This window comes from Mobula birostris, chromosome 12 (genome assembly GCF_030028105.1).
Source record: "Mobula birostris isolate sMobBir1 chromosome 12, sMobBir1.hap1, whole genome shotgun sequence".
Lineage (NCBI taxonomy): Eukaryota > Metazoa > Chordata > Chondrichthyes > Myliobatiformes > Myliobatidae > Mobula > Mobula birostris.
Genome location: NC_092381.1, coordinates 110,213,642 through 110,285,730, shown reverse-complemented (window position 1 = coordinate 110,285,730; position 72,089 = coordinate 110,213,642). Strand labels below are relative to the sequence as shown.

The following is a 72,089-nucleotide window of genomic DNA, read 5'->3' as shown; positions in this document are numbered from 1 at the left end:
TCCACTAAGTGGATCCTCGATTTCCTCACTTACAGACCTTAGTCACTACAGGTTGGCAACATCTGCTCCACAATTGCTTTGAACGTTGAGTTAGCTTTGATTTACAATTGAAAATATGTTTGATGTCAACTTGGATCTCATTAAATCAGTCCATGTGTCCAAACAGAAAAAATAGAACCATTGTATATGTCGGGAGTCAGTATTGTTATGTACCCCTAGAGGTCATTTTTTTTGTATGGACCACACCTTTTAAAAGAGAGAGAGAGTGTTCAACACAAGCACGTTGTTATTAAGAGAGAGAGGCAAAGACTGCTTTGAGATGGTGTTATGGTTTCTCTGCAGCATGTTTACACTTCTGCAAGGACACTGGCAGTTTATAAATTCTTACAGAGAGAGAAGGGAGGAGCTATTTGATGGACAGCTGGTGTTCAGCATGGTGAGATAAATAGAAGGTCAGATGATAGACTCACAGACAAATGGTTTTGGACACTGGATGAGCTTTATTGTGCCTGCAGAAAGGTGGGTTTTTGGAGGATCGATCAGTGGCTCTCGCAGTGTGGAAAAGGTGTGACCAGTGGGGAGTTATTTGTGTGTCTGACCCTCGCTTGGGTTGATAATTCCACCACAGAAGAACGGTTCCCTTTGTTGTGGTCACATTTGATGACTTTAAAGGAAGAGAAGAGGGGAGAGGAAGGTTTGAAACAGAAGAAACCTAGTAACAAAGAGGTCACTGTTTAGACTCTCTCTCTCAAAGTAGCCTGTAAGGGTGAGTTTGAGTTCCATTCGAATACGAAGGTGTGACTGTCACATAGTTAATCCACAAGGGTAAGTTCTTTGGTGAGGGGAGTACCTTTGTGAATATCACTTGTGTGTTACCCTTGTTTGGGTGTGGTGGTTCACTGAAGAAAGGCACCCCTGTGGCAAATCACTGTTGGAGTTATTTTGTATATCATGGAACTGGTTAAATGGCTATCACGTTGTGTGTTTATGGTTGGTTCTCTTGAAGAGGGTCCCCTTCGTGATAGACTACTGTTGGTGATAATCCATATGTGGATTCTGTTTGAGTATCCTGTGGCCACCACTTTGGGATGACCTGTAGCTGAATTCGGGTGTGGTACCACTTGTGTTGAAAGGATATTCGTTGAAGATCACTGTTGGTGATACTTCGTGTGTGGAGTGGAACAACTTCGGAGATAAAACCTACTACTATTGTTATTTTGTATTGCTGTCATGGAATCTGTGGAATATCGACGTAATTGCCTTCTCTCGACATTTAACCTGGATTACAAATCTCTCTCTGTCTACATCACTACTCAACTGAATACCACGAGCTGAACTGAACTTTACTCATCACCATAAGACTGTATCTATTTACCCCTAGGCTTGAAGAAGCTTGGTTTCTATATTTCCACACTTATATTGCTAACCTGTTTGATATATCTGCATTTATATTACTGAATTGCGTAGTTACTAATAAATAATATTAGTGAATAGCAATACCAGACTCCAAAGTGTTTTCCATTTCTGCTGGTTCGTTAACCCGTCACGGGGTATGTGACAGTATATACGAGTGAGGAGTAGCCTCAAAATATGAGTGTGGGAAAGCTGGTGGAGTTTTGGATTGTTCACAGTACATTTATTATCAAAGTATGTATATTATATACAACCTTGAGATTCGTCTCCTTACAGGCAGCCACAAAACAACTAAACCTGAAAGAACCCATTTAAAAAAGGCCATCAAACAGCTAATGTGCAGCAAAAAACAAATGGTGCAAACAATAAAAGTAAGCAAATAAAATCCAGAACTGAAGTTTGTGAAAGTAAGTCCACAGCCACAAAGCCAGTCATCACTGCAGCCAATATAGGAGCCCGTTTTAGCTTCAGTTCAGCACAGAGATGGGTAAACCTCGTGGAACAGTGAGCTGAATCAGTCTGTCCCTCGTCTCCAGCCCCCACACCCTGACCTCTCCAATCTCCAGTCCCGACACCCTGACCTTTCCAATCTCCGGCCCTGACACCAGGACCTTTTCAACCTGGCCCAGTACCTATATCACCCAAACCTCAGGTCGTTAGGCACTCTCAGACCTGAGCCCTGCCATTTTGATACACTTTATTTCTTGAGATGTAGTGTGGAATAGGCCCTTCCGGCCCTTTGAGACGCAGAGCCGGCAATGCCAACTTAACCCTAATCATGGGACAATTTACAATGAGCAATGAACCTACTAAATGGTGTGTCTTTGGACGGTGGGAAGAAACTGGGTGGCGCAGTAGCGTAGTTGTTAGCACAATGCTTTACAGTAGTGGTGACCTGCGTTCAATTCCCGCCACTGCCTGTAAGGAGTTTGTAATTTCTCCCTGTGACTGCGTGGGTTTCCTCCCACAGCCCAAGGATGTATGGGTTGGTAGGTTAATTGGTCTTCGTAAACTGTCCTGGATTAGGTTAGGATAAAATCTGGGGATTGCTGTGCAGTGTGGTTTGAAGTGTCAGAAGGGCCTATTCCATGCTTTATCTCAATAAATAAATTTTGAAAACTTGAACACGCAGATGAAAACCACTGGCAATTCCTTTGCTTGCATCTTTGAAAACAGCTCTATTTCCATCTTTAGTATCTCTATTTTTCCCTTTCAGGGTTCTTTTGAAGACCCTCACCTGGAGTTCCACACTGGTTCTGGTTCCTTGCAGGAATGGGACCTGCTCTCGGGGTTTCACAAATGGCCATTATTCGGTACACCAAGGGCTCGGCCTAAGAGCTTTGCTCGCCTTCGGAGACCCCAGATTTCGTGGCTCTAGGAGATGAGGGTATCGGAGGTCAGTGCCTGGGCAGGAGATCCGTGTGTCGTGAGAGATGGAAGATCTAAGGCTGTATGCCCAGATACCAGAGATCTTTGGGCACAGAGCTCAGAAAAAGCGATGCCACGGACTTTTAACATCATACACCAGCAAGTTGTTTGTTATGTCTCCCCTCTTGTGAAACAGAGACACCGCTTTCTCCCTTATTAGGGAGAGGAAGAGAGCTTATGGTATGTCGAATACTGGGTGAACTAGTAGTCTTTGGAGTACTGCAAGTCTGTGTCTTTGCTATTGCTTTGCTCACGCTTCAGTGCTCAGTGCTGGGTGCTATTGATTTATTTTGCCGGTGGGGGGGGGGGTGCCGGTTGTTACTTACTGCCACTTCTGCGCAGGAGGGAGGGGAGCTGGGAGAGAGGACTTTGAGGTTCTAACATTTAACTGTCATTCATTCTTTGGAGTGTTACGTACCCCGTAACTGGGTTGCCAAACCAGCAGAAATGGACCACTTAGTTGGAGTCTGGTTTAACAGAAACTAATAAAGTTTTATTAAAGAAATAAGGAACACAGCATTCTAATCGTAATGATATAAATGCAACAGGTTAGCAATAATAAAACGCACATGTACACAGAACTAGGGTAATAGGAATCAACCAAGCTCTATCGCAGTCTAGGGGTAAAATGATCAGTTTCAAGCGACGCAGAGTTCAGTTCAGCTTAGTACAGTTCGCAGTAATTGCTGTTGTGCCGTTGGAGAGAGAGAGAGAATGCAAATTTTGATTCAAACAGACCTTTGATGTTCTTCGCAGTTAGCTTTCAGGCGAACCCTTTTACGTCTTCTGTGGTCACCGACTGTGACTTCTCTGCTCCGGATACGACCGTTCTTCCGCGGTGAACCCGGCACCCAGACAAGGGCGGACACACACACCAGGTTCCAGCCGATCGTACCCTTTCACCCTGTCAGTCTATGGTCGGTTCCCTCGAACCAGACCTCCAACTCGCACCAACTTGTGGGGGCACACCGCTCTTCCAGGGTCTCGTTATCTCGTGATCTCGTGGTGTCTGTCGTGCCTTAGCGAACCTGTTCTTTTTATCCCCCTGCTGGGGTATCGCCTGTCTATCAAACTTCAAACAGTTCAGGTTCAAAGCAACCAGTCTGTCAATACTCTGAAATGTGTTTCTTTCTTGTTAATCTCTCTCTTCTCTCTTATTAGCATTTTGAATGTTTCTCCATTGTCTCCCTTATCTCTCTCATCAGCACCAATCTTTTGATAACTTAGTTTGTCGTCACAGGAGGCACTCCTCTGTTTTTGTGGATGATTGCGAAGAAGAAGAATTTCGGGGTGTATATTGTATACATTTCTCTGACATTAAATGTACCTTTGAAACCACGCTTTCCATAGGGAGGATTCACAAATTCCTTACAGAGGATTTACCTCGGAACGCTATCACCTCGAGCTGTAATAGCATTGCTGTAACTGCTACACTATCGTGACGCCCTGGTATGGGAGGAAAGAGTGGAAACAAACAGAAAACTGAAGGAGAATCTGATGAAATAATAGCCCAGTTCTGCAGATTGAAATTGAAAAACAATATTCTCAGATGCTGTGTTTTCTTCTTAGATAGAGTCATAGAAAAATTCAGCATAAAAACAGGCCCCTTGGCCCATCTAGTCCATGCTGAACCATTTAAACTGCCTAATCTGATCGACCTGCACCGGGAGCACAGCCCTCCGTACCCCTGCCATCCACGTACCTATCCAAACTTCTCTTAAACGTTGAAATCGAGCTCGCATGCACCACTTGTGCTGGCAGCTCATTCCACACCCTCACCACCCTCTGAGTGAAGAAGGCTCCCTTCATGTTCCCCTTGAACTTTTCACCTTTCACCCGTAAACCATGATTCCTGGTTGTAGTCCCACCCAACCTCAGTGGAAAAAGCCTCTACACCCCTCATAATTTTGTATACCTCTATCAAACTCCCATGAATCTTCTATGTTCCAAGGAATAAAGTCTTAACCAATTTAATCTTTCCTTCTAACTCAGGTCCCCCAATCCCGCAACGTCCTTGTAATGAATTTCGTGAAGATAATGAAGTTCAGTTTGTGTTGAGAGTGAGTAAATTTTGAACAGGTGGATCCTGTCATTTTAGTGATGGGCTTAGACATCATAGACAAATAGTCAAATCATATCTACGTTCCACTGTTTCTCTGGTTCAAAGGTAAATTTAATATCAGTGAATGAATACAGCACACAACCTGGTCTGATCAGGGACAGTCAGCATGGCTTTGTGAAGGGCAGATCGTGTCTAACTAGCCTGATAGAGTTCTTTGAGGAGGTGACCAGGCATGAGAGTAGTGCAGTGGATGTGATTTATATGGATTTTAGTAAGGCATTTGACAAAGTTCCACACAGTAGGCTTATTCAGAAAGTCAGAAGGCATGGGATCCAGGGAAGTTTGGCCAGGTGGATTCAGAATTGGCTTGCCTACAGAAGGCAGAGGGCTGTGGTGGAGGGAGTACATTCAGATTGGAGGATTGTGACTAGTGGTGTCCCACAAGGATCGGTTCTAGGACCTCTACTTTTCGTGATTTTTATTAATGACCTGGATGTGGGGGTAGAAGGGTGGGTTGGCAAGTTTGCAGACGACACAAAGGTTGGTGGTGTTGTAGATAGTGTAGAGGATTGTCGAAGGTTGCTGAGAGACATTGATAGGATGCGGGAGTGGGCTGAGAAGTGGCAGATGGAGTTCAACCCTGAGAAGTATGAGGTGGTGCACTTTGGAAAGACAAACTCCAAGGCAGTGTAGAAAGTAAATGGCAGGATTTTTGGTAGTGTGGAGGAGCAGAGGGATCTCAGGGTACATGTCCACAGATGCCTGAAAGTTGCCTCACAGGTAGATAGGGTAATTAAGAAAGCTTATGGGGTGTTAGCTTTCCTCGAAGAAGGAGTCTGAGAGTCTGAGTGGGAGTGCCGAGAAAGACATTTTTGAAATTTTCGTTATTTTTTTTTCTCCAACGGCGTTCTGAGAGGCGGGACTGCGCAGGCGTGTGACGTCGGGCTGTGCAGCGCGGCAGATTTAGAAGGAACAGATCCTCATAGAGCGGGCAGCGTAGTTTGCGGGCTGCGGAGTGAGCCGGGAGCAGAGTGAAGACTTAAGGGCTTCGGCTCAACTGGCTTAGGCGGAAACGGGCGAGGCGAGGGAGGTTTGGCATTCATTTTCTGTTGTTATTTGAGTAGAGGGGCAGTTTGGCTCCCTGGTGCCAGGGTCCGGGATATTTCTGATCGTGTCCAAGATATCCTGAAGTGGGAGGGTGAGGAGCCAGAGGTCGTGGTACATATAGGTACCAATGACATAGGTAGGAAAAGGGATGAGGTCCTGAAAGGAGAATATAGGGAGCTAGGAAGGGAGTTGAGAAAAAGGACCGCAAAGGCAGTAATCTCGGGATTACTGCCTGTGCCACGCGACAGTGAGAGTAGGAATGCGATGAGGTGGAGGATAAATGCGTGGCTGAGGGATTGGAGCAGGGGGCAGGGGTTCAAGTTTTTGGATCATTGGGACCTCTTTTGGCACAGACGTGACCTGTACAAGAAGGGCGGGTTGCACCTGAATCCTAGGGGGACCAATATCCTGGCAGGGAGATTAGCGGGGGCTACTGAGGTGACTTTAAACTAGAATGGTTGGGGGGTGGGAATCAAATTAAAGAGGCTAGGCGTGAGGAGGTTAGTTCACTACAGGGGGATGGGAACCAGTGCAGAGAGACAGAGGGGTGTAAAGTGAGGGTAGAAACAAAAAGTGCTATGGAGAAAAGTAAAAGTGGCAGGCCGACAAATCCAGGGCAAGCATTAAAGAGGGCCACTTTTCAACATAATTGTAAAAGTACTAAGAGAGTTGTAAAAGAGCTCCTGAAGGCTTTGTGTGTCAATGCAAGGAGCATTCGTAATAAGGTGGATGAATTGAAAGTGCAGATTGTTATTAATGATTATGATATAGTTGGGATCACAGAGACATGGCTCCAGGGTGACCAGGGATGGGAGCTCAACGTTCAGGGATATTCAATATTCAGGAGGGATAGACATGAAGGAAGGGGAGGTGGGGTGGCGTTGCTGGTTAAAGAAGAGATTAACGCAATAGAAAGGAAGGACATAAGCCGGGAAGATGTGGAATCGATATGGGTAGAGCTGCGTAACACTAAGGGGCAGAAGACGCTGGTGGGAGTTGTGTACAGGCCACCTAACAGTAGTAGTGAGGTCGGAGATGGTATTAAACAGGAAATTAGAAATGTGTGCAATAAAGGAACAGCAGTTATAATGGGTGACTTCAATCTACATGTAGATTGGGTGAACCAAATTGGTAAAGGTGCTGAGGAAGAGGATTTCTTGGAATGTATGTGGGATGGTTTTTTGAACCAACATGTCGAGGAACCAACTAGAGAGCAGGCTATTCTGGACTGGGTTTTGAGCAATGAGGAAGGGTTAATTAGCGATCTTGTCGTGAGAGGCCCCTTGGGTAAGAGTGACCATAATATGGTGGAATTCTTCATTAAGATGGAGAGTGACATAGTTAATTCAGAAACAAAGGTTCTGAACTTAAAGAGGGGTAACTTTGAAGGTATGAGACGTGAATTAGCTAAGGTAGACTGGCAAATGACACTTAAAGGATTGACAGTGGATATGCAATGGCAAGCATTTAAAGGTTGCATGGATGAACTACAACAATTGTTCATCCCAGTTTGGCAAAAGAATAAATCAAGGAAGGTAGTGCACCCGTGGCTGACAAGAGAAATTAGGGATAGTATCAATTCCAAAGAAGAAGCATACAAATTAGCCAGAGAAAGTGGCTCACCTGAGGACTGGGAGAAATTCAGAGTTCAGCAGAGGAGGACAAAGGGCTTAATTAGGAAGGGGAAAAAAGATTATGAGAGAAAACTGGCAGGAAACATAAAAACGGACTGTAAAAGCTTTTATAGATATGTGAAAAGGAAAAAACTGGTAAAGACAAATGTAGGTCCCCTGCAGACAGAAACAGGTAAATTGATTATGGGGAGCAAGGACATGGCAGACCAATTGAATAATTACTTTGGTTCTGTCTTCACTAAGGAGGACATAAATAATCTTCCAGAAATAGTAGGGGACAGAGGGTCCAGTGAGATGGAGGAACTGAGCGAAATACATGTTAGTAGGGAAGTGGTGTTAGGTAAATTGAAGGAATTGAAGGCAGATAAATCCTCAGGGCCAGATGGTCTGCATCCCAGGGTACTTAAGGAAGTAGCCCAAGAAATAGTGGATGCATTAGTGATAATTTTTCAAAGCTCGTTAGATTCTGGACTAGTTCCTGAGGATTGGAGGGTGGCTAATGTAACTCCACTTTTTAAAAAAGGAGGGAGAGAGAAACCGGGGAATTATAGACCGGTTAGCCTAACGTCGGTGGTGGGGAAACTGCTGGAGTCAGTCATCAAGGATGTGATAACAGCACATTTGGAAAGCGGTGAAATGATCGGACAAAGTCAGCATGGATTTGTGAAAGGAAAATCATGTCTGGCGAATCTCATAGAATTTTTTGAGGATGTAACTAGTAGAGTGGATAGGGGAGAACCAGTGGATGTGGTATATTTGGATTTTCAGAAGGCTTTTGACAAGGTCCCACACAGGAGATTAGTGTGCAAACTTAAAGCACACGTTATTGCGGGTAAGGTATTGGTGTGGGTGGAGAGTTGGTTAGCAGACAGGAAGCAAAGATTGGGAATAACCGGGACCTTTTCAGAATGGCAGGCGGTGACTAGTGGGGTACCGCAAGGCTCAGTGCTGGGACCTCAGTTGTTTACAATATATATTAATGACTTGGATGAGGGAATTAAATGCAGCATCTCCAAGTTTGCGGATGACACGAAGCTGGGTGGCAGTGTTAGCTGTGAGGAGGATGCCAAGAGGATGCAGGGTGACTTGGATAGGTTGGGTGAGTGGGCAAATTCATGGCAGATGCAATTTAATGTGGATAAATGTGAAGTTATCCACTTTGGTGGCAAAAATAGGAAAACAGATTATTATCTGAATGGTGGCCAATTAGGAAAAGGAGAGGTGCAACGAGACCTGGGTGTCATTATACACCAGTCATTGAAAGTGGGCATGCAGGTACAGCAGGCGGTGAAAAAGGCGAATGGTATGCTGGCATTTATAGCGAGAAGATTCGAGTACAGGAGCAGGGAGGTACTACTGCAGTTGTACAAGGCCTTGGTGAGACCACACCTGGAGTATTGTGTGCAGTTTTGGTCCCCTAATCTGAGGAAAGACATCCTTGCCATAGAGGGAGTACAAAGAAGGTTCACCAGATTGATTCCTGGGATGGCAGGACTTTCATATGAAGAAAGACTGGATGAACTGGGCTTGTACTCGTTGGAATTTAGAAGATTGAGGGGGGATCTGATTGAAACGTATAAGATCCTAAAGGGATTGGACAGGCTAGATGCAGGAAGATTGTTCCCGATGTTGGAGAAGTCCAGAACGAGGGGCCACAGTTTGAGGATAGAGGGGAAGCCTTTTAGGACCAAGATTAGGAAAAACTTCTTCACACAGAGAGTGGTGAATCTGTGGAATTCTCTGCCACAGGAAACAGTTGAGGCCAGTTCATTGGCTATATTTAAGAGGGAGTTAGATATGGCCCTTGTGGCTACGTGGGTCAGGGGGTATGGAGGGAAGGCTGGGGCGGGGTTCTGTGTTGGATGATCAGCCATGATCATAATAAATGGCGGTGCAGGGTTGAAGGGCCGAATGGCCTACTCCTGCACCTATTTTCTATGTATGTTTCTATAAATTGAGGCATAGAGTTTAAGAGTCGCGATGTAATGATGCAGCTCTGTAAAACTCTGGTTAGGCCACACTTGGAGCACTGTGTGCAAAATGTGCAAAAACAGAAATACTATATATTAAAAAAAAGTGAGGTGGTTTCCAAAGCTTCAATGTCCATTTAGGAATCGAATGGCAGAGGGGAAGAAGCTGTTGCTGAATCGCTGAGTGTGTGCCTTCAGGCTTCTGTACTTCCTACCTGATGGTAACAGTGAGAAAAGAGCATGCCCTGGGGGTTGGAGGTCCTTAATAATGGACGCTGCCTTTCTGAGACACCGCTCCCTAGTGATGTCCTGGGTACCTTGTAGGCTAGTGCCCAAGATTTACAACCTTTTGCAGCTTCTTTCGGTCCTGTGCAGTAGCCCCTCCATACCAGACAGTGATGCAGCCTGTCAGAAAGCTCTCCACAGTACAACTATAGAAATTTTTGAGTGTATTTGTTGACATGCCAAATTTCTTCAAACTCTAATAAAGTATAGCCACTGTCTTGCCTTCTTTATGACTACTTCAATATGTTGGGACCAGGTTAGATCCTCAGAGATCTTGACAGTCAGGAACTTGAAGCTGCTCACTCTCTCCACTTCTGATCCCGCTATGAGGATTGGTATGTGTTCCTTCATCTTACCCTTCCTGAAGTCCACATTCAGCTCTTTTGTCTTACTGACGTTGAGTGCCAGGTTGTTGCTGCGGCACCATTCCACTAGTTGGCATATCTCAATCCTGTACGCCCTCTCATCACCACCTGAGATTCTACCAACAATGGTTGTATCATCAGCAAATTTATAGATGGTATTTGAGCTATGCCTAGCCACACAGTCAGTCATGGGTATAGAGAGAGTAGAGCAATGGGCTAAGCACACACACCTGAGGTGTGCCAGTGTTGATCGTCAGCGAGGAGGATATGTTATCACCAATCCGCACAGATTGTGGTCTTCCAGTTAGGAAGTTGAGGATCCAGTTGCAGAGGGAGGTACAGAGGCCCAGGTACTGCAACTCCTCAAACAGGATGGTGGGAATGATGGGAGTGATCAAAATTAATTACAAATATAAAACAGAAAATAATTGATTGCATAAGTATTCACCCTCTAAAAGTCAGTATTTAGTAGATGCACCATTGGCAGCAATTTCAGCCTTGAGTCTGTGTGGATAGGTCTCTATCAACTTTGCACGTCTGACGCTGCAATTTTTGCCCATTCTTCTTTACAAAACTGCTCAAGCTCTGTCAGATTGCACGGGAATCATGAGTGAAAAGCTCTTTTCAAGTCCAACCAAAAATTCCTAATTGGATTGAAGTCTGGACTCTAACTTGGCCACTCCAATGTAGCTTTGGCTTTATGCTTGGGATGATTGTCTTGCTGGAAAACAAATCTTCTCCCAAGTTACAGTTCGCTTGCAGACTGCATCAGGTTTTTCTCTAGGATTTCCCTGTATTTTGCTGCACTCATTTCCCTTTCTATCTTCACAAGCCTTCCGGGGTCTGCTGCAGTGAAGCATCCCCACAGCAAGATGCAGCCACCACCATGCTTCACAGTAAGGATGGTGTGTTTTTGAGGATGTGTGGTGTTTGACTTACGCCAAACATAGCGTTTAGTCTGATGCTAAAATGCTCAATTTTGGTTTCAGCCCATTGGACCTTCTTCCAGCTCACTTCAGAGTCTCCCAAATGCCTTCTGGCAAACTCTAGCCAAGATTTCCTGTGGGTGTTTTTTCAACAATGGCTTTCTCTTTGGCACTCTTTGGTGACGCACCTGGCAACAGTTGTTGGATACACAGTCTCTCCCATCTCAGCCACTGCAGCTTGGGACTCCTCCAGAAGTGTCATAGGTCTCTTGGTGGCCTCCCTCACTAGTCCCCTTCTTGCACGGTCACTCAGTTTTTGAGGATGGCCTGCTCTAGGCAGATCTACAGCTGTGCTCTATTCCTTCCATTTCTTGGTGATTGACTTAACTGTACTCCAAGGGATATTCGGTGATTTGGAAATTTTCCTATATCCATCTCCTGACTTGTGCTTTTCAATAACCTCTTTTGTGGAGTTGCTTAGAGTGCTCTTTTGTCTTCATGGTGTAGTTTTTACCAGGATACTGACTGACCAACAGTTGGACCTTCCAGATACAGGGGTATTGTTACTACAATCAATTGAAACGTTAACTGCATATGGTGATCTCTGTTTAACTATTTATATGATTTCTAAAACCAATTGGCTGAACCAGTGATTAATTGGTGTGACATATTAAAGGGGTTGAATACTTATCCAATCAACTGTTTTGTGTTTTGTAGTTGTCATTAACTCAGATCACTTTGTAGAGATATGTTTTCACTTTGACACAGCAACACAACATGAAAACTTTTAAGGGGTGGGTGTGTGAATATTTTCTATGGGCACTGTTCAAGTCCTCTTTATCTAGGACTTTCAATATTCGACAGGTTTCAATTAGATGCACCCTCATTCTTCTAAGCTCCAGTGAGTACAGACCCAGAGCCATCAAACAGTCCTTTTACATTAACCCTTTCATTCCCAATTCATCAGGTCAGCAACTTGCTGAGTCATCACTGACATTTTGGGCTTCCAATCTATATAACTCTAGGATACTATGGAGAATCCAATAATCCCAGGATCTAGGATGAGGAAATCAGCTAAAATTCATTCAGTGGAGTTGGATCACTGTACAAAACAAAACTGTCACCACACTGAACCCCGGACTCAATCTCCATTCCCATTAACGATTCTAACAGGATCAGAATCGGGTTTAATGTCACAGACGTACGTTGTGAAATTTGTTGTTCTGTGGCAGCAGCACAGAGCAGGAGTCACAGTGCGGGCAATTATTAAACTGGCCTTAAGCTTGCTCGTGACATTTTCTCCAGTTACCCAGAACACAGATTAAACATCCTATCAAACTGGCATCTCTTTGATAAAGCAAACACAATCGGAATCAGCTTTAATATCACTGGTATTGATCATGAAATTTGTTGTCATGCAATTGTTATACAAGCAGTACATTGCAATGCATAATAAAAACTAAATTTCAGTACAAAGTCTATACGTATATACTAAAAAAGTTAAATTAAATAAGTAGTGCAAAAATAGAAATATAAAGTAGGGAAATGGTGTTCATGGGTTCAATGTCCATTCAGAAATCTGATGGCAGAGGGGAAGAAGCTGTTCCTGAATCGTTGAGGTGTGCTGTCAGGCTCCTGTACCTCCTTCCTGATGGTAGCAATGAGAACAGGGCATGTCCTGGGTAATGGGAGTCCTTGATGATGGATGCTGCCTTTTTGAGGCATCGCGCCTTGAAGATATCCTGGATGCTATGGAGACTGGTGCCTATGATGGACTGACTGAGTTTACAACTCTCTGAAGCTTTTTTTCTGATCCTGTGCAGTGCTCCCCATAGAATGCTGTCCATGCTATATCTGTAGAAATTTGCCTGTCTTTGGCAAGATGCCAAATCTCCTTGAATTCCTAACTAAATGTAGAAATGTTCAAATATTCTGCCAAATCCAAATTTCTCCAAAACACTGAACAAGTATACCCACTCCACTCTATCAAACGCCTTCTCCGCGTCCAAGGAAATAACAATCTCCGGACTTGGAGAATCACTGGGTGAATAAACCACATCAGCCAGTTGATGGATATTAAAAAAAGAATGGCGATTTTTAATAAACCCTGTTTGATCGTCTGAAATTATCTTGGGAAGGGGACGTTCTAAACAGCATGCAAGCACTTTAGCCAAAGTTTTCACATCCACATTCAAAAGTGAGATGGGGCGATACGATCCACATTGAGTCGGGTCCTTGTCCTTTTTAAGAAGTAGTGAAATAGATGCCTGTGAAAGAGTAGGGAGTAAGGAACCATTCCCCAAAGATTCCTGAAACACTTCTAGAAGGACCGGTATGAGATTAAATTTCTTATAAAATTCTATTGGATAACCATCAGGACCTGGGGACTTACCACTCTGCATAGCCATAATGGCATTATTAATCTCTTCCTGTCCAAGAGCCCGATCTAGGTTCTCCACCTCCTCTGGTTCAAGAGTTGGTATTTCCAAATTATCTAAAAAACATTCCATATTTGTTTTATCTGAGAGGAACTCTGAGGCATACAGAGAGGAATAAAAAGTTGCAAAGATGTTATTAATCTCTTTTGGATTGCTTGTCAAGTTTTGGTGCGTGTCTCTTATCTGGGGAATAAGTCGTGATGCAGCTTGACGCTTCAACTGATGAGCCATAAGCCGGCTCGCCTTGTCACCATATTCATAATAGAGGCCACGTGTCTTAAGAATTAATCGTTAGAACATAGAACATAGAATAGTACAGCACAGTACAGGCCCTTCGGCCCACAATGTTGTGCCGACCCTCAAACCCTGCCTCCCATATAAGTCCCCACCTTAAATTCCTCCATATACCTGTCTAGTAGTCTCTTAAACTTCACTAGTGTATCTGCCTCCACCACTGACTCAGGCAGTGCATTCCACGCACCAACCACTCTCTGAGTAAAAAACTTTCCTCTAATATCCCCCTTGAACTTCCCACCCCTTTCCTTAAAGCCGTGTCCTCTTGTATTGAGCAGTGGTGCCCTGGGGAAGAAGCGCTGGCTATCCACTCTATCTATTCCTCTTAGTATCTTGTATACCTCTATCATGTCTCCTCTCATCCTCCTTCTCTCCAAAGAGTAAAGCCCTAGCTCCCTTAATCTCTGATCATAATGCATACTTTCTAAACCAGGCAGCATCCTGGTAAGTCTCCTCTGTACCCTTTCCAATACTTCCACATCCTTCCTATAGTGAGGTGACCAGAACTGGACACAGTACTCCAAGTGTGGCCTAACCAGAGTTTTATAGAGCTGCATCATTACATCGCGACTCTTAAACTCTATCCCTCGACTTATGAAAGCTAACACCCCATAAGCTACCCTATCCACCTGTGAGGCAACTTTCAGGGATCTGTGGACATGTACCCCGAGATCCCTCTGCTCCTCCACACTACCAAGTATCCTGCCATTTACTTTGTACTCTGCCTTGGAGTTTGTCCTTCCAAAGTGTACCACCTCACACTTTTCCGGGTTGAACTCCATCTGCCACTTCTCAGCCCACTTCTGCATCCTGTCAATGTCTCTCTGCAATCTTTGACAATCCTCTACATTATCTACAACACCACCAACCTTTGTGTTGGCTACAAACTTGCCAACCCACCCTTCTACCCCCACATCCAGGTCGTTAATAAAAATCATGAAAAGTAGAGGTCCCAGAACAGATCCTTGTGGGACACCACTAGTCACAATCCTCCAATCTGAATGTACTCCCTCCACCACGACCCTCTGCCTTCTGCAGGCAAACCAATTCTGAATCCACCTAGCAAGACTTCCCTGGATCCCATGCCTTCTGACTTTCTGAATAAGCCTACCGTGTGGAACCTTGTCAAATGCCTTACTAAAATCCATATAGGTCACATCCACTGCACTACCCTCATCTTTATGCCTGGTCACCTCCTCAAAGAACTCTATCAGGCTTGTTAGACACGATCTGCCCTTCACAAAGCCGTGCTGACCGTCCCCGATCAGACCATGATTCTCTACATGCCTATAGATCCTATCTCTAAGAATCTTTTCCAACAGCTTTCCCACCACAGACATAAGGCTCACTGGTCTATAATTACCCGGAATATCGCTACTACCTTTTTTGAACAAGGGGACAACATTCGCCTCCCTCCAATCCTCCGGTACCATTCCCGTGGACAACGAGGACATAAAGATCCTAGCCAGAGGCACAACAGTCTCTTCTCTCACCTCGTGGAGCAGCCTGGGGATTATTCCGTTAGACCCCGGGGACTTATCTGTCCTAATGTATTTTAACAACTCCAACACCTCCTCTCCCTTAATATCAACATGCTCCAGAACATCAACCTCACTCATATTGTCCTCACCATCATCAAGTTCCCTCTCATTAGTGAATACCGAAGAGAAGTATTCATTGAGGACCTCGCTCACTTCCACAGCCTCCAGGAACATCTTCCCACCTTTATCTCTAATTGGTCCTACCTTCACTCCTGTCATCCTTTTTTTTTCACATAATTGAAGAATGCCTTGGGGTTTTCCTTTACCCTACTCGCCAAGGCCTTCTCATGCCCCCTTCTTGCTCTTCTCAGCCCCTTCTTGAGCTCCTTTCTTGCTTCCCTATGTTCCTCAATTGACCCATCTGATCCTTGCTTCCTAACCCTCATGTATGCTGCCTTCTTCCACCTGACTAGATTTTCCACCTCACTTGTCACCCATGGTTCCTTCACCCTACCATTCTTTATCTTCCTCACCGGACAAATTTATCCCTAACATCCTGCAAGAGATCTCTAAACATCGACCACGTGTCTATAGTACATTTCCCTGCAAAAACATCATCCCAATTAACACCCGCAAGTTCTAGCCTTATAGCCTCATAATTTGCCTTTCCCCAATTAAAAACTTTCCTGTCCTCTCTGATTCTATCCTTTTCCATGATAATGCTAAAGGCCAGGGAGCGGTTGTCACTGTCCCCCAGATGCTCACCCACTGTGAGATCTGTGACCTGACCCGGTTCATTACCTAGTACTAGATCTAGTATGGCATTCCCCCTGGTCGGCCTGTCCACATACTGTGACAGAAATCCGTCCTGGACACACTTAACAAACTCTGCCCCATCTAAACCCTTGGAACTAATCAGGTGCCAATCAATATTAGGGAAGTTAAAGTCACCCATGATAACAACCCTGTTATTTTTGCACCTTTCCAAAATCTGCCTCCCAATCTGCTCCTCTGTATCTCTGCTGCTACAAGGGGGCCTATAGAATAGCCCCAACAGAGTAACTGCTCCCTTCCTGTTCCTGACTTCCACCCATACTGACTCAAAAGAGGATCCTGCTACATTACCCACCCTTTCTGTAGCTGTAATAGTATTCCTGACCAGTAATGCCACCCCTCCTCCCCTTTTTCCGCCCTCTCTATCCCTTTTAAAGCACTGAAATCCGGGAATATTGAGAATCCATTCCTGCCCTGGTGCCAGCCAAGTCTCTGTAATGACCACTACATCATAATTCTATGTATGTATCCAAGATCTCAGTTCATCACCTTTGTTCCTGATGCTTCTTACATTGAGGTACACACATTTCAGCCCTTCTACCTTACTGTCTGATAGGTTTGTAGATAGAAGATTAAACTTTGCTTGCAAATCAGCCCGGCTTTTATATAATTCCGCGGTGGGTGCCTCAGAGTATTTTCTATCCAGGTCCAAAATAGATTGCAATAACACTTGCATTTCCTTCCTACGCTCTTTATTGGCATGTGAAGTATAAGATATTATTTGACCCCTCAAGTAAGCTTTTAAAGTTTCCCAAAGTAAAGAGTACAATACCGACTCAGTTTTGTTAGTCTCGAAGAATGTCTCAATGTTAGCCGATATATAACTACAAAATTTCTCATCCCCTAGGGCAAGACCTATCAAGCAGTGGGTCAATAGCACAGTACAAATCTCCGGAAAAGATTAGGTTATGTGTATTCAGGTTAGGTATTAATGACAAAACCTTATTTGCAAATTGGACTTCGTCCCAATTAGGGGCATAAACATTTACCAAAATGACAGGTATCTGAAAGAGAGAGCCAGAGACTATAATAAAGCGACCATTAGGGTCACTGATTACATCAGATGGTGTGAACTGCATTCTTTTGGTGACTAATATTGCCACCCCCCACCAGACCTACTATTAAATCTGGAATGAAAAACCTGACTAATCCATGCTTTACGAAGTCTATTATGGTCCTCCACTCTTAAATGTGTCTCTTGTAGAAATAGTATATCTGCTTTTAATTGTTTTAGATGAGAGAAAACTATAGCTCTTTTAACCGGACCATTGAGCCCCTTTACATTCCAAGAAATAAACCTCACAGGGTGGCCTCCATCAGCATCACCCATGTTAAGCATATCAAAAGACACGCAGGGCCTACAATCCAAAACAGTGTGAGGGCATAAGTTGCACACAACAACGCACAATGACAAGGAAGTCTGATCAATCCGTAACACACAAAAGAATAAACTGCCATGGTAATCCCCCAAATCACTCCCTCCACCCCTTTACACAAGCAACAAAAACACCCAATTAACCCCCGAAACCTAGATCTACCTCCCCAATTGAGGATGATCGCAGGCAGTACCCAACAAAAAACTTACAAGGCGTTCCCCATACAGCCCAACTTTCAATCTAATCTAGGGTGGCTCCCCTCCTTAAAGTTTATCCTATCACTTATACTACCTTTAAAATAACATATAGGCTAAAGATGACACAGGTCAAGCTAAGCATTAAAAACAAAAAAACACTAGGCAACTTAAACGCCTGAGATACAAATCCCAAATATTTACATTTTGCTGGTTGAAAGTTTTTGTTAATCAGTTTCGGCAGCAAAGCAGTTCGACCCGATCGCATTCCACAATTTAAACTGGAAAAAATGAACAAAGAAGTGGATTGCGAAAATTAAGTTTGCCTTGGCAGGAGGCCCCTTCAATGCTGCATGAATAACCTATAAAAAAGTCATTGCTCTTCTCGTTCTTGTTCTCCCCAGTGCGAATGGTAAAACTCTTTGGCCGCCCCTGGTGTATGAAAATAATGCTTTTTACCTTCATGCACGACCTGAAGCTGGGCGGGATACAAGAGGCCAAATCTGACCCCTTTCCCATAAAGCAGGGATTTCACCTCCTTGAAAGCTGCTCGTTTTTTACCCAGCTCCGCACTAAAATCTTCACTAAAATCTTGGGGTTAGAGGATCAGAGTGGAATGGATGGGGTTTGGCAAAGAGTGGAAGAGTTGGAGATGGGGTAAAAGATAAGTGGATGAGATTGGGGTAGAGAAAGGAGTGGGTGGACAGAGAGGAATGATTAGGGATGGGGGGTCAGAGGAATGATTGGGTTTGGGGTCAGTGAGAAGTGGTTGGGTTTGGAGCATCAGAGAGGAGTGGATGGGGTTGAGGAAAGAGTGGAAGTATTGGCATTGAGGGACAGAGATGAGAATTTAGGTGGGAACAGAGAGAAGTGGTTGGGTTTGGGGTCCATAGAGATCTAGTTGGTATTGGTGGAAAGAGTGGAAGGATTGGGATTGAGAGACAGATAGGAGTGGTTGGGGTTAGTTGATGGAGAGAAATGGTGGGTATGTGGGACAGCAGTGGTTGGGGTTGCAGGGCAGAGAGAATGGGTTGGGTTAGGGGACAGAGGATGGGTTGGTGGACAGAGGATTGGATGGTGTTGGGGAAAGAGAGGATGGGTTGGGGTTGGAAGACAGAGAAGAATGGTTGGTGTTGAGGGACAGGGGGTGGTTGGGTTTGGGCTATAAAGAGAAGTGGTGGGATTGAGGTACAGAGAGAAGTGGTTGGAATTGGGTGGAGAGAGAGGAGTGATTGGGGTTGAGGAATAGAGAGGACAGCTTGGGGTGGAGACAGAGGGAAAAGATTTGGTTTCGGGTACAGAGAGGAGTGGTTGGGGATGGGGCCAGGGAGGAATGGATGGGTTTGGTGTACAGAGAGAAGTATTTGGGATTGGAGGAGAGAGAGGAGGGGTTAGAGTTGTGGGAATAGAGAGGAGTTTTGGGTTTGGGGGACAGAGATTATGGGGGATAGAGTGGAGTGGTTGGGGTTGGGCGATAGAATGGAGTTGTTGGGTTTGGAGGACAGAGAAGAGTGGTTCGCAGTGCAGCACAGAGAGGAGTGGTTGGGGGCAAGAAAGGATTGGTTCAGGTTGAGGGACAGAGGAGTGATTGGGGTTGGAGGAAAGAGGAATGGTTGTGATTGGGGACAGAGAGGAGTGGTTGAAGATGGAGGACAGAGAGGAGTGGTTGGATATGGGGACAGAGAGGAATGGTTGGGCTTGTGTGATTGAAGGATAGGGGGACAGAAAGAAGGCATTAGGGGACAGTGAGAAGTGGTTGTGGTTGGAGGATAGTACTAGTTGGAGTTGAAAGGCCTAGAGGAATGGTTGGGGATGGGGAAAGAGAGGAAGTGTTGGATTTGGGGGAGAGAGAAGAACAGACGACATTGAAGGACAGAGGAGTGTGGTTAAGGTTGAGGGACAGACAGGGTGGGATGCAGTGGGAAGAGAGAAGAGATTGCTGTGTTTAGGGAACAGAGAGGAGTGGTTGGGGTTGGGAACAGAGAGGAGTTGTTAGGGTTAGAGACAGAGAGGAGTGGTTGGGGAAAGAGAGGAGTTGTTGGGGTTGGGGACAGAGAAGAGTTATTGGGGTTGGGGATAGAGGGGAGTGGTTGGGGTTGTGGATGGAGAGGAGGGTTAGGGACAGAAAGGAGTGGTTGAGGATGGGGGACAGAGAGGAGTGGTTAGGGATGGGTTACAGAGAAGAGTGGATGGGGTTGGGGAACGGAGCAGAGTGATTTGAAATGGGGGACAGAGAGGAATTGTTGGGGTTAGAGGACAGTGAGGAGGGTTGGGGGAATGAGAGGAATAGTTGGGGTTGGGGACAGAGGGGAGTGGTTGACGGTGGTGGACAAAGATGAGTGTTCGAAATTGGGGACCATGGACGTGATTCAAAGAGGAAAAGCAACACCCCCTTCCCCGCACAACAAGAATGGCTATGCAATCATCAACCCCATAGCCTTCTTCCCCGTACAAAATGTCACAAGTACATTGGACCTCACATACCCCTCTCCCCGCATGAAAAAATCAACAAAAACACAACAAGAACATCAACTCCTATATCCCCTTTTTCTTGCACATAAAATACAAGAAAGAACAGGCAAAAACAGAGAGTATAAAAATCTATAAGACTGAGAAGAGTCCATAGTCCAAATCCATTTCTATATCCATATCCAAATTGCAGACAACCTCAGTAACCTCCTCTGGGCACAGCGACAGTGATACATTTTACCACAGCCACCCCTTTCTCCTACTCACTACTACCTTCTGGGTTAGTGCTGAATGATGGTTGTCCCAGTCTGCTTGAGCTGTCTTCACATGCGAGGACAGGCACATCCCTATTCCATCGGGGTATGAGTTCCGCTGGCTACCCTCACCTGCTTTAGCCCATCTGTTGAAGGGCTGTACCAGGTGCAGCCGCTGTCGCGTGCAAACAGCTACTTGGAGCCACGGGTGAGAGCAGAATGTGCGGTGGGGACCACAAGTGAGTGAGCTGCTCCAGACTGGACAGGATAAGCCCCTTCACCAGAGGTGCTATCCATCCCTGGATATCCATACAACCCAGTAGTGAAAAGGCTCCACCAAAATGAAGCAATATTAAATGCTCAAATATGAGCTGAGTTTCACCTTAGTTATATCACTTGTAAGTGCTGTGGCATGGTTTTCTAATAAACAGTTCCTAATACAGGGATATATTTTATATATAATATATATTTATTTATATCTAAATTCATGTAAAATCAAAGAGGGAAGATTATTGTTATTTGTGTATATCGAGACATATAGTGGAATATGTTTATGTCGATGACCAACGCAGTCCAACTATGTGCTGGAGGCAGCCCACAAGTGTCACCACACTTCTGGCGCCAATATAGCACACCCACATCTTACTAACTGTAACCTGTACAGCTTTGAAATGCGGGAGGAAACCCATGTGGTCAACGTACAAACTCCATGTGCTGGGTGGCGATGACATTACATACCCACTGTTGTAACTATGAACAAAGTCACTGGAAAAGACACTGAAGCTGGTGGATATGGAAGCCTTTATTCTCACCAAATGAGTATGCAGGCATCACATTTGAGAAGCTCTTGAAAGAAGAGACCTCTTTGACCCAATATTACACAACATTTTCATATGCTGAAGAGCAAAGGTAAGAGCAGAACAATTCTATAGTTACAATGTGTCTACAATGCTTCCTTTCAATTACATACTTTTTTCAAACACCTCCTTCTTCGTACCCTTACTCCAGACACCCAAAATGACCCTAGGCTGCATTCATGCAGATGCGGTCCAAGTGGAATGTTCCTTTGTTTGTGATTGAGCCCAACCTGCAGCTCCAGGAAGCCCATTATTCTGAGCTGTTTTAAATTCAATCTGCAATCCACATTCAAATCTGAAAATTGGTTGCTAGTGAAATTAATATTTGCTATATATCCTAACTGCAGAATACACCCTAACACCCACAACTCACTAACCCCAACCTGGACGTCGTTGAACTGTGGGGGGAAACCCATGTGGTCAATGTAGAAACTCCTTACAGACAGCAGCAGGAGTTGCTGGCGCTGTGAAGCATTATGCTAGCTGTGCCAAATAGCCTAGATTTTATTACTGAGTTGTGTGAAATCAGTTTTTGTTTTTGTCCTTGTAGCCTCACGAGGATGGGCCTCTGTACTTTCCAACTGTGACCATTATAAGCCTTGGCTCTCAAACTCTACTAGATTTCTATCAGCCCATTACAAAAGAAAATGAAAAGGGAGAGGTTAGTATCCTCTATCTTCATCATTGCTTTTTGCTATGTCATGTTTATATGATGGCGTTTTCAATAGTTCATCTCACCTGAATTTGACACAATGTCAAGATCATAGAACGTAGAAGAGTACAGCACAGAAAGAGGCCATTCAGCCCACAGTGTTGTGCCAAACCAGCTAAAAAGTAGATCAGAAACACCCAAGCACTAATCCCTACAACCTAGAACCATATCGCTCCTTCCTCCTCACTCCAAACCTCTCTTAAAGGCCTCTAATGTATTTGCCTCTACGACCATATCAGGCAGTGTATTCCAGGCATCCACCATTCTCTGAGTAAAAAAACTTACCCCTCACATCCCCCTTGACCCTACTCCCCCTCACATTCAACTCTGGGAAACAGATACTCTCTCTGTCTACTCTATCTATGCATCTCATAATCTTATAAATCTCTATCAGATCTCCACTCAGCCTCCACCACTCCAGAGAAAATAACCCAAGTTTATCCAGCCTCTCACAATAGCATATGGCCTCTAAACCAGACAGCATCCTGGTAAACCTCTTCTGCACCCTCTCCAGAGCCTCAACGTCCTTCCTATAGTGGGGCGACCAGAACTGTAAACAATATTCCAGGTGTGGCCTAACCAGAGTTTTATAAAGTTACATTCACCCTGTAGAGCCCGGTAAATGTTTTTCTCAATGTTCAGAGAGATCAGTTCCTGGACTTCTTCACCTTGTTGGTTTTTAATTCCACCCAAACTGATTTTACTTGTTTACTGTGCAAGACCTTTCAGTATTAACCAGTGTCTCTGAGAAACAGTGTGTATTGAATCAGACTGATACCTAGACTCTGTGTAGTGGGCACTAGTATGGTGCCACTTTCAACTGTGAAAATTACACCGTGAACTCAATTTACCCATAAAGTTTTCAGGCACATCCTATTCTTGTTGGCATCAAATAGTGCCCCGACTAACCCTAGTAATGCCAAGTAGCATAGCAGTCAGCGTGATGCTATTACAACTCGGGGTGTCGGAGTTCAGGGTCCAATTCTGACACCCTCTGTAAGAGATTTGTACGTCTTTCCTGTGTGTGAATGGGGTAGCACTGCGGCACAGTGGGTGGGTGGGTTGGCTCGGCACATGGATGGAAGGGAGATGAAGGGATATGGACACAGTGTAGATTGGACATGGATTAGCTTCGATAAATTTGAGGACCAAATTTGGTTTGGCACAACACTGATGGCCAAATGGCCTGTCCCTGGGCTGTACCATTCGATGTGCCACGATGATTCCACTGGACTGAGATGAGGATGAATTTCACCACCCAGAGGCTAGTGACTTTTCAGAATTCTATATCGAAGAAGGTTGTAAAATTGTTGAATATATTCAAGACAGATCCATAGTTGTATATGGTGACACACAGGCACTTTGATAATAAAATTTACTTTGAACTTTAACAATCTAGTTAGCGTTCCAATAACGTCCCAATTAGTGTAACTAAGTCGACAAAAGTATAACATCCAGTAAAAATTCAACCACACGTTCATGTACCCCAAGTTACAGACACTACCGGGCTAAATATTCTACAAACATACTTAGTTAAAGGTGTGCACAGAGCATACCTTCCCAGTGGCCATGTACACCACTTGCCTTAAACAAAGAAGTTTTTCAGGTTTTTCTGTTTTGTGAATGTCTGTTAAGAGTAAGAATTTCAGGATGTATACTGTATACACTCTGATATTAAATTGATGTTATTTCTGTGTGACCAAATAGGAAAGTACGATCTTTTTAAGTGTAAAATGTATTTGAAGAATATTGAATAAAGAATATTATGACTGCAAATTCAATACACAGATAATCAACAGCATGATGATCACAATGTGAGATTTTAATAATAATCCAGTAGTTTCAACCTATCCTTATGGTTTCTGAATAACTGGTACAAGGTATAAGATTTTTTTAATATAATATAGATTCCCCAAATCGGGGCCACATCAGCAGATTAAAGATTCGATTTTTTTGCCCCATTTACATCGAAGGGTTCAATTCCGATACCCTCTGTAAGCGATTTGTACGTCTTTCCTGTGATGTATGGGGTAGCGCTTCAGCACAGTGGGTGGGTGGCTTGGCTAGGCACATGAATGGAAGGGAGATGAAGGGATATGGGCACAGTGTAGTCCACTTCTGCACATATTCTCTGGTTTCAAGTATGTCTTTTGCCTCAATGACCATAGCAGTCAGTGGATGAGCTAACACCCACACCTCATGAGCCCTAACCTGTATGTCTTTGGTTTGTGGGAGGAAACCAGAGCACCTGGAAGAAACCCATGTGACTACAGGGAGAATGTCCAAACTCACTGCAGACAGCGGTGGGAAATGAAGCAAGTCACTGGTACAGTAATAGCATTATACTGTTGTGCTACACATTAATGATCCTGAGGATGTCAACCTCTGATTACTGGCCAGAGCCATTTCAACACTCAGTCTGGGAGTGCTGACTCAGGGACACTGTTGTATGTGCTGCCTCACTGGTGCTGTCGCCTAGTGACCTGATGCCCTTCTGAGGAGCTGAGGGGGAAATGGATCGGCCATGTTGAAATGGTGGAGTAGACTTGATGGGCCAAGTGGCCTAATTTTGCTTCTCTATCTCATGGTCTGTTTCACCACCACATGCACCCAGGTTCCCAAACGTAGTCGCCTATCCTCTCTCCACTTCTGCACATATTCTCTGGCTTCAAGCACCCGGATATTCAGCTGAGCTCCAAACCAAATGGTCTTCTGAAGATGGGAGTCAAACCTCTTCAGTGTTAGAGCTGCACTCACTACATTCACTCACAAAGAATCCCACTCTTATCTGAAGTAATGACAACTTGACTTCCAGCTGCAGAGGATGCAGAGGCATCAGAGGAGTTGAACCAAAGCGTTAAAAAATGCGAATTATGCTTCCAGTAACAACATAGGGCTGCCTGTGGACTCCAGCTCCGGATTGTTTGGGGGGTTTGCTCACGAAGGCTTCCCCATGAGTGGGTATAGCTGCAAGGCAGCAGGGGTTTGAGATGAAGTGTTTTTCTGCTCCCAGGTGAGTTGCCAACTACAGCTGATGAGCCCCATCTGCCCAAAATTTTTGTATATTTTTGTTGGGTTTATTTATAACTAATAATCACTGTTAAAAAGGCACTAGTTGTGGATAATAATAAGCATGAGAAATTCTGTAGATGCTCGAAATCCAAAGCAATACATACAAAATGCCAGAGGAAATCAACGGGTCACATAGCATTAATGGAAATGAATAAATAGCCATCATTTCAGAGTGTGGCCCTCCTTCAGGTCTGGAAAGGAAGAGGGAAGATGTCAGAATGTGAGGGGAGGGGTGGGGAAGGAGGGTAGCTCAAAGTTGATAGGGGGAGCCAGGTGGGTAGGAAGGAATCTGCTAAGAAAGGAGAGTGGACCATGGTAGAAAGGGAAGGAGGAGGTGATAGACAGGTGAGAGGAGGTAAGAGGTGAGAGTGAGGAATAGAAGAAGAGGGGAAGGGGATTTTTTTAACAGAAGGGGATGCCATCAGGTTGGAGGCTACCCAGTCGGAATATAAGTTGTTGCTCCACCCTGAGGATGGTCTCACCTTGACATGAGGTGGGTGTGGACTGACATGTTGGACTGCAGTGAGAATGGGTAAATGGAAAATAACCAAATTTTGTGATGTTAAAGATATACAAGTAACTAAATAATTTTTAACATCGACTGCTAAAATTCAAGAGGCTCCAGGTGATTTAGCGAGGGACAGCACAGAATTCATAGACATGGGGTGCAACCAGAATTCCAGTTGAAGCTGGTGAGATGTCGATGTCCTTGTGATCGATGACAGGCTTGAAGACAAAGCTCTGCAGGAGACTGGTCAAAAAAAGGAAGAGTTCCATGCGAGCCAAAGATTCTCCCAGGCACATTCTTTTCCCTGCAAGAGTACACAAATATTCTTGAAGAAAAATTTGTAAAAGGTTAGTTATGGTATTCAGCACATAATTACTTAAAATATATTTAAGTATATTAATGCGAGGAGGGAGGAGAAGATGGCGGCGCGACGCAGCGCGTGCGGCCGTTCCGAATGATATCGTATGTGTTAACTAGGCCATGCACAATCCTGATTTGATGGAGACAGCCGTGAGAAGCACAGAGGAACACCTGGAGTAACTTCTGAAATGCCGACTTCGCTGCCGCTGCTTCTGTGTGATCGAGAATCTCCGGAGGGGAAGGGCCCAAATCCTCGGCTTTGCCTATTGCCTGTTGCTGGGGCTGGGGTCGAAGCGCTCGGCAGAGATGGTGCTCGGTGTCAGAGAGCTGGTCGGAGGCTCGGAGTTTTTGGATGGACTCGGAGTCGGACTGTGGTCGGATGCTTCCAGGATGCCGCATCAGCAAGTTTGCGGCGCTGGAGGTTCATCGTCTGTGTGAGATGATGGGACTTTCGAGAGACTTTGAGATTTTTACCATGCCCATGATCTGTTCTTATCAAATTACGGTATTGCTTTGCACTGTTGTAACTATGTGTTATAATTATGTGGTTTTTGTTAGTTTTTAAGTTGGCTTGTCAAGTGTTTCTGTGATATTATTCTGGAAAAACATTGTATCATTTCTTAATACATGCATTACTAAATGACAATAAAAGAGGACTGCGTGTCCTCATAATCTAATCTAATGTAAAGTATTTATTCAGTTCATCAACCATTTCCCTGTCCCCCATTACTACCTCTCCAGCATCATTTTCCACCAGTCTGATATCTACTCTCATCTGTCATATACACTTTATATATCTGAAGAAACTTTTGGTATCCTCTTTAATATTATTGGCTACTTTACCTTCATATTCAATTTTCTTCTTTATGACATATTAGTTGACATCAGTTGGTATTTAAAAGTTACCCAATCCTGTAACTTCACAGTAATTTTTGTTTTATTATATGCCCTCTCTTTGGCTATTATGTTGGCTTTGGCTTCTCTTGTCAGCCATAGTTGCGTCATTCTGCCTTTAGAATACTTCTTCCTCTTCGGGACGTACATATTCTGTGCCTTCTGAATTGCCCCAGAAATTCCAGCCATTACTGTTCTGCTGTCATCCCTGCCAGTGTTCTTTACAAGTCAATTTGGCCAGCCCCTCTCTCGTGCCTCTGTAATTCCGTCTACTCCACTGTAATACGGGTACATATGGTTTTAGCTTCTCCTCAAATTGCAGGGTGAATTCTATCATATTATGATCACAGACTCCCATGGGTTCCTTTACCTTAATTTATGACCTGTTTTGTATTATTCTTTACAAACTGAATGTAAAACTTTTTGGATATTATAATCATTCTTCCTGAATGACTTTCTATTGATGTAGGGGATGCAAGTTGCTCGAATCTGGACTAAGAAATAAACACTGCAGGAATTCCTTCAGCATTTTGTTTCTTCAGAAGCAGATTTAATGTCAGCGGCATATGTTGTGAAATTTGTCGTCTTTGCGGCAGCAGTACAATAATAATAGAGAAAAATACATTAATTACAATAAGTGTTAAGTAGTGAAAAAGTAGTAAATTTAAAAATATTGTGGTTGTACTCGTGGGTTCACTGTCCATTGAAAAATCATATGGCAGAGGGGAAAAAGCTGTTCCTGAAACATTGAGGGTGTACCTTCAGGCTTCTATACCTCCTTCCTGATGTTAACAATGAGAAGAGGGCATGACCTGGGTGATGGGGGTCCTTAATGATGGTCTCCACCTTTCTGAGGCGTTGCTCCTTGAAGATATCCTGGATACTATGGAGGCTAGTGACCATGGTGAAGCTGACTGAGTTTACAGCTCTCTGCAGCTTACTTTGATCCTGCACGGCAGCAACATCCCATACCAGATGATGATGCTGCCAGTTAGAATGCTCTCCACAGTAGAAACTGTAGAAATTTGAGAATAGTTTTGGTGCCAGACCAAATTTCCTTAAACTCCTATTGAAATATAACCGCTATCTTGCCTTCTTATGAGCTGCATCAATATGTTGGGTCCAGGTTAGGCCTATTTTTAAAATTCATACATAGCTTATTTCTGATTGTTCTCGAACTAAATAGCTTACTAGCTGTGTCAGTATCACATTTAGGCCACAGCAAGTTGCTGCACAAGATTTCCTTTCCCACACTAAAAAGGACATTTATTTATTTGTTTAGTAATACGGTGCAGTGTCGGCCTTCTGACCCTTCGAGCCACACCACCCCAGCAACCTGTGACAACCCCGATTAACTTTGCCCCAATTACAGGAATATTTACAATTACCAATTAACCTACCTGGTATAACTTTGGACAATGAGAGGAAACCAGAGCACCGGGGGGAAAACTCGTGCATTCCACTGGGAGGACGTACAGAGACTTCTCACAAAACGGCACCAGAATGGAACTCTGAACCTCAGAACACCCAGTCTGTAATGGTGATGTGCAAAATGCTACACTACTGTGGAGCCCAAATTCATCAACCAGTTCATTTTTTAGTCACTTCATAGCTGGCATTATTGAACTAACTCTTAAAATTCCACTTTACTGAATTACTAAAATTTAAATTCTGCTGCTCTCATGGTTGGATCCAAACTCAAATTCCAAATCAATAACCTAGATCACCAGCTACTAACACAGTAATCAATAACCAATATATTCTGCCCTTGTCTCCTGGTTCCATCATCGGGGACCCCCACCACCCAGATCATGCTCTCTTCTCGCTGCTGCCATCAGGAAGAAGATACAAGAGACTCTGGACTCATACCATAAGATTCAGGAACAGTTGTTATCCCCCAACCATCAGGCTCTTGAACCAAAGGGGAAAACTTCACTTGCCCAGTCATTGAAGTATTGAAATGTTCCCACAACCAATGTACTCACTTTCAAGGACTCTTCATCTCATGCTCTGAATATTTAATGCTTATTTATTTATTATTATTAAATTTAATTATTTTTGTATTTGCAGAGCTTCTTGTCTTCTGTACTGTAGTTCAACATCCCAGTTAGGCAGTCTTTCATTGATTCTGTTATGGTTATAATTCTATAGATTTATTGTCTATGCCAGTAAGTGAATGAATTTCAGAGTTGTAAATGGTGATATGTATATGCTTTGATTATAAAATTTACTTTGAACTTGTGATTCATCATGGAATACACCTTTGAGAAACTACAAACATACTTATGTGATGTTTCTTAAATTAAATTGGAAAACTCAGAAATCTTACACGCTGGGTATATTCTAGAAATATGGAATATAGAAAATAATAATTTCAACAATATCCAGTGTTTAGATCTGAATATGTATTGTAGATTGAATTTAAAATGCAGCACAGAACAATGGTCTTCCAGGAACCAACTGGGGTTGATTTTAATCCAGGAAACACGCCGTTGACCTGACGTGCTTGTATATGGATGAATACAACCGAGAGGCAATGGTGATTACTATTCAATCTATGGTGTCAGGAGTGTTGGTGTGAAGACTTAGGTGTTTAAAATTAATACTTATTTATTGTTTGATTGAGATACTGCACGGAATAGACCCTTACGAGCTGTTTCACCCAGCAATCCCCAATTTAATCCCAGCCTAATCATGAGACCATTTACAATGACCAATTAACCTACTAACCAGTAAGTCTTTGGACTGTGGGAGGAAACACACGCCATCATGGGCAGAATATACAAACTCCTTACAGACAGCAGCGGGATTTGGATCCGAGCCACTGGTACTGGAAATCATTGTGCTAACCACACAGTAACATTCCGCCCTAAATGAAGCATTGTCAACCCAAAGTATTGAAGTAAACAATGTTATTGTAAATATCGAAACTCTATTGAGTTACTATTGATCTTAAGGGTATCAAACTGTGATGTACTTTGAGTTCAGAGGCCTATTCTTCTCAGAGTGTCTCCAGTATAATGACCTGCTGCTTGCTTTGAGGGGTAAAGACTTCTATATCCACCAGCTTCAATGTCTCTCTGGTAACTTCATTCACAGTCACAACACTGGGTAATCCTTGCTGTGTGATTTTTGTGTGTGCTGAAGTGAACAATCTACTCCTGCTTCAGTATAAAGGGATCTCCTCACACACACTTTGATGTTTAGCTCTGTCTGACTCCAGTTGGAGTAATGTGCCCAGAGTCAGCACCTCAGTTTAGGAAGGTCCACAGAAAGCAGCAAGTCTGATGATTGCGATCGTTTTGGGTTTCAGCAAAGAATTGTGACATATATATACACTTCAACAATAAAATTTACTTTGAACTTTGACTTATTCTGCGATCACCCTTTTCTTGGGTGGAGAGCAACAGCAGCCTGTTATGCCGTTGGCGTTTAGGATCACAATGAAGTTCCTCCACCTTTGATACTGTTCAGGGCTTCCTTCATCATGTCAGTAGCTCAGTTTTCACTACTGTCATGCAAGTCCCTGGTGAAGACTCAGGAATACTGACGCACTCAGATGTAGAAGGATTCTTCATTGCTATTTCTGTTTTAGAACATAGGACCTTAAGACATAGGATCAGAATTAGGCTAATTGGCCCATCAAGTCCGCTCCACCATTCAATTGTCTATCAGTTTTCATTACCGGTCAGAGTTGTTAGCCCTGAGTTGAACCCCGGAACCTAAAGGATTGGTGGACTGCTGTTAGTCTGGCCTCTGCCCTTTAACCTGTTTGACATGGGTGACCCTACCCAGAGGCAAAGCATAAAGTTCTTACTCCAGCCAATATAGATCTCCGGGTCATTGAGGCATGCAAGCCTCCAAACGCTATGAGAAGGTTGTGGTTCTCTTGCAGGTGGGCAGAGAGGACAGGCAATATAATAAATAAGTGTATATGTATACCTGCTGAGAATGCCACGAAATTTTCACTCTTTTTGAAACATCCATTTTCATCAAGGAAATGGTTTGCGTTAAATGATTCTGGTGACTCCCAGTGGCTGTTGTCTTTCAGAACAGAGGAAAGGACAGGGATCACAAGCATGCCCTAAACACAGAAACAAGTTGAGACATGGTTATGATCAAAAATTATGTTAGATGCACAAAGCAGCAATTATGTCAACACATTAAAAGAATGGCTGATGACATTATACATCCCAGAAACGATGTACTGCAGTGGCTGATGTGGTATTGATCCTCAGAGCACAGCTCAAGCTGGTAACGCCTGACATACAGGGATAGACAAGCACGTTCATTTCTCAATTGCGAGGAGCTTTCGGACTATTCAGGTGGTGTTTAGTATTGTGGCTTTCTGGAGATTTACATGAATATTGCTGTGTAGGACTAATTGTTTAATGCTATTGTGTAGTGACTGGGATGATACCAGCTGTAGATATTACTATTGGGACAATGTATACTCTGTTCATGTTCCATTGTCTTTCAATTTCCTCTTTTAATTCACTGTTTTTCTGTATGTTGTGTGTGTTTAGAATCCATTAAGTTGTGCTTGTTTGTTTATCCTGTATCATTATATTATTATTTATAGAGCACGTTTCATACAGGTGATGTAGCTCAGAGTGCTTTACAATGGGTTCAAGTGGAGACCATAATACAGTTGAAGTCAGAAGTTTACATACACCTTAGCCAAATACATTTAAACTCAGTTTTTCACAATCCCTCACATTTAATCATAGAAAATATTCCCTGTCTTTGGTCTCAGAATACAAGGTTGTCCCTTTAGAACAGAGATGAGGAGGTCTATCTTTTGCCAGAGGGTGGGGAATCCGGAATGCATCGCCACAGGTGGCTGTGGAGGCCAAGTCATTGGGGACAGTTAAAATGGAGGTCGACAGGTTGTTGATCAGTCAGGGTGTCAACGATGATGGGGGTGGGGGGGTGGGGGGTGCGTGCGGAGTCAGGAGAATGTTTTTGGGAGGGATAATAAATCAGCCAAATGGCCTGACTCTGCTCCAATTTCTTGTGCTCTTTCAGTGAACTACATACTAATATTGCAAAGCCCTACCATTTACTGCATACCCCAATATACTGGAGATTATTCCACCTCCTGGAGTGTATGGGATGTCCAGGGAGGGGTAGCACCTCTAGTGAAGGGATTTGTCGTGTCCATTCCGGGGCAGCTCCCTCATCTTTGGCCCCTACTGGACACTCTGCTCCCACCTGTGGCTCCAAGTAACGGACCTCATGTGACAGCAGCCACATCCCGGTACACCACTTCAACAGGCTGGCTAAAGCAGGCAAGGGTAGCCAGCAGCCTCATACCCTGGTGAGACAGAGACAGGCCTGTCCTAGTTTGCAAAATCAGCTCCAGCGGACTGGGCAGGTAAGACCTACAGTGTGATCCAATGCCCATGAAGGCGATACTTTAATGCTGCCTGAAGAATGAAGACATGACGAGGCACAGAAGATGTCATGGTCATCCACTCCAACCAAGGAAGACACCAGCTTGTGCTGTTTGCTCATATCACTGAACCCAGACTTTTGAGGTTGATAGAATGGAACAGACCCAGTGCAACGGCTTCTCCACTTTAAAAACTCTCCCACACAGGTCTCCTGTCGTCATCGGACAGGATGGACAAACACCACCATTCCTCCTCAGCAACAAGCAGGTTAAGGACACTGTACTTTTTAAAGTACAGAATAGCTGGCACGTGATCATTTAATTTTTGGTTTGATGTTATTACAAATAATACAAATAAAACATTATATTGATCTTGCCTCTGACCTTGGGTATCAAATATCCTCGGAAGTTCACATCACTTGTTGTCACGCGTGGAAAGCTCAGAGGAGCGATGTCGATGTATCGCTGGACCTCGTGGATGACCGCATCAGTGTACGGCATCTTCGCCCGATCCTCAATTGCCGGTCTTCGATGAGATCCAATCACATCATCAATCTCACTGTGAATCTTCTCTGGGAGAGGAAGATAAGCAAATTTTGTTTCACACATTCCATTTACCAACATTTCCCAACTCGTCATATTGGTCAATATCGTCTGATTTTACACTCAATAGTCACTTTATTAGACACACCTGCTCATTAGTGCAAATTTAGGATGACGAGAGAGACAATTTGAGACTCTGCAAACGTCTGTAAGGAGTTTGTACGTCCTCCGCAAGTCCGTGTCTCTCACGCTGTATCTTCACAGGCAAGCTCAGGATCACACAGACAACTGGAAGGGTTAAGTAAAGCTAGGAATTTTATTAATAAACTAATCAGTTGAACTTATAAGGTCTTGGATAACCCGTGATAACTCGTCCAGAACTCCACTAGGCAGGGATCAAGACAACGGAGACCTGAGAGGATGGCACTACCCCTTTAAATACATTCCAGTGCACAAAAAAATCTGTGCCCAGCTGATAAACCACCAGGCTAATTACAGGGTTAACCAGTAACTATTCTAATAAGAGACAAAAGTCCAAGGACACTTAACTGGACACCTGCAAAGTCTTGAAGAATTAATTGGAAGTATCCAAGGACAATTGCAACTTAACTGTAAACTGGGGAAGATCTAACAATATCACATAAAAACCCCGAAGCGCATTAATACAGATAATTATAATTAATAAAACACAGAGAATACAAAAAAAAACTCAGATCCCTCAAAGAACTCTACCAATGACCCAAGGTTGTGAGAGTGTGGGTTTCCTCTGGGTGCTCTGGTTTCTCCCACATCCCAAAGACGTACAGGGTAGAGGGATAATTAGTCACATGGGTGTAACAGTAGTGTGGATTAGTTGGACCAGAAGGGCCTGTTACCGTGTTGTAGCTCTAGATAAACGATGACTGTGTGGCTCAGCACAACTCCACTACTGTATTCAAGTTTGCTGACGTGGATCCAGTCAAAGGCAGTGATGAATCAGCAGTCAGGAGGGAGATTGAAAACGTGGCTGAGTGCTGTCATAACAACAACCTCTCACTCAATGTCAGTACGACCAAGGAAATGATTATAGACTTCAGGAGAGGGAAACCAAATGTACATCAGCCGATCTTCACTGGAGAGTCAGAGCTGGAGAGGGTTAGGATCTCTGAATTCCTGGCTGTTACTGTTTCAGAGGACCTGTCCTGGACAGGAAAGTGCAATTGCAAGAAAGCACGGCAGTGCCTCTACTTCCTTTGGAGTCTGCGGGGACTCAGGATGACATCTAAAACTTTGACAAACTTCTTTAGATGTGCAGTGGAGAGTGTACTGACTGACTGTATGGAAATACCAATACCTCTGAATGGAAAAACCTACAAAACATAATGGATTTGGCTTAGAATATCACGGGTAAAGCCCTCACAACCACTGAGCACATCGACATGAAACACTGCTGTAGGTAAACAGCATCCATCATCAGAGATCCCCAACTCCCAGGCCATGCTCCCTTCTCGCTTCTGCCACCAGGTAGAAGGTGCAAAAGCCTCGGAACTCACACCACCAGGTTCAAGAACAGTTACTACCCCTCAACCATCAGGCTCTTGATCAAAAGGAGATAACTACACTCACTTGCCCCATCATTTACATGTTCCCACAATCAATGATATCACTTTAAGGACTCTTCAGAACCATGTTTAATATCATCTGCATATGCTGTGAAATGTGTTAACAACATGATAAATATATAAGAAAAACTGAATTACAGCTAGTATAAGCATGTCTATTAAATAGCTAAGTTAAAATAGCTAAGTAGGTGCTTAAAGCAGAAAGTTTAAAAAATAGTGAGGTAGTGTTCATGGTTCAATGTCCATTCTGAGATCAGATGCCAGAGGGGAAGAAGCTGTTCCTGAATCATTGAGCATGTCTCTTCAGGCTTCTGTACCTCCTTCCTGATGTTAACAATAATAAGAGGGCATGTCCTGGGTGGTGAGGGTTCTCGATAATAGATGCAGCCTTGAGGCATGGCTCCTTCATAATGGAGCTGAATAATTTAACAACTTTCTGCAATTTACTTCAATCCTGTGCAGTTGCCACACATGCTCCCCACCCCCCATGCCCCGCCCATACCAGATGGTGATGAAGTTAGTTAGAAAGTGTTTCACAGTACACTTGTAGAAATTTGGGAGTGCCTTTGGAGACATTGCAAATATCCTTAAACTCTTAATAAATATAGCCACTCCCTTGTCATCTTTGTACAGTTTGTTGTCTTCTGCACTCTGGTTGATCTTTCATTGATCCTGTAGATGGCACCCCATGAACCCATGGGAAAGAGACAAGTGTTCAGGGTGAGAAGAGAGCGAAACCTTTAGAGTAGTAGAAAGGGTACCAATCACACGGTCGACTTTGTTCTTCAGAGTTCACAGTTCCTTTATTATCAAAGCATGTATATACATTATACAACTTGAGATTTGTCTCTTTACAGGCAGCCACAAAACAAATAAACCTCAGAGGAACCCATTAAAGAAAACGACTGCAAATGCCCAATGGGGGAAGGAGGGGGAGAGAGAGAGATGAAAGAGAGGAGAGTATCTGATCACTTGTCACTGAAATGAACCTCATGGTTTTGTCCAAATTGTGACCTTTCTTGTAAAAATTCTGTCTAATTTATGTTTCTCCTCATCTCAGTAATTCTGGAACGGCTTCTGATTCTAAATTGACATTGCCATCTGATTCTAAATTGACATTGAACCCATGTACAATAACTCACTACTTTTTAATTTCAGTTATTTTGCACTAGTTATTTTAACTTAACTATTTAATAAGCATATATAATTTAATTAACAGGTTTTTTCTCTACATTTATTTATCATGCATTTCATTGTACTGTTTCCATAAAGTTATCAAACTTCACAACATATTCCAGTGATACTAAATCCGATTCTAATTCTAAAAGGACGTCCCTCTATTCTGAGCCTGCGTCCTCTGGTTCTAGACTCTCCCACCATAGGACACATCCTCTCCACAGCCACTCTAACGAGGCCTTTCCACATTCAACAGGTTTCAGTGAGATCCATATTAGAAGTGTGGTGACACTTGCGGACTGCCCCCAGCATAATTCCCACTGAGTTGTTTTGATGCACGCGATGCAAATCTCTGCATGTTTTGATGGCTTATGAGTGCCTGAGATCCCAAGAGCGATTGTGTCTGGATTTCACCTCCTAGTAGGGTCACCCATGGCAGTAAGGTCAAGGGGGAGGTTCCAGACAAAGAGTGATCCAACCAAGACCTCAACGGTGGAGCTGGAGGAAGATGATGACTCTTTATCCCATTATCTCATGCTCTCATTATTTATTGCTATTTATTTATATTTACATTTGCACAGTTTGTTGTCTTCTGCACTCTGGTTGATCTTTTGTTGATCCTGTTGTAGTTACTGTTCAGTAGATTTACTGAGTATGCCCTCAAGAAAATGAAACTCAGATCTGTATACGGTGACATTTATGTACTCTGATAATAAAATCTACTTTGAACTTTGATTTTGACATTTTGACACTGTTGTGTAATTGATACACACCTCGCAATTTCTACAAGTGTACCATAGAAACCATTCCAACTGGTTGTATTGCCATCTGGTACGGGGTGTGGGCACTGCACAGGATCGAAGTAAGCTGCAGAGTTGTAAACTCAGTCAGCTTCATCATGGGCACTAGCCTCCTTAGTATCTAAGATATCTTCAAACAGCGGTGCCTTAGGAAGGTGGCGTCCATCATTAAGGACACCTATTACCCAGACATGCCCTTTTCTCTTTGCTACAATCAGAGGTGGTACAGGAGCCTGAAGACACACACTCAGTGATTCAGGAACAGCTTCTTCCCCTCTGCCATCTGATTTCTGAATGGACAGTGAACTCATGAACACTACCTCTCTACTCTTTTTGCACTACTTATTTAATATAGCTATTTAATATATATTTACTGTAATTCAGTTTTTTTCTATTATTATGTATTGCATTGTACTGCTACTGCAAAGTTAACAGATTTCACAACATATGCTGGTGATATTAAACCTGATTCTGAATTGAAGAGAAGCTCTTTTATGGTCGACTGAAGATTTCAACGGACTGAAGAGTCTGAACTATACATGTAGAGTTTGTTTGGTTGTATCTTTATTGATATTCTATATGGGCTTGTTGTCTTTTATGTGCGCGGACTGGGCCTCAAGCTGCAGTTTCACCTGGGGACGGGGTGGTCAGCCTCAGGGCCACTGAACTCCTCCGGGGCGGTGTGGTGCAGTGTCCAGGCTGGAGCCGGCTCCCCCCCACCGTGTTTGCTCACAGGAGACGGGCTCTATCGAAATCAACTGGAGATTGAAGGACTGAGTTTCTGATTCTTTTATTGTGTGATCATGATACCATTTGTGCTTGCTATCTTGTGAGTGTTTTGTGCTGTGTGTGACCATTGGTACTGTGTTTTGGACCTTGACACTGGAATTGATTTGAATTGAATTAAAGCTTACCTTGAACTACCGGATACTTTGTTAGGATTTGAAGAGCCCAGCGCAGTGTTGTACTGGTTGTTTCAGTCCCAGCCAGAAATAAGCTCTCTGTCGACACCAACAAGTTTTCTTGAAAGAATTCAGAGTTAAGCTCATCTTTGTCCTGAATCAAGGCAAACAAAAATCCATGTTTTAAACAGAAGGGATTTTGCAGATGCTAGAAATGGTGAGCAGCGCACACACACACACACAAAGTGCCAGAGGAACTCAGCAAGTCAGGCAGCATCTATGGGGGTTAATGAGCAGTTGATGTTGTTTCAATCCGAGATCCTTCATCAAGGCTGAAAAGCAAGTCAAGTCAAGTCACTTTTTATTGTCATTTTGACCATAACTGCTGGTACAGTACACAGTAAAAACGAGACAATGTTTTTCAGGACCATGCTGCTACATGAAACAATATAAAAACTACACTGAACTACGTAAAGCAACACAAAAACTACACTAGACTACAGACCTACCCAGGACTGCATAAAGTGCACAAAACAGTGCAGGCATTACAATAAATAATAAACAAGACGATAGGCACAGTAGAGGGCAGTAGGTTGTGTCAGTCCAGGTTCTGGGTATTGAGGAATCTGATGGCTTGGGGGAAGAAACTGTTACGTAGTCTGGTCATGACAGCCCGAATGCTTCGGTGCCTTTTGCCAGATGGCAGGAGGGAGAAGAGTTTGTATGAGGGGTGCGTGAGGTCCTTCATAATGCTGTTTGCTTTACGGATGCAGCACGTGGTGTAAATGTCTGTAATGGCGGGAAGAGAGACCCGATGATCTTCTCGGCTGACTTCACTATCCGCTGCAGGGTCTTGCAATCCGAGATGGTGCAATTTCCAACCAGGCAGTGATGCAGCTGCTCAGGATGCTCTCAATACAACCTCTGTAGAATGTGGTGAGGATGGGGCGGGGTGGGAGATGGACTTTCCTCAGCCTTCGCAGAAAGTAGAGATGCTGCTGGGCTTTCTTTGCTATGGAGCTGGTGTTGAGGGACCAGGTGAGATTCTCCACCAGGTGAACACCAAGGGGGGGGAGGGAGGGGAAGGAGTATATTTTAACAGCCTTCAGACGATTTTCAACTTTAATTCAATTCATGCCTTCCTGAATCCTTATTTTTTTTTATTTTATTAAGATTCAACGCAGAATCAGTCCTTCTGGTCCTTCACGCTGCGCCATCCTGCAATGCCTTATCACGGGACAATTTACAATGGCCTATGAACCTACCTACCAGAACACCTTTGACTGTGTGGGTTTCCTCCAGGTGCTCTGATTTCCTCCCACAGTCCATAGAGAGAGCATATAAATTCCTTACAGGTGGGAATTGAACCTGGGTCACTTGTAGTGTAGTGCTAACCACCATGCTAAGGTGCCACCCTAATGCTACCATAATCTATAATAGGCAAATGTTTGCAATGCCAGTCCCCAAAGAAACAGAAAATCATGGAAGCTTTTAGGAGGGTCTCAAAGGACTGTTGGCACAAGATGCCAGATTCCCTTTCTACAGCCACTACCTGATCTGCTGAGAACTTGCGGCATTTCCATTTCTTAGTTTAGATTTCTAGCAGCTGCATAGTTTTCATTGAAAAAGATAACCGTTTTTGGTGCAGCACAGTAGTGCAGTGGATTGAACAATGCTTTAGAGTACAGGCGACCAGGGTTCAATTCCAGCTGTTGCCTGGAAGGAATTTCTATATTCTCCCTGAGACGATGTTGGTTTCATCCGGGTGCTCCAGCTTCCTCCCTCATCCCAAAGATTAGTAGGTGAATTGGTCAATGTAAATTGTCCCATGATTAAATTGGGGAATTGCTGGATGGTGCGGCTTGAGGGGCCGAAAGGGCCTACTCTCACTGTATTTGAAATCAATCAATAAATAAATAATTATGATCTCTGTGCAAAATTAACTGAGCAGAACATGGAATTAATGCAGGTAAGTGGGATTAGTATAGACAGGCATGGTGGTCAACATAGACGTGGTGGGCTGAAGGATCTGTTTCTGTATTTTTCAACTCTGATCTAATTTACCAATTAAGAGAAGTCGGATGCCATGGTAGCGTAGCGTAGTGGTTATTGTGATGCTGTTACAGCATTAACCAGAACCAGAGTTCGGAGTTCAATTCCAGTGCTGCCTACAAGGAGTTTACGTTCTCCCCATGACCACGTGGGTTTCCTCCGGGTGCTCTGGTCTCCCCCCACAGTCCAAAGGTCAATTGGTCATTGAAAATCGTTCTCTGGTTAGGTTATGGTTCAGCAACATATGGGGATCAACCAAGTACAGTGTCCACACCAAGGTGAAGTTGTACCGGAGCTGCGTTGTGTCCGCACTCTTTAAGGGGTCAGAATGCTGGTGCATGACAGGGAGTGACCTTGTCATTCCACACCATGAGCCGCTGGAAGATCCTTCGTATTTTCTGGCCAAGAAAGATCTCCAACCACACCCTACTCCTTCAGTCTCACCAGGAGGACATGGTCACCATCACCATGAGGAAAAGTTGGAAAAGGGTTGGGCACGTGATGAGAAGATATGCCAATGCCATCATCAAGACAGCACTTCACTGGACCCCTGAGGGCAGAGGAAAGACAATTTGCTGCTGTACTGTAGAGGCAGAAATGAGGATCCTGACCCACACATGGGGCACAATAGAGAAGATGGCCGAGGACAGGCAGAGGTGGAGGACCTTCATTGCAGCCCTAACCACCAGCGGTGTAATGGGCAGTAAGTAACTAAACTGAATAAATAGATGGGCTGCTGGTTGGTGCAGCTCTTTGGGCCGGAAAGCCCTGTTCTGCGCTGTGTCTCTAAAATAAAGTAAGAAGACAGAAATTATTATCTTCAGTATATTTGGTAGGACAGTGGGAAATGAATGAATGTGAGAAGAAACTTGCTGCCATTACCTCATCCATCTTCGCCAGGAAGCAGTCGATATAATCCCGAGGGGAGTCTTTCTGGACAGTTTCTTTGTGGCTTTGAATAGTTTTGGCCAGAAAACTTTGCAAGTTTTTGATATTTTGGAACATCTTTTGGTGAGCTCCAGGCAGGAAACCCATGATCCTCGGGAAGGTGTTGTACAACTGCAAAACAAACACACCATTTTCACTGACCTAGTGCTGGATACCTAAGGCTCAGTTCAAAAAGTTCAAAGGATATTTATTACCAAAGTATGTACACAGTATCGAACCCTGAGATTCTCTTTCCCACAGACAGCCACAAAGCAAAGATAACTATGAAATACGTTCAAAGAAAAGCATCAAAACCCACCCCCACGTGCAAAAAAAAGAGAACCACACAAATGGCAGAAGAGCGAAAAATACAGAATACAAAACACAAAATCTGCAGAGTTCAGGCATATTCAGTTCAGCTCAGTTCAATCTAGTGCTGCGTCATTCGTTACCTGCAAGCCTCCCTCATCACAGACACTGAAAGTAGCAACCGAGAAAAACAAGGAGTGACATATACTGTGTACATACATCTATTGATGCTTCTGGACACATCTTCAGTGATGTTCCTGGAATCATTGGGTGTTTCGGGTCTTTCAACATCATACAACCTCCTTCAGGTGACCCACCGGGGCTGATCAGACCCCAGCTTGTGTCCAGATGGCTAGCTACTTATGACTCCATGGTTCCCCTCTTTTGAGCCACAGCCATCTTGAGGCCCTCTCTGCCGCATCGGTGGTACTGCGGATGGCTCTTCTCTTCCTCTCTCCCTCGATGCCCAAAATGCTGAAGGCTCTAACTAAAGAACGGGCAACGAACCCCCTACAACCAACCTCCACTGGGAGACACCTCGCTCCCCATCCAGCCTGCTGACAGTTGCTGACCAGTCCTGCGTACTTGGAGAGCTTCCTTTCAAAGGCCTCTTCCAAGCTATCTTCCCATGGGACTGTCAGCTCCAGCAGCACCACTTGCTTAGTAGACTCAGACACTATATATACATATGTGTGAAATGGACTCAGTTATGGGCTCACGTCCCATCTCCAGGCTTCATGGCCTTGAGGCGCAAGCTTTGCTCGAAATATCACAACACACCCTCAGAATGCAAAGTGCCAGGTGGCTCAATAACACACCACCATAGTGTAGATCACAGGCTACAACAGTAGAAGAATCACATTTGGAAGAAAAAGAAGAGGTAAAAGCATTAGGTTAGAGGTAAGAAATTAGCTTTGTCTATTATACATCCAAACGTATCGTGGCATTATTACTTTTGTCTTGAATCCATCATTGCTGTTGGAGCAGAGATCCCTGACAGCATCTCACCAAGTTCTCTGTCCTGGGCCAGTCTTTCAAGTAGTCCCCAGATGTAGCCCATCTTCTTCCTCTCCCAGGGATGAGGTCTTTGGAGTTTCTGTTGGCATTTCTGTACCTCTGGGATTTTTACGGGATGGGGTTACTAGTGCCATACCTAACCCTCCTCCTTTTGCAGCAGGCTTGAGACCATCCAAGGCAGAGTTGGTGTAATTCTAGTAGCATCATTATTAAATATCTGGTGCTGTTAGCATTTCTTCAAGTTCAAACGTCATTATATTCATAGTCATAGTCATACTTTATTGATCCCAGGGGAAATTGGTTTTCGTTACAGTTGCACCATAAATAATAAATAGTAATAGAACCATAAATAGTTAAATAGTAGTATGTAAATTCTGCCAGTAAATTATGAAATAAGTCCAGGACGAGCCTATTGGCTCAGGGTGTCTGACCGTCCAAGGGAGGAGTTGTAAAGTTTGATGGCCACAGGCATTCAACCATACATGAATATCACCAAGTGAAACCCCATTACTCAGGCGCCAAGGTGCAAAACACAGTAGCGACAGTCACACAAGGCAAAGCCACATGTAAAGTAGCAAGCACAGACAAGAACAAACAAGAGAAAATCTGCAGATGCTGGAGATCGGTAAAATACAATCACACACAAAAAATATGGTCCAAGTCCCCGAGTTCATCAACATTACAGCAGTCTACTGGCTAACATGATACCAGCTCATCTTCTGCCAAGTGAACACTGGCTGGCAGCAATGCCAATGTGACACCAGCTTGGACACCATGCCACACTGCCTCCAATGAAGCACACCAACTCCGACACCTCTCTCACAGGTGACTGTAAACAGGCATCAACGCAGTTTGAGGTCTAGTCCTCATTGAGTTTAACGATTAAGGATTAGGACATGCTCTCTGCACACTGCTGCCATCAGGAAGAAGGTACAAGAAACTTCAGGACTCACGCCACCAGATTCAGGAATAGTTATTGCCCCTCAACCATCAGGCTCTTGAACCAAAGGGGTTAACTTCACTCAACTTCACTTGTCCCATCATTAAAATGTTCCCACAATCTAAGGATTCACTTTCAAGGACTCTTCATCTAATGTCTTGATATTTATTGCTTATTTATTTATTATTTTTATTTCTTCTTTTGCATTTGCACATCTTGTTGTCCTCTGCACTTGGCTGAAAGCCTTAGTACGGTGGTCTTTCATTGACTCTGTGACTACACTTTGGTAAGTCTGATCACCTGGCTGTACTTCTACTCCCTGAGTATAGGCAAAGACTGAAGACTGCAGCACTAGAAGTGAGAACCAAGAAGGTATGGACCAGGGAGGCACAGGACTGCTTTGAATCAGTAGACTGGATTGTGTTCAGAGTTACTTTCGAACCTGAGTGAGTGTGCCACAGTTGTCACTGACTTCACTAAAACCCATGTAGATGAGTGTGTGCCTACAAAAACTTACTGTACATTCCCAAAACAAAAGCTGCGGATGAACAAGGAGATTCAGGTTCTGATGACTGCTAAATCTGTGGCATTTAGGTCTGGCAATCCAGCTCTGTATTAGAAAACCAGGCATGATTTGCAGAGAGCTATTTCCAGAGCCAAGAAACAACTCCAGGAGATGTTCAAGGCGAAATCAGATCCATGTCAACTCTGGTGGGGTTTACAGGCCATTTCTTCCGACAAAGCAAAACCGAACATCATGAATGGCAGCGATGCGTCACTACCAGATGAGCTCAACACCTTTTATGTCTGCCTTGAAAGAGAGAATAAAACAACAGCTATGAAGATCCCTGCAGCATCCGATGACCCTGCGACCTTGGTCTCAGAGGGTGACGTCAGGCTGTCTTTCAGGAAGGTGCAAAGCAGCAGGGCACTATGGACTACCTGGTAAGGCTCTGAAAATCAGTGCGAACCAACTGGTGGGAGTATTTAATTACATTTTTAATCTCTCACTGCTACAGCCAGAAGTTTCCACCTGCTTCAAAAAGGCAACAATTATACCAGTGCCCAAGAAGGAATAGTGTGAGCTGCCTCAACGACTATCATGAAGTAGCATTCACATTTGTGAGAGTGGGTGGGAGGGTGGAAAAGCGGCTCGCATGTTGTGCTGTTCTGCTGAAGACTGCGGGCATGTTGGGTTAGAACCGGAGAGCTGGTGAAACCTGCAGGCTTTCCCCAGCACATCCTTATGTTGTGTCGGTTTTTAACACAAATGACGCATTTCACTGTATGCTTCAGTGTACAGGTGATAAACCAATGAATCTGAATCTTCGATGAGCATTTTCACAGTCGGCAGGCTGAGAGATGAGTGGACTTGTGCATTGTTAAAATACAGAAACATAGAAAACCTGCAGCACAGGTTTCAACCCACAATGCTGTACCAAATATATACTTACTTAGAAATTACCTAGGGTTACCCACAGCCCTCTATTTTTCTAAGCCCCATGTACTTATCCAGGAGTCTCTTAAAAGAACTTATTGTATCGACTTCCACCACTGTTGCCGGCTGCCCATTCCATGCACTCACCACTCCCTTTGTAAAAAGAAACTTACCCCTGACATCTCCTCTGTACCTACATCCAAGCACCTTTCAACCCTGGGAAAAAACCTCTGACTATCCACACAATAGACAATAGGTGCAGGAGTAGGCCATTCGGTCCTTCAGGCCAGCACCGCCATTCACTGTGATCATGGCTGATCATCCACAATCAGTATCCAGTTCCTGCCCTATCCCCATAACCTTTGATTCCGCTATCTTTAAGAGCTCTATCCATCTCTTTCTTGAAAGCATCCAGAGACTTGGCCTCCACAGCCTTCTGGGGCAGAGCATTCCATATATCCACCACTCTCTGGGTGAAAAAGCTTTTCCTCAACTCTGTTCTAAATGGCCTACCCCTTATTCTTAAACTGTGGCCTCTGGTTCTGGACTCATCCATCAGCAGGAACATGCTTCCTGCCTCCAGCGTGTCCAATCCCTTAATAATCATATATGTGTCAATACGATCCCCTCTCAGCCTTCTAAATTCCAGAGTATACAAGCGCAGTCACTCCAATCTTTCGACATATGACAGTCCCGCCATCCTTGTGAACCTACACTGCACTCCTTCAACAGCAAGAATGTCCATCCTCAAATTTGGAGACCAAAACTGCACACAGTACTCCAGGTGTGGTCTCACCACACGATCAATTACTCTCATCATCTTATACACCTCTATCAGGTCACCTTTCATCTTCTGTCGCTCCAAGGAGAAAAGGCCGAGCTCACTCAACCTATTCTCATAAGACATGCTCCCCAATCCAGGCAACATCCTTGTAAATCTGTGCACCCTTTCTATAGTTTCCACATCCTTCCTCAAGTGAGGTGACCAGAACTGAGCACAGTACTCCAAGTGGGGCCTGACCAGGGTCCTATATAGCTGCAACATTACCTCTCAGCTCTTAAACTCAGTCCCATGGTTGATAAAGGCCAATGTACCGTATGCCTTCTTAACTACAGAGTCAACTTGTGCAGCAGTTTTGAGTGTCCTATGGACTCAGACTACAAGAGTCAACATGGTTAATAGCCATCCAGAATTAGATTAGATCTGAAGTCAAAACTACAAAAATATTGCATTACATTACAAAGTATATTGCAAAAATGTTACATTGGTGAGATCCATTGTAGATTGGGGGACTGCTTCGCCGAATAACTCCTCTCTATCTGCCAAAAGTGAAACTTCCTGATGGCCAGATATTTAAATTCCTGATCATTCTGACGCATTGGTTCATTGTGACATCTTGTGCCCAGAAGAGGCCATCTCAAGGTGGAGGAGCAACACCTGATGTCCTGTCTGGGTAGCCTCCAACATGATGGCATGAACATCAATTTCTCCTTCCAGTAAGAAGTTTTCTCCCTCCCCCTCCACCCCTCCTCTCTTTTGTTCCCTACACTGGCCTCCTCACCCGCCCATTCCTCCCCCCTACCGGCTCCCCGTCCCCCTCCCTTTTTTCTGTGGTTCACTTTCCTCTCCTATTAGATTCCTTCCTCTCCAGCCCTTTATCTTCTCCACCCATTGGGCTTCATCCATTAGCTTCCAGCTATCCTCCTTCCCATCTCCCCACCTTCTCATTCTGGCGGCTCTCCCCTTCCCTTCCAGACCTGAAGAAGTGTCTTGGCCCAAAAGTATCAACTCTTTATTCATTTCCATAGATGCTGCCTGTCCTACTGAGTTCCCCCAGCATTTTGTGTGTGTTGTTTAAATATACATTTGTTAATATTAAATGCACTCCCTCTATCCTGCTGATAAATAATTAATGTTTATCCTGAATCTCTCAGTTTCACTTACACATTGACCTCCTGAGTCTCAGATAAAAATATGTTTGCTCTTAACTTCAGTAACTCACAATCCACTGTAAAGAGGCATACCTGTAACGAGGGGCTACTGACACTGCGGGCAATTCTTGCAACCATCTCTATCAGCCATAGAAATTGTTTATCTTCGTAATCAAATCGTTTTCCAAAGGTGATGGAACAGATAATGTTTGACGTTGCACCTCGCAGGAGAAAGTTTGGGTTGAAAGGTTCACCTGGTCGAGTTAAAGAGGCCATTTAGAAAATCACAGGGCATTAAAGTGAAATTTTGGGGCAAGTCTAAATGCTGTTTGGACGTTAAACACAAGAGATTCTGCAGATCCTGGAAATCCAGAGCAACAGACGCAAAATGCTGGAGGAGCTCAGCAGGTCAGGTAGCAACTATGCAAATGAATAATCGGTTGACGTTTTGGGTCAAAAGCCCTTCATCAGGACTGGGAAGGAAGAGGGAAGAAGCCAGAATAAGGAGCTGGGGTGGGGGAGGGGGGAGGGGAAGGAGGGCAAGCTAGAAGGTGATAGGCAAAGCCAGCTGGGTGGGGGTGGGGGGGGGTTGAAATAAGAACCAAACACTGGCGAAGAAGTAATCTGTAAGGAGAAGAGTGGACTATAGGAGAAAGGGATGGAGGGGGGCACCAGGGAGAGGTGAGAGGCAGGTTGAAGGGAGAATAACCTTTGACACCTTCTTATTCTTGCGTCTCCCCCTTCCTTTCCAGTCCTGATGAGCAGTCTTCACCAGAAACACCGACTGTTTATTCCTCTCCACAGATGCTGCCTCACCTGCTGAGTTCCTCCAGCATTTTGTGTGTGGTGTTATAGATATTTAACACATCGCTGTTCACAAGAAATCAATTAGTTATTTGATACGGCTCTGGTGAGGCCTCATTTTGAGTATTGGGAGCAGCTTTGGGCCGCTTTCCTATGAAAGCATATGCAGACATTGGAGAGGGTCCTATCGTACGAAAGCCGTTTACTGCCTCTGAACCTGTACCCATTGGGATTCAGAAGAACCGGGGTGACCTCATTGAAACCTACGGAACGTTGAAAAGCCTCGAGAGAGTGGATGGGGAGAGGATGTTTCCTGTGGTGGGGAGTCGGGCAAGAGTCTGGGACCAGAGGACACAACCTCAGAATGCAGGGGCATCCTGTTAGAACAGAGATGAGAAGGAATTTTTTTTAGCCAGAGGGTGGTGAGTCTGTGGAATTCGTTGCCACAGGTAGCTGTGGAGGCCAGGTAATTGGGTATATTTAAGACAAAGGTGGATAGATTCTTGATTAGTCAGGGCATGAAGGAGTACGGGGAGAAGGCAGGTTCTCTAATGCTGTAGTGACAAACCTTTCTTATCCCTGAAGCTTGTGACCAGAAACTGGGCTTCCTCCTGAATCCTCTCCTCAATGCTCTTTTTCCCCATTCCAAAATTCTTCAAGGTGCTGAGAGTGAATCTCCGAAGCTGCTTCCATCTCTCGCCACTGCTGAAGTTAATTCCTGCAAGAGAGACCTCAGGTTAACGTCCCTTGGGACGAGATTGTCTATATTCTGGTGCCCAGTTTCTTAACCTACTTAACCAGTTTCCCAATTTATTCCTTACCCTTCTTCACAACTGCCAAGATGTTCTAAGCTCCTCATCCCAGTGCTTGTTCTTCTAGGTAGGAATTGCTACGATAGAATTCCACAGTTAAATCAGCTGGTGTTCCTGGTCACCAAACACAGTCCAAGGTTTCACTGATTAGATATCACAAGACGAACAAAAAGGAACCGTAAAAGAGTTGCAGAGGTTCACAAGAATTATCTCATAAGTTAAACGGTTAATGTATGAAGATCATTTGATAACTCTAGCACTGCACTTGATGCTGGATGATCTCAGGAATTTTAGGGATAATGTTTGAGGTGCATTTGATAACCCTGGGCCTGAACTTGTTGGAGTTTAGAAGAATGAGGCGGGGGGTGGTTCTCAGTGAAACCAGGCCTAGAAGGGACGTGGAGAAGATTTATCTATTTATTTATTGAAATACGATGCAGAATAGGCCCTTTCAGCTCTTCCAGCCACATCACCCAGCAATCTCCCGACTTAACCCTAGCCTGATCACAGGGCAATTTACAATGACCAATTAACCTACCAACTCAAGACCATCTTTGGACTGTGTGAGGAAACAGGAGCACCTGGGGAAAACATACGCAGTCATGGGGAGAATGTACAAACTCCTTACAGTTTGTGATGAGAATTGAAACTGGATCGTTGGTGCTGTGAAGCATTGTGCTAACAACTACACTACCATGCCACCCATGGTAATGACGTTGCCTATATTGGGGGAGTTTAGGACCAGAGGTCACAGCCTCAGAATAGAAGGATGTCCCTTAGAACAGAGATGATGAGCAATTTCTTTAGCCAGAGAGGGGCGAATCTGTGGAATTTGTTGCCACAGACAATAATATATTCAAAGGTACCAGTCCAGCTAAAATGGAGCAGATTAGAAGATTTAACGTGTGGCTCAAATCATGGTGTAGGTTAGAGGGGCATAGGTTTAGACCATAAGACCATAAGACAAAGGAGCAGAAGTCAGCTATTCGGCCCATCAAGTCTGCTCCACTATTTTATCATGAGCTGATCCATTCGCCCATTTAGTCCCACTCCCCCGCCTTCTCACCATAACCTTTGATGCCCTGGCTACTCAGATACCTATCAATCTCTGCCTTAAATACACCCAATGATCCGCTGGGCAGTCTTCACCACACGCTGGAGTGCTTTTTCTTTAAAGAGGCAACTAAAATTTATGATAACAATGGAGCAGTTGATATCATTTACTTCAACTTTCAGAAGGCTTTTGACAAGGTACTTGATGAGAGGTTAATAATCAAATTACAGGAAGTAGGAATTCAGGGTAAGGTGTGTGAATGAGTGCAGAAAAGGAGGAGTTGTGGTGAGAGGATCATTTTCACACCTAGATGTTAAAAGTGGGGTTCAGCAGGGATCAGTTTTGGAGCTGCTACTGACTTAATTTGTATTAAAGATTTGGATAAGCACATAACAAATAAACTAATAGAGTTTGCAGATGACATAAAATGAGGGAGATGGACTGATAACATTCAGGCAGCAGAATCAATACAGTTCGATCTGAACAAAATCCAGATTTGGGCAGATAAATGGCAGATGAAATTTAATGTAAGTACATGTAAAATATTACATATAGGAAGTAGAAATATTAGATATAAATATACAGTGGGGGTTCTTGAGTTAGAAAGTGCACGGTTTGAGAAAGTTTTGGACGTCCTGGTAGACTCATCATGATCTAGACAATGCACAGAAGTGATTAGGAAGGCTAATAGATTGTTGGGTATATAATGCGCTCAGTGGGGTTTGCGTCTAGAAATGTTCTCCTTAAGCTGTATAATGTGTTTGTGAGGCCACACCTTGAGTGCTGCATACAGTCTTGGTCTCCCTAATTTGTGAGGGATGTAAAGGGACTGGAGATAGTTCAGAGAAGGACGATGAGACTCATTCCAGCTCTGCAGGGTATGAGCTATTCAGAAAGTTTGAAAGAATTAAATCTTTTTCGTCTCAGTAGACGTAGAATGAGAGGAGACATGACAGAAGTGTTCATTATCATTAAGATTATGAGTAAGGTGGACAGCAGTCCAGCTGCTACTTCAAAATTAACCATCAATGAGGACACAGGGTAACAGGTGGAGACTGGTTAAAGGGAGATTTCAGACTAACATCAGGAAACATTTCTTTACACAGCGAGTTGTGGACACATGGAACAAGCTACCTAGTAGTAGTTGAGAGTAGTACCTTAGAGACTTCCAAATTTAAACTCGGTGGTTATTTCAGCACAATATGTGAATAGGAATTTGGCAAGCTTTGTTGGGCCAAATGGCCTGTTTTTGTCAAGAACTTTCTAATGTTCTACAGCAGAGGTTAATACATTCTTGGTTAGTCAGGGCACCAAAGGTTATGGCGAGAAGGCAAGAGAATGTGGTTCAGAGGGATAATACATCCGTCATGACGGAATGACAAAGCAGACTCGATGGGCTGAACAGCCTGATTCTGCTCCTATGTCTTATAGTCTCATTGAAACCTACCGAATATCGAAAGGCCTAGACTGTGTTGACACGAAGAGGATGTTACCTATACTGGGAGAGTTTCGGATATGATACAGTTGCCTCATCAAATAGATGCCAGCTTGGTAGAATGTGTAACGTGATTTCTGGGTCACTGGAGGAAATGTCGTGAGTAAGTTTAAGGTCAATTTCATAACTGCCCGCAGTGTGACTCCTGCTCTGTCACAAAACAACAAATTTCACAATTGTCAATGACATTAAACCCGATTCTGATCCTGATAGAATTGTTATTGGGAATGGAGATTGTATCAAGGGTTTAGTTGGTGACAGTTTGGTTTTGTAGAGTGATCCAACTTCACTGAATGAAGTGGAGCTGATTTCCTCATCCTAGATTCTGGGATTATAGAAACATAGAAACATAGAAAATAGGTGCAGGAGTAGGCCATTCGGCCCTTCGAGCCTGCACCGCCATTTATTATGATCATGGCTGATCATCCAACTCAGAACACCGCTCCAGCCTTCCCTCCATACCCCCTGATCCCCGTAGCCACAAGGGCCATATCTAACTCCCTCTTAAATATGCCAATGAACTGGCCTCAACTGTTTCCTGTGGCAGAGAATTCCACAGATTTACCACCCTCTGCGTGAAGAAGTTTTTCCTAATCTCGGTCCTAAAAGGCTTCCCCTCTATCCTCAAACTGTGACCCCTCGTTCTGGACTTCCCCAACATCGGGAACAATCTTCCTGCATCTAGCCTGTCCAATCCCTTTAGGATCTTATACGTTTCAATCAGATCCCCCCTCAATCTTCTAAATTCCAACGAGTACAAGCCCAGTTCATCCAGTCTTTCTTCATATGAAAGTCCTGCCATCCCAGGGATCAATCTGGTGAACCTTCTCTGTACTCCCTCTATGGCAAGGATGTCTTTCCTCAGATTAGGGGACCAAAGCTGCACACAATACTCCAGGTGTGGTCTCACCAAGGCCTTGTACAACTGCAGTAGTACCTCCCTGCTCCTGTACTCAAATCTTCTCGCTATAAATGCCAGCATACCATTCGCCTTTTTCACCGCCTGCTGTACCTGCATGCCCACTTTCAATGACTGGTGTATAATGACACCCAGGTCTCATTGCACCTCCCCTTTTCCTAATTGGCCACCATTCAGATAATAATCTGTTTTCCTATTTTTGCCACCAAAGTGGATAACTTCACATTTATCCACATTAAATTGCATCTGCCATGAATTTGCCCACTCACCCAACCTATCCAAGTCACCCTGCATCCTCTTGGCATCCTCCTCACAGCTAACACTGCCACCCAGCTTCGTGTCATCCGCAAACTTGGAGATGCTGCATTTAATTCCCTCATCCAAGTCATTAATATATATTGTAAACAACTGGGGTCCCAGCACTGAGCCTTGCGGTACCCCACTAGTCACCGCCTGCCATTCTGAAAAGGTCCCGTTTATTCCCACTCTTTGCTTCCTGTCTGCTAACCAACTCTCCACCCACACCAATACCTTACCCCCAGTACCGTGTGCTTTAAGTTTGCACACTAATCTCCTGTGTGGGACCTTGTCAAAAGCCTTCTGAAAATCCAAATATACCACATCCACTGGTTCTCCCCTATCCACTCTACTAGTTACATCCTCAAAAAATTCTATGAGATTCGTCAGACATGATTTTCCTTTCACAAATCCATGCTGACTTTGTCCGATCATTTCACCGCTTTCCAAATGTGCTGTTATCACATCCTTGATAACTGACTCCAGCAGTTTCCCCACCACTGACGTTAGGCTAACCGGTCTATAATTCCCCGGTTTCTCTCTCCCTCCTTTTTTAAAAAGTGGAGTTACATTAGCCACCCTCCAATCCTCAGGAACTAGTCCAGAATCTAACGAGTTTTGAAAAATTATCACTAATGCATCCACTATTTCTTGGGCTACTTCCTTAAGCACCCTGGGATGCAGACCATCTGGCCCTGGGGATTTATCTGCCTTCAATCCCTTCAATTTACCTAACACCACTTCCCTACTAACATGTATTTCGCTCAGTTCCTCCATCTCACTGGACCCTCTGTCCCCTACTACTTCTGGAAGATTATTTATGTCCTCCTTAGTGAAGACAGAACCAAAGTAAGTGAAGACAGAACCAAAGTAAAATCCTAGGGTTATATAGGTTGAAAGCCCATCTTATCCATGCTGACTCAGCAAGTTGCCTACCCAAGGAAGTGGGAATGAAAGGGTTAGAGGAGCATTTGATGGCTGTGGGCCTGTCCTCATTAGAATGAGGGGGGAATCTCATTGAAACCTGTGGAATATTGAAAGGCCAAGTCAGCGTGGATGTGGAGAGGATGTTTCCTATGGTTGGAGAGTCTGGAACCAGAGGATACAGCCTCAGAATAGATGGACATAATTTAGAACAGAGATGAGGAGGATTTTCTTTAGCCAGAGGGTGGTGAATCTGTGCAATTTGCTGCCACTGGTGGCTGTGGAGACCAACTCCTTGGGTATATTTAAATCAGCCATGATGGAATGGTGGAGGAGACTTGTTGAGCCAAATGGCCCAATTCTGCTCCCATGCCTTATAGTCTAATTATGGGACAGCACAGTAGCATAGTGGTTAGCACAACACTTTAGAGTAGAGGCAACCCAGATTGGATTCCGGCCACCGCATGTAAGGAGTTTATACATTCTCTCCGTGACTGTGTGGGTTTCCTACGGGTGCACTAGTTTCCTTCCCAGGTCCAAAGACACAGAGTCCATGAATGCCACAGAAATCAGCAACCACAATGGAGCTTCTCTTCTGCCAAATGAACACTGGGGGGCAGCACCAACCCAGCCTGGTAACCGCTCCAAACTGCCCCCCTCTCCCCCACCCAGCTCAACGCCTCTCCAGCCTGGTAACCACTCCAAGCTGTCCCCTCCCCCTCCCCCACAGCAGTTCAATGGCTCTCCAGCCTGGTAACTGCTCCAAACTGCCCCCCTCTCCTCCCCCACCCCCAGCTCAACGCGTCTCCAGCCTGGTAACCGCTCCAAGCTGCCCCCCTCTCCCTCCACCCCCCCCCCACCACCAGCTCAACGCCTCTTCAGCATGGTAACCGCTCCAAACTGCCCCCCTCTCCTACCCCCCCCCCCAGCTCAACGCCTCTCCAGCATGGTAACCGCTCCAAACTGCCCCCCTCTCCCTCCACCCCCCCCCGACCAGCTCAACACCTCTCCAGCCTGGTAACCACTGCAAACTGCCCCCCTCTCCTCCACCCCCCCCCCAGCTCAACGCCTCTCCAGCATGGTAACCGCTCCAAACTGCCCCCCTCTCCCTCCACCCCCCCCCGACCAGCTCAACACCTCTCCAGCCTGGTAACCACTGCAAACTGCCCCCCTCTCCTCCACCCCCCCCCCAGCTCAACGCCTCTCCAGCATGGTAACCGCTCCAAACTGCCCCCCTCTCCCTCCACCCCCCCCCGACCAGCTCAACACCTCTCCAGCCTGGTAACCACTGCAAACTGCCCCCCTCTCCTCCACCCCCCCCCAGCTCAACACCTCTCCAGCATGGTAACCGCTGCAAACTGCCCCCCCTCCTTCCCCCCCCCCCCAGCTCAACGCCTCTCCAGCCTGGTAACTGCTCCAAACTGGCGCCCCCCCCACAGCTCTAACGCCTCTCCAGCCTGGTAACCGCTTCAAACTGCCCCACTCCCCCCCCCCAGCTCTAACGCCTCTCTGCGAGCAGCTGTAAAACAGGTGACACCGCAGTCTGAGGCCTAGTCCTCACTATGACCAGGGCCAAGCAGCTGCTCGGCCGTCTGCCCCTGCCGTCTCCCAATAAATCAGTGAATCGGACTTGCAGCATTTCACATGAACAATGTCCAAAAGGGTCTTGTGATCACTGTACACCCCCTTCACTCACCAACTCCTCCAAAGCCTCTCTGATGCAAGCAGCATCACATTCTGCAGCAAGTCCAGCTCCTTCAGTGTCTCCACCAACCAGCAACTCACTGATGGGGCACACCTGCAGCACTAAGTTCTTAAAGTCCAGCAGGATCTTGCAGTTATAAAAAATACATTTAAGATGGACAGTAGTTGAAGATTTAACATTGTCACAGCTTCAACCAGCTAAAGCCTATTGCTGGCAAGGTGAGTGGTGTGGGGTTTATACTTTTGCTGAAGCAAGTGAGGGAAGGGGCTTTGAGGTTTTAATATTTTCCTGTCTTTTGTTCTTTGGGATTTTTTTCTGTTTTGTGGATGTCTGTGAAGAGAAAGAGTTTCAGGTTGTATACTGTATACATTCTCTGATATTAAACTGAAACTTTGAACCACTAGAGTCACACACTGCCCTTACTTAAATACTGTAGAGCAGTACAGCATGGATACAGGCCATTTGGTCCAAACAGTCCATGCTGAGCACATTGTCCACACAGATAGTCCCAATTTCTTGTGTTTGACCCGTGTTCCCTGGCACCAACCTCCGTGTATCTATCCAAGTGTTTCTTGGATGATACGACTGTACCTGCCTCGACCACATCCACTGGGAACTCATTCCACACACTCTGCATGAAGAGGTTGCTCTTAGAACCTTTTTAAATTTCTCTCTCTCCTCCCTTCTCACCCTAAACCTTTAACCCACATTTTTTGGCTCCCCTACCCTGGAGAAAAGTCTTTTACCATCCACTCTTTATGCCTCTCACAATTTTGAACATTTTGTTTTCTGTTCCATAGGGTCTCCTCTCATTCTCCAGTGCTCCAAAGAATAAAACCTAGCCTGGTTACTCTCTCCCCCTACTCAAGCCCTCTAGTCCTGGACATATCCCATAACGATTCTCTACATTCTTTCCAGTTGAAACGTGTCTTTGCAAGAACAAGGTGACCAAAACTATACACTGTCCTCCAAGTGTGGCAACACTAACAACTTATACATCTGTGATATAATATCTGTTGTTTCAAATTTTGTAAAATACTGGATGAAAATCTAAACAGTTCAAAGTGACACTTTAACTCTTTGTGAGCTCGCAGCATGTAAAGTGCCTGTACAAGTTAAACACTGTAGGTTTGTTAATGTCAAATTTTAGCTGAATTCTTTCCTGGCCTCAGGCACCAACACATGAGAACAAAAGACCAAAGAGTTCATCTATCTCTATGTGTCTCAAAGCTTATGAAACTCTGATCAAAACCATGCTGATTTAGTGGCATGAGAATAAACAATTGAAGAGTTTGTCTATCTCTGTGCCTTTCTCTAAACTTGTGGAGCCCCTATTTATTGGAAGACCTTTCCCTCAGTTAGTGGGACTTCAGCTAGACCAAGGAAATTGCAATCGGGTGGTTTCACAAGTTGGAATTCGGATTCTCCCAACAACAGCGATAATCAAGTGGTGACTAAGAATCGTGAGCCCTGAAATCTTTGTGGAAGTCTTTGCAACTTATTACATAGTATTTCGAGTGGTTTATTTGTGCTTTCTATTTTATGATAATATATTAGGCTTAGGTTACTTTGTTGTGCTTGTATGCTCATTATCACATCTCCTAGGCACTTGAATTGTTTTGGGTCTTATGGGTCTGATCAACCCAGTCCATTACAATATCCCAACTCCTACAATTACCTGACTAATGAAGGCCAGTGTGTGAGCCTTAGGACTCACTCCACCGGGTTCAGGAATAGATATCAAAGTTGCTGGTGAACGCAGCAGGCCAGGCAGCATCTCTAGGAAGAGGTACAGTCGACATTTCGGGCCGAGACCCTTCGTCAGGACTAACTGAAGGAAGAGTGAGTAAGAGATTTGAAAGTGGGAGGGGGAGGGGGAGATCCAAAATGATAGGAGAAGACAGGAGGGGGAGGGATGGAGCCAAGAGCTGGACAGGTGATTGGCAAAGGGGATATGAGAGGATCATGGGACAGGAGGTCTGGGGAGAAAGATGGGGGTGGGGGGGAACCAGAGGATGGGCAAGGGGTATTCAGAAGGACAGAGGGAGAGAAAGGAGAGTGAGAGAAAGAAAGGGTCTCGGCCTGAAACGTCGACTGCACCTCTTCCTAGAGATGCTGCCTGGCCTGCTGCGTTCACCAGCAACTTTGATGTGTGTTGTTTGAATTTCCAGCATCTGCAGAATTCCTGTTGTTTCAGGAATAGGTATTACTCCTTAACAATCAGGCTGACAAGTATGTACTTTGATAATAAATTTACTTTGATCTTTGAATTTGGGGCAGCACTAGACACAACTACTGCAAATACTGTGAGATGTTGTTGAAGAAACTGCACCAAGTGAATCCTCAATTTCTTCACTTACTGGCCTCAGTCCAGAATCAGTTTGAATTTTGAACTTTTTTCACTAACCTGTCCATCTGTGATGCAGCTTTCAACGAACTGTGACTTGTACTCCTAGATGGACAAGAGAAAATCTGCAGACCTGCAAATCCAGAACAACACACACACACAAAATGCTGAGGGAACTCAGCAGGTCAGGCAGCATCTATGGAAAGGAATAAATAGTAGACATTTTGGACCGAGACCCTTTATCAGGATTCTTTGTACTCCTAGGGCACATTTTGCTGGTGTCTAGTTTTGTCGTTCTGCTGAACATTGTGGGTATGTTATGCTGGAGTCAGAATGTGTGGCAACACTCAGGTTGTCCCCAGTCCATCTTTGGGCATATTGGCTGTTAACACCAATTACGCATTTAACGGTATGTTTCAATGTTCACGCGATGAATCTGAATCTGAAGTCCTTCTGTTCCACCACACTCCCTAGTGTCCTTCTATTCATTGCACAAATCATTGGAAATATATCAGTTTTCCCTCATCAACATCATCATTATGTGACATTTTATGTGATATAGGCCAGGGGTCCCCAACCTTTTTTGCACTGCGGACCGGTTTCATATTGACAATATTCTTGCGGACCGGCCCAGCCGACTGCGGGGGGGGGGGGGGTGGTGGGGGTGTGGGTAGGTTTGGCAACGGACAAGAGTTGCAGTCAAATACGTTGGGTTTACCCAAAAAAGACTACAATGACCATGAAGCCCTGCGCGGGGATCAGTGCGCATGTGTGACTTTCGCATGCGTGCACGTGCCGATTATTTTTCTACAAATCGTTTTTGGCGATTCTGTTGCCGGGGGGGTGGTTAATCACGACCAGAATATCGGTGATAAATGGCTAATACACTCAATTTCATTTCTAAAAGGGTTTATCTAACAAATTTAATATTAAACATACAGCACATATTTTCCTCGCATGAATATAGCGAAAAGTCAATTATCAGGGAGAACAGGGAAGTGTTGAACTTCCGGAAGTGGTAGAGGCAGGTTCAATATTATCACTTAAAGTTAAATTGGATAGTTATATGGACAGGAAAGGAATGGAGGGTTATAGGCCTAGTGCAGGTCGGTGGGACGAGGTGAGGGTAGTGTTCGGCACGGACTAGAAGGGTAGAGATGGCCTGCTTCCGTGCTATAATTGTTATATGGTTATACAAGTCAATAGCATCATAACATTTTAAGTAACGTTTGGATATTGAACACAGCACATATTTCCCCCTATGAACATATAAAATCATTGCAACACACCAATATCGCTGAATCAGTGGGAGCCCTGGGCTCAAGACGGTCCTAACGAGGGGTGATGGGATACAGTGATACTCGAACGGGGTTCCTTATGTCCAGTCTATTCCGCAATTTAGTTTTCGTTGCATTCATTGCAGAGATACGTTGGAAATGGAAGCAACGTTTTCAGTGCTTCCGTGGCTATCTCAGGATATTTAGCCTCGACTTTGATCCGGATTGCCGGCAGAGATGTTATGTCAAACAGACTTTTCAGCTCGCCATCATTTGCAAGCTCGAGAAGTTGATCTCCTTCCCGCGCTGACATGGACACGTAATGACCTCGCATGCGTAATGGCTCAACAGTGGGCGTGACAGGGAATGAGGAAAGGTGCAGCTGACTCATATCGTCAAATCTATATCGTTTCCTCGCGGCCCGGTAGCGCATGCTCTGTTGCCCGGTACCGGTCCGCGGCCCAGTATTTGGAGACCGCTGATATAGGCAATCCTGGTCCCTTGACCATAAGCGTTTTGGAAATCTTTTCTGCAGAACTGGTTGTTATTACCTTCTTCTGGGCATTGTCTTCAGAAAATGGGTGACCCCAACCATGATCAATATTCTTTGGAGATTGTCTGCCTGGTGTCAGTGATCGCATAACCAGGACTTGTGATATGCACCAGCTGCTCATTGACTTCCACCACCTGCTCCCACGGCTCCCATCCCTTACACCTCCTTTGGTAGAGAGGTATCTCAACCACGATACCCACGTTCATTGTCACGTTCTAAATCCTGGAACACTCTTCTCAGGCAGCATCGTGGAAGTAACATCAGCGTACAGGATACTCAGCGCTATCTTCTCAATGCCTTGGGTTTCCACCGGCTGCTCTGGTTTTCTCCCACAGTCTGAAGATATATGGGGTAGGAGGTTAGCAGAACAGAGGGAGCTGAGAATTCATCTAAAATGGTGGCAAATGTAGAGAGGGTTGTAAAGAAAGCTTTTGGCATATTAGCCTTCATAAATCAAAGTACTGAGTGCAGGAGATTGGATGTCATGTTGAAGTTGAATAAGATGTTGTTGAGGCCTAATTTGGAGTACTGTGTAGAGTTTTGGTTACCTACCTACAGTAAAGATATAAATATGATTGAACAAGTCTAGAGAAAATTTACAAGGATGTTGCCAGAATTGGAGGACCTGAGTTATATGGAAAGATTCAATAGGTTAGGATTTATTCTTTGAAATGTAGAAGATTGAGAGGAGATTTAATAGAGATATACAAAATTATGAAGGGTATAGACAGAAAAACTCGAAGTGGACTTTTTCCACTGAACTTCGGTGGGACTACAATCATTGCTTAAGGGTGAAAGGTGAAAAGTTTAAGGGGAACATGAGGGGAAACTTCTTCACGCAGAGTCAGGAGAGCGTGGCATAAGTTGCCAGCACAAGTGGTGCACACAAGCTCAATTTGAGTGTTTAAAAGAACTTTGGATAGGTACATGTGTGGTAGGGGTACTGAGGGCTACGGTCCAGGTACAAGTGCGAATAGGCAGTTTAAATAGGTCAGCATGGACTAGAAGGGTCAAAGGGCCTGTTTTGTGCTGTACATTTCTACGACCCTATTAATTGGTCATTGTAAATTGTCCTGTGATTAGCCCAGTATCTGGGCTGTGCGGCTCCTTGAGCCTGAAGTTCCTGTTCCACACTGTTATTTCTAAATAATAAATTAAAATTGTGACTAAGAACAACAAACAAGTGCCATCTCTTTCAGCAGCATTAACAACCCTAAATGTATAAATAACAAAAATATTCGGATTTCAAGAGATCAGAAGCAGCAACAAAATAACTCGAGTTAAATTAAAAATTCTCTTACCATAGCCGTCAGAGATTCTTTCCATGACGGGTACGAGATATCGGCCGCTGAAGTCATGCCCATGGCCAATAAGAGCCTCTCTTATAGCCTCGGCACCACACACCACCACCGCAGGGAAGCTGCTGAACCAGAAGGTGAACACGGGGCCATACTGTTCACTCAGCTGTGGTGATACAATGAATGTATATTGTTTTTTAACATGTTACACTCCATACGATGTTCGTCAATCAATTTAGCTGGAGGAGAGTTAAGACCCATAACAATTTTCCTTTCAGAGACCAAACGGCTTTAGGCACAGAACTCTATTTGTCAATAGGGAGCGGACGACGAGTTTGTAAAACTGGCCGGAGAAAAGTATGTTGGGAATGGTGAGGGTAGAGTGCCCTGGGACGGGTGTGGGACAGGTGGCAGAGAAGGAGTGCCAGGAGCAGGGGTTGGCGTGGGTGTAGACGCATCCTGCCTTGAGACCCCAGGCAAGGCGATCTGGTTCCAAACAATCGTTTTACTGATTATGATAGAATGTTTCTCTGGTGCTTCCCAATCCCTCCCCTCTTCCCAACCGCGACTCCTCTTTCCCACTCCCAGTCCACAATAAAGACCTATATCAGAACAAGGTTATCAGCGCTCACATATATCATGAAATTTCTTCTCTTTTTGCGGCAGCAATACAGTGCAATACGTAAAATCACTGCAGTACTGTGCAAAAGTCTTACGGACCCTAGCCATGCATATGTGTCTAAATATTAATGTTTCGATGTACATGTGTTGAATAAGTTCATATGAAATCTGACCAACGCATTACAAGGATGTGCTGGGGGCAGATCGCAACTGTCACCATGCTTCTGGTGCTAACATAGCACGCCCACAACTACTAACCCGTACGCCTTTGGAATGTGTGGGAGGGAAATGGAACACCCGGAGGAAACTCACACAGTCTCGGAGAGAATGAACAAATGGCTGGAGGAAATCAGTAGGTCAGGTAGTATCTGTGAAGGAAATGGACAGTCCACATGAAGGTTCTCAATTTGAAACATTCACTGTCCAGTTCCCTCCACAGACACTCTGTGACCCACTGAGATCCTCTGGATACAAGCATCTGCAAGCTCTTGTATCTCAAAGTGATGCAGAGCTACCCAATGAACTACTGGAACTATCAGAACTGATGACCAAAGTTCTGTGTCTCTCAGAGGAGACATTAACATCCTCAAAAATTGATATCTCCAGAAGGCAGCATCCGTCATTAAGGACCCACACAATACTGGACATACCCTCTTCTCATTCCTTCATCATGGGCGCTAGCCTTCCCACCCCTCAAAAGTTGATACCCTAGATGCTGGCATCCATCATGAAGGACTCTTGCCATCTGGGACACGCCCTCTTCTTATTCCTCCATTATGGGTACTAGCCTTCCCACCTTGGAGGACATCTTCAAAAGTCAATACCTCAAGAAGGCGGTGTCTATCATTAAAGACTCCCTTCTCATTACCACCATCAGGGATGAGGTACAGGAATCCACCATCAGATTTCTGTACTGTCCAAGAACATCATCTCACTATTCCTCTTTGCCACTATTTCTTTTTTTTGGCACTCAATCCCTCCGCTAGCCTGCAGGTCACTCTTGAGGAAGGTGTAGCACCTACTTATCCACCCCTGGCCCCCGCAATCAGGGTCACAGAAGCCATGGCAGCAGCTGGTGGAAGGTCTTCTAAGCCCGATCTGTGACCACTGTCACCAGGCAGACAACCAGACAATTTCTGAAGGGTATTGATAAAGACTTGGGGGAAGAGAAGAAATCACCCTTCTTGTAAAGACATTGCCCAGTAGAAGGCAATGGCGAACAGCTTCTGTAGAAAAATTTGCCAACAACAGTCAAGGTCGTGGAGAAGACCATGATCATCCACGTCCTACAACACAGCACAAAATGAATGAGTGAGTAATTTTTATTTCTTACACTGTACCGCTGCCACAACAAATTTCATGGCATATGTCAGTGATAATAAAATCTGGTACTGATGTTCAGTTCCAGAATTTATAGCCTGAACATCTGAAAACAAGTCTTCGCAGTCTGACTACTTGCCGGTGCACGCAGGGTGACAATGAGTATAAAAATCATAGAGCAATATAGTGCAGTATGGTGCCCACCCTGATGGTCTCAATTTCCTGCATTTGGCACAAGCTCCACCCCTCCATGTATCTACCCAACTGCTTCTCAAATTGTACCTGTTTCAACCACTTCCTCTGGCAGCTTGTTCCCTTCACTCACCACCCTCTGCTCCTTCAATTGAATGGTTAAAGCAATGGGCTAGAAATTCATTGGGGTTTCCAAAGTTCAAAGTACATTTTTCATCAAAGTATGTGTACATTATGCAACTTTGAGGTTCGTCTCCTTATATAAATATAAAGGCATCCATTAGTCTTGCAAGACCATGGATCTGTGCTTGGAAAGTCTTCACTCTCTCTCCAGGACGCAGGCCTGGGCAAGGTTGTATGGAAGACCGGCAGTTGCCCATGCTGCAAGTCTCCCCTCTCCACGCCACCGATGTAGTCCAAGGGAAGGGTATTAGCTTGGCACCAGTGTCGTCGCAGAGCACTGTGTGATTAAGTCCCTTGCTCAAAGACACAACACGTTCCCTCGGCTGGGTCTCGAACTCACGACCTTCAGGTCGCTAGTCGAACGCCTTAACCACTTGGCCACGTGCCCACACATGCAGCCATAAAACAAGAAGCCCAAAAGGACCCACTTTAAAAAATCCAACAAGCACATGCAGAGAGGGGTAAAGAAAATCAAATCGTGCGAACAACAAAAACAAGCAAACAGCACTCACTCAGAACTAAAGTGAGTCCATAAACATGAAACCCGGAGCAGGCCCACAGCCTCAGTTCAGCACATAGTGTAGTAAAGGTCTCAGAGCCTGCAGGCAGGAAGCCCAGAGCCGGCCCACAGCCTCAATCTCAGTGCAGCAGAGAGTGGAGCAAACGTTGCGGAACTGCGAGCTGAACCGGCCCGACTCTTGCCTTCGGTCCCAACACCCTGTCTTTTCAATCCATCTGGCCTGGCATTTAAATCATCCAAACATCAAGCGTTCTTCGCACAAGGACCCAGGCCCTAACACAGCGATACGGTCTGAGTCTGGACATCACCGCCATGTTTCAGGCCGAACCTGACCTTTCCTGACTCTGACTTTTCTCTCTGCTCCGCTTGGTCCGACTCAGTCTCCCACTCCGTCTCAAACATGCCTCAGTCTCGCTCTGACCACTTCTGCTCGAATGCCCTCGACCTCACTCGCACCCGCACACCTCAACCCTCTAGAGTGAAGAACAAACCAGTGTATGGACGATTTAAACATCCAAATGGGTTCAGAAGGCAGCGTGTTCAGACCAGAGATGTGGCTCGGGCTGAATGTGCACACTGCTCTGTTATGTTTACTCGGCTCTGCGCTGAGCTGAGGCTGAGGCTGAGGCCTGCTCCAGGCTTCATGTCTTCACTCTGAATGCTAATTGCTGACTTTTATTATTTGCATGATTTGTGGTTTTTTTTACCTCTCTGCATATTGGGTGTTGGACCATCTTTTTTAATAGGTACTTTTGGGATATCTTTGTTTTGTGACTGTCTGTTACAGATGAATCTCAAGGTCGTATAATGTATACATACTTTGATAATAATTATACTTTGAACTTTTTTGGGGATAATTTTCCTTTGGACAGCACGCTATTTGGTGTAACACTGTTATAGCATCAGCGACCTGAGTTCTGTTCCCGTGCTGTCCGGTACGTCAAACTTACCTTTACTCAGACCATTTCACCAAGTAATCCAGACATCAGACCATTGTTTATTGTAAAAAAGTAAATTTTACTCTCTTCAGCATGAGTTATACAGTAACAGCACATTGAAATGTTAACCAAGATGCCCTTCTAAGCTATAAACATAAGAAAGTCTGCAAATGTTGGAAACCCAGAGCAACATGCACTAAAGGAGGAGAAGATGGCGACGCAACGGCAGTGCACGCGGCCTCTCTGGTGATGAATATCTGTTATCTGTCAAGTAGGGGACCGTGCACAATTCTGATTTGATGGAGACGGATGTGAGAGTATGGAGGAACATGTGGAAAACTTCTGAAATGTCCACTTCGCTGCCGCTGCTACTGTGTGGTAACCAAAATCTCCGGAGCAGAAGGCCCCGAATCCTTGGCTTTGCTTGTTTCAGCGGCTGGAACGAGGTCGCAGGCGCTCAGCAGAAGATGGCGCTCAGGAGGCTGTATCGGAGGGGCTGGTTGGAGGCTAAATTTTCGGACGGAAGGACTCAGTGTCGGCTGCCTCCAAGGCATCGGCAAGATGTCGGTGCCTGGAGGTTTATGGCAGGGAGTTTCTCCCTTTTGCCGCCTACTATCGGGGACTTGGGAGTCAATCAACTCAGGAACTTTGAGACTTTTTTTTACCGTGCCCATGGTTTGTTCTTCATCAAATTATGGTACAGGTTTCCCCCGCCATCCAAAGGTAGAGCGTTCCTATGAAACAGTTCGTAAGCCAGAATGTCGTAAAGTGAAGAAGCAATTACCATTAACTTATATGGAAAAAATTTTTGAGCAGACCCAAAAATAATCTACCAAATCATGCCAAATAACACATAAAACCTAAAATAACAGTAACATATAGTAAAAACAGGAATGATACAATGAATACACAGCCTATATAAAGTAGAAATACTTTTCCACAATCATTGCCGCACTGTTCTCCGTAGCGAAAATCTCACGCAAGCGCTCTCGGCAGAAACACGGTACAAGCACCATTGGCAAAAGCACTCTCTCCAGTAACCTTTAAGCTATGAAGCTGCCAAATCATACCAAATAACACCTAAAAATACATAACCTATATAAAGTAGAAATAATGTATGTACAATGTAATATCACTTACGGGAATCAGGAAGACATCGAGCACACAGATGATGGTGTGTTAGGCTGAGTCGTCGGAGGTTGGGGTGTTGCAGTCCCCCCACCCTCCGGGCAGCGAACTGATGCCGATCCGCGAAGAATGCAGGGATACGGCGGTGGCCGGAATGCACCCAGCACATCTTTAAGAAAAAAGCCGAAACAAACAAGCTAATTAATTAGGTGCCGCCTGGCACGTAAATGTTGGCCCAGATCAGAGGCGACGCAATTGGCAATCACCTCTGATCTGGGCCGACATTTACATGCCGGGCAGTACCTAATTAATTAGCTTGTTTATTTTGGCTTTTTTTCTTCAAGGTGCGCTGGGTGCTTCCCGGCTACTGCTGCATTCTCCGCAGCAATGTATCAGTCTGCGGCCCGGGGGTTGGGATGGTGGGACACTGGGGTGTCATGTCATTGTCGTCTGTGTCCATCAGGGCAGGCGGGTCATCTTCTACTATGTCTGACTGCCTCGATGTCAAAGGTCAAGGTTCGTCGTCTGCTGTGGCTGATGTGGAAGGCTTGAAAAACGACAGTATGCTTGACTGCTTAGCCTCGCGCATTTTTCTATCATACAGTTCTTTGTAAGCACTCAAACCATCCTGCAAATATGCCCTAAACCAACGTACCCTTTCAAAATTAAAGTCGTACTTTATCATTGCAGCGAAAATCTCACGCAGTTGCTTCATGTTCAGGTTTTGGACGACTTCACTTTCGGTCCATTCGCTACTGTATTCGGTTTTGATTGTTATTCTTTCCTCTTCCAAATGTATCAGCTCTTCATCTATCAGTTCTTGGTCATGAGATACCAAAACCTCTTCAACATCATCTTCATCAACTTCCACAAGCCAAACTCACTTTGTCCTTGCTTCGTTCACCATGATCAAAATGCTTAATTATGTCTAGTTTTATGCTAAGTGTAACACCCTTACGAGCTCTTTCAGGCTTTTCCGATACCTTAGAACTCATCTTGGTAACGGCTGCTCACAGGCACGTGTTTAAGCAATGCCGGCAAGAATGCCGTTCCGAATCCAGGGGGGGAGCAGCTGCTCGGAGCACGCGCTGCCTTTTATCACGCGCTGACCTTTTTCGCGCGCTGCTTTTTCCATGTGCTGCTTTTTTTCGTAACAGTGAAAACACCTTCTGTTAGCGAAAACAGGTAACTAATGTAGGTCTTTCATAACAGCGAGGTTTCGTAAAGCGAACGTTCGAAAAGCGGGGACACCTGTATTGCTTTGCACTGCTGTAACTATATGTTATAATTATGTGGTTCTGTCAGTGTTAGTCTTTGGTTTGTCCTGTTTTCTGTGATATCACTCTGGAGAAACATTGTATCATTTTTAATGCATGTATGCATTTCTAAATGACAATAAAAGAGGACTGAATGTCTCATAATCTAAAAAAGAATGATGGAGGAACTCAACAGGTCAGGCAATATTTATGTCCTGGGTCGAAACATCAACTCTTTCTTTCGTTCCACAGATGCTGCCTGACTTGCTGAGTTCCACCAGCATTTTGTGTGTGTTGCTCTTCTAAGCCAGTCTCATCAGTGGCACAGTAGTGTAGCAGTTAGCACGCAACTATTACAATGCCAGCGGCCCAGGTTCAATTCTCATTTGTATCTTCTCCCCATAATCGTGTGGGTTTTGTCCCATATTCCAAAGAATATGTGGGTTGAGTTAATTAGCCACGGGAGTGTAATTGGATAGTGCAGGTTCACTGGGCTGGGAGAGCATGTTGCTGTGCTGTATCTCAAAACAAATAATATTCTTTTCTCACTGCCCCCATCAGGCAGAGGTATAGGTGCGAGTTCTAAGCCCCCACCAGCTTCAGGAACAGTTACTACCCCTTAATCATCAGGCTCTTGAATCAAAGGGGATAACTACACTCACTTGCCCCATCATTGAGATGTTCCCACAACCAATGATCTCACTCTAAGGACTCTTTATCTCATTGTCTCATGTTCTCGTTATTTATTGCCATTTATTTATATTTGCACAGTTTGTTGTCTGATCCTGTTATAGTTACAATCCCAGAGGCTTGCTGAGTATGCCTGCATGAAAATGAATCTCAGGGTTGTACAATATATGCAGACATATATGCACTTTGATAATAAATTTACTTTGAACTTTAAAGTCTCCTGCACCTCAGAATCAGGTTTATTCTGACTGACACATGCTGTGAAATTTGTCGTTTAGCGGCTGCAGTCCAGTGCATTAAAATTTCTATAAATTACAGAAAACCATAAGTATATTATATATTATTATATAATATCAATTATATATAAATATTATATGTAATGTTGAACCAATAGGTTGGCACAGTAGCAAGTGGTCAGCACAACGCTCTACAGGACAGGTGACCCGGGTTCAATTCCCGCCACCGCCTGTAAGGAGTTTGTACATTCTCCCCGTCACCGCGTGGGTTTCCTCCAAGTGATTAGGATTAGGCTCGGATTAAATTCCTCCGGGTGTTCCGGTTTCCTCCCACCGTCCAGACCTGCTGGTTGGTAGGTTAATTGGTCATTGTAAATTGTGCCTTCGGGTTGTCGGAAGATTGCTGGGCAGGTGGCCCCAGGGGCTATATGGGCTTATTCCACGCTGCAACTTAATCAATCAATCATTAAATAATACATATATGGTAGCGTGGGGTGGGAGGGCTTGGTCGACAGCCCACCCCAGGCTTTCCTAGTGGCCAACACTATTTACTGTTCTTGTTTCAAAATGCTTTCGTGGCATTACAGTAGGGGGTCGCACTGACTGTAACCGGGGTGTGAAATAATGACCTCCCCCGTCTGTATATGACTGAGGGGGGGTTTCTGCCCGGGTCACAGCGCCCGGTAGGTGTTTTTTCGTGCTTGTCTCAATAAAAACGGCTGTTGAGTTAAAGGAGCTTTTCTCGTCTGTCATCATAGAACGAATGCTCGCCAACATTACACTAAAATATCTAAATAAATAAATCAATAGTGCAGAAAGACAGCTAATAATGAGGAACTGTTCGGAAATCTGATGGCAGAGGGAAAGAAACTTCCTTTCGGATGTCTTTCCGGACCTACTGGCAGTCTTCTTCTTACCGTGTCCACGGACAGTGTATACATGGCCCAGCCAGAACTGGACACATTTTTACGCCTTGTCGTTGAATTCGGCAAGATCTGCAACAGTACAGGATTCCTCTGGCGATGGGCATTGCAGGAGATGTTGCATGGTTTGTGGCTCAGTTCCACATTCACAAGTTGTCAGGCTGGTTGCATATCCCCATTTGCTCAGTGACACCTTTGAACGACCTACACCAGTCCTAAATCTGCTGAGGCACTTCCAGGTTGCCCAGTTGCAACTAGCTCCTGGGGGAAGGCTTTCACCCGGTGGAATTTCCATCGTTGTGGGTTGTTTGAGACTGGCGAGCCGGTCTTTCCACAAGGTGATGCGGGCTTCAGACGGGGTTGATTGTAATGGAACAACACTGTTCACGAGCTCTTCCTTGACTTCAGGCGGCTGGGTGTAGATGTATGACCATGTAGAGGGTGCCTCCCATCTGGTGTTTGACAGAGTCATCCTTCTTTCTGGCTACCATTCTTCTTATATCAGGGGGAGTGATACCTGTCAGGGTATATGGGCTGTTGGTGTTTGTTGGTTTCAAACAACCTGTGATAAGTCGGCAGCTTGCATTCAGAATGGCATCCATCTTCTTAGCATGAACAGATCCTTCCCATGCAGGGCAGGTGTATTCGGCAGTGGAATAGCAAAGAGCAAGTTCGACATGTTTTCGAGCTTGCTCCACATTTTGTGTTAGCGAGCTTATTCAGGATGTTGTTTCGTGCGCTCACTTTTGCCTTTGTCTTATTGATGTGGTTCTTGAAAGTGAGGCACCTGTCAACGATGACTCCTAAGTAGACAGGGTGCTCGCAATGCGTCACTGTTGCTCCACACCGGGTCACTTTAGACTGTCGTTTGGCTTCACGGTTCCTGAGGTGGAATGCTCAAACTTGCATCTTTGATGGGTTTGCGCGGAGGTGGTTTTCTTTATAGTCGGATGTTAGTCCCTCCAGGGCCTCAGAAAGCGTTTTCTCCACGGCGTTAAAACCAGTGCTTTGGGCAGTGATGCATAAGTCATCAGCATATATAAAACGGCGTGTGACAGCATCTATAGGTTGACCATTCGTGTAGATGTTGCTCAGCAGCGGTGAAAGCACACTTCCCTGAGGAAGACCATTTTTCTGAACACGCCACCTGCTGCGCTTCCATATAACCATATAACAATTACCCACCTAGTTCAACGTAGAACCGGCGATTCTGAAGCATGCTTTCTCACAGCTCTGTTAAGTGAATATCTTCTCTCATCTCTAGGATCTTGCAGAGGAGACGTCTATGGTTCACTGTATGGTAAGCTGCTGACATGTCTACAGAAACAATCTGTTACCATCCCTTGCTCAAAACCATCTTCGATAGATTGTGTGAGGTTGAGCAGTTGGCTTGTTGTTGATCTGCCGGGGCGGAAACCAGCTTGCCCTGGAATGACCTTCTCATCTACAGTTGGTGCTATCCTATTGTGTATCAGGCGTTCAAACCGCTTATTGGTGTGGCAAAGCAGTGAGACAGGCCGAAAACTCTTAGGATCTGAAGGATCTTTTCCGGGCTTTAATGGTGCTATTACATGTGACTTCTGCCAAATATTAGGTAGCTTGTATGTTGCCAGACAGCGGTTGAACAATTGTAGGAGCCATTTCTTTGCTTGCTGTCCAAAATGCTTTATCTGCTCCGATTACTGGCAGTAATGAGAACAGGAATCCTGCCTGTAAACTGTCCCCGGCAGTTTTGAACGTGGTGATTGCAGAATCACAATCAGGTGTATCATCGTGGCCATAAGTGCCGAGAAATTTGTTGGTTTGCGGAAGCAGTGCAGTGCAAAATTACTGTTACAAAATATTAATAAATGGTTCCAAAAGAGGTCACAAACAAAGAATCTGCAGATGCTGGAAAAACGAGCAACACACACAAAATGCTGGAGTACAGTCGACTGTACTCTTCCATAGATGCTGCCTGGACTGCTGAGTTCCTCCAACATTTTGTGCGTGTTGATAATAGCGACGTCTTAGTGATTTGATACAGTGATTTAAGTTTTTTAAAAATCAGCCCTCACGCAACTGCTTCGGCGGCTTTCTCAAAGAAAGCTGCCCGCGGGGAGGAAGTTTTTTTTAAGAAACAAATTCTCTCTGTGTGTAATTTAAATATACAGACATTGTCCCTACCTTGATGAGGGATTTGTGGGGTGCTTTCAAATCCAGTTGGAATAGGTTGCCGATGATCGGGAGGGCAGGGGGACCCGGGGGAAGCCTGCCTTTCTGCCGCTGGTTGTTCTGAAAGAATCTCGCCAGAAGCAGGACGCTCAGTAAAACAACCAACAAAGTTGTCAGCGGTTCACCAAAACTCATGGTGACAGAGTACGCAGATTCTGAAAAAGAAGCAAGAGAGGCTGTATCTCAAAATTCACAGTTGTACCACGTTCACCAGATTCAAACAGTAAACTACCCTTAAATTAAGGGCAGTTAAAGTCCCGATTGAAGTTCACACTGCCATCCGCACTGACAACTTTTATACATTTGAGTAAGTCTCATTATGGACCGCCCTTCGGAGTTCTGACGCGGCCTCATGTCAGTGGGCGTGAGTAATGTTCTCAACAAATAAAACTATCGAGAATTGAAATGATTTTCAAAAGGCTGACAATTCCGAATCACCTTCATTGTCAGGTAAAAGCTCGGTAAACCAGACCGCAAGCTGCTGAGAATTCCTCCGGCCATCGTTGGAATGTATTCATTCTATGCATTCCGTCTGACTTAAATTCCATTGTAAAGTTGAAAGTTCAAATTAATGTTATCACCAGAATATGAGGCATGTTTTGCACGTTCACCAGCAGCTGCAGTGGAGAGACAGGCTTCGATTGACATCAATGTATCTGGGGTTGAGAGGGTGAACATCTTTAAATCCCTCAGCATGCGCCCGTCGTGCATGCAGCCCTGTTACAGCCGTTCCGATAGGATTCTTACTTTTTAACTTAGGTTACTTTTTGTATTTTTTTTTCACGGTAACACGTCGAAGTTGCACCCTCTCTAACATGCTGGTAGAGAGAGTTTTAGTTGGGTTTTTAGCGCTGGAAATAGTTACATCCAGACATGCGGGTCAGAAGCATGGTCGCATTGTTCATTCCAGGGACCAGCTGCTTGTGCTAATGCCGGCCGGTTTAGCGAACAGAGCGGCGGACACCCCTGCTGAAATCTGGAGGAAAACACACAGAGGATGCAGAGGGGGATCACAAAGTCGAGGAAAGAGGACCGGGTCGAGACAACAGAGACTTATGGAGAAGAGGAGTTCGGTGGGTAATAAGAGTTCACGGCGCTAGCCAGGCATCAGGGAACATTTGGGGAGTGCAGTGTTATGTGTTTCACTGGAACGGGGCTGCGCGAGGACATACCCGATCAAAACTTCTCCATGGACGGCTTCCAGACCGTTCGGGCTGACCGGAAGTGCACTGAGAGTGGTAAGCGTAAAGGAGTTGGGTGCTTACTGTTCTGGTTAACAACAGATGGTGCAATCCAGGTCATATTACGATCGAGGAACGTGTGTGTAGACCGAATATTGAACATTTTACTGTTGGACTTCGGCCACATTCCACCGAGATACAACACTGGGCGGCTCGGGAGGTTGTGCCTGCCTGTGGCCATCGAATTTGCAGCTCCTCCAGTGGAGGGTCAGACACCCTGAGCCAATAGACTGGTCCTGGACTTTTTTCCATCTGGCAGAGTTTGCATTTTGTTGTTTGATTGTTTGTGGTTTTTGTATTGCTATATTTATGCTCTATTCTTGGTTGGTGTGGCTGTAATGAAACCCAATTTCCCTCGGGATCAATAAAGTATATCTATCTATCTATCTATACACATCACTGAGGATCTCAAGTGGTCTGTACATACCGGCTGTGTGGTGAAAAAGACACAACAGTGCCTCTTTCACCTCAGACGGTTGAAGAAGTTTGGTGTGGGCCCCCGAATCCTAAGAACTTTCTACAGGGACACAATCGAGAGCATCCTGACTGGCTGCATCACTGCCTGGTATGGGAACTGTACCTCCTTTCATCGCAGGACTCTGCAGAGAGTGGTGCAGACAGCCCACTGCATCTGTAGTTGTGAACTTCCCACCATTCAGGACATTTACAAAGACAGGTGTGTAAAAAGGGCCTGAAGGTACCACAAACTGTTCCAGCTGCTTCCATCCGGGAAGCGGTACTGCAGCATAACAGCCAGGACCAACAGGCTCCAGGACAGCTTCTACCACCAGGCCATCAGACTGATGATGATGCAATTGTGTCATATTATCATATTGGCTGTCCTGTTGTACATTCTATTTATTATAAATTACTATAAATTGCACATCGCACGTTTAGACGGAGACATAATGTAAAGATTTTTACCCCTCATGTGTATGAAGGATGTGAGTAATAAAGTCAATTCAATTCAATTCCTGGGTCCCTCCACCCTCTGATTGCCGTCAAGATTGTTTAATGTCATTTCCAGAACATGTGTAAAGGCAAACGAAATGATCATTACTCTGGCTCTGATGCACTACAACAAAAACCACAATAAGATCGAGAACACAGCCCAGTCCATCACAGGTAAAGCCCTCCCCACCATTGAACACATCTACATGAAACATTGCTGCAGGCA

The 72,089-nt window shown here is 44.7% G+C and overlaps 1 protein-coding gene across 1 annotated transcript; it reads right to left on the bottom strand.

The window, feature by feature from the left end:
• Window positions 1-23,947: 23,947 nt before the first annotated feature.
• LOC140206182 (cytochrome P450 2C23-like) lies at window positions 23,948-70,161 on the bottom strand. Its single transcript, XM_072274465.1, has 10 exons — window positions 70,110-70,161; window positions 69,624-69,826; window positions 59,454-59,616; window positions 47,338-47,487; window positions 46,059-46,219; window positions 40,285-40,461; window positions 37,363-37,504; window positions 32,713-32,900; window positions 30,876-31,017; window positions 23,948-25,983 (listed from the first exon to the last, which is right to left on the bottom strand). The coding sequence occupies exons 2-10, from the start codon at window positions 69,804-69,806 to the stop codon at window positions 25,802-25,804; spliced, it is 1,488 nt and encodes a 495-aa protein (XP_072130566.1). The 5' UTR covers window positions 69,807-69,826; window positions 70,110-70,161; the 3' UTR covers window positions 23,948-25,801.
• Window positions 70,162-72,089: the final 1,928 nt, after the last annotated feature.

What these genes read in the sequence shown, in the direction of transcription:
- LOC140206182 (XM_072274465.1), bottom strand. Translation starts at nt 69,806, where the DNA reads ATGAGTTTTGGTGAACCGCTGACAACTTTGTTGGTTGTTTTACTGAGC. An exon ending in CCCACAAATCCCTCATCAAG is followed by an intron (nt 59,617 to 69,623) that starts GTAGGGACAATG and finishes GTATCACCACAG; the next exon opens with CTGAGTGAACAGTATGGCCC. An exon ending in AAGAATCTCTGACGGCTATG is followed by an intron (nt 47,488 to 59,453) that starts GTAAGAGAATTT and finishes TCTCTCTTGCAG; the next exon opens with GAATTAACTTCAGCAGTGGC.